This window comes from Rousettus aegyptiacus, unplaced genomic scaffold (assembly GCF_014176215.1).
Source record: "Rousettus aegyptiacus isolate mRouAeg1 unplaced genomic scaffold, mRouAeg1.p scaffold_m13_p_12, whole genome shotgun sequence".
Taxonomy (NCBI): Eukaryota; Metazoa; Chordata; class Mammalia; order Chiroptera; family Pteropodidae; genus Rousettus; species Rousettus aegyptiacus.
The window spans coordinates 43,752,427-43,824,127 of record NW_023416287.1 but is presented as its reverse complement, the minus strand read 5'-3'; the positions used below and the strand labels follow the sequence as shown (position 1 = coordinate 43,824,127).

The following is a 71,701-nucleotide window of genomic DNA, read 5'->3' as shown; positions in this document are numbered from 1 at the left end:
GAGCAGGAGGGAACACCTGGCTCCCTGCTTGATTTGCAAAATTCCTCCCTTCACTCTCCTTGGGAATGCTTTCTCTGTGTAGGTGAATGTACTCCAGGACAGGGTATAGGGCTACTTAGATTACCTTTGTGACACCCACCATGTGGTTGTCTAGTCCCTTCCATGATGATGAGCTCAGTCCTTTTTGTCATTCCATTCCACCATGGAGAGCTCTGAACAGGAGGGAGTTCTTTCTGATATGGGGCTAGGATCTGCCTTCCTATGACTTCCCTTCAGGTCCCAGCTTTGTCATCTGTACCCCATAATGATACCTGCTTTCTCCACATTGAGACGATTCTGCAGAGATGTAGAGAGTCAGTGAGTGGGTCCCTTCACACTGCCTTTATGCAAGCTGAGATACATCAACTCCTTACAGGATGGGATCTCCAGCCTTCACCCTATTCCAGTTGTCCCCTCCAGACACTTTCCTCAGGTTCGCCCTGTTCCTATTTGGAAGGTCTGGGGGTCTGTGGAGCAGCTGATAACTAAATTCAACTGCTTTCTGGAGTTTCTGGAATGTGAAAGAGAGGGTAGCCCTGGAGACCTTCAGAGGAGAAAATGCCAGCAATGCTGGGTCTTGTGAGTCACATGTTACCAGGGTGACTTCAAGGAATATCTGTCACAGTTCTTGACATCCCACATCTTTAGGCACTATTCAGACTGCCAACGTGGAATCTGAGGCTGTGGCCAGGAGCCTCTACTCCAGGGAGCATCTCACAGTGGTTTCCGTAAGTTGGTGGCTATTGCATAACTCTTTCACCAACTGCCATGCCGGATATATTTTGCAACCCAGCCTGCTGTGCCACATGTGTTGGCTGGCACAGCCAGTCCTCCCACAGAGGCCGGAGGAAGTCTGAGAGTGAAACACAACTGACAGCACCTCCCAGGAACCTGTCAGCCGCAACATATGCTCCTTTCTCTCAAGGTCATGCCCACAGTCTCCTGCTGGGCAGAGTAGGAGGCTCCCAGCATCCCACTGTCCTCTGGTCAAAAAGGAAAGCCGTGACTCCCACAGAGCAGCCAAGAGGAGGTATGGACTTCTGATGAAGCCACTATCATATGCCAAGAGCTCCTCTTAATGTTTAAGGAAAATATGCCCCCAAAAGTTCCACAGGAGGGATACCCCCACTCATCACCCCATGGGCAGAACTCTAATTGGCCACGTGCCAGGAAAGAACCACAGGTACATGTGGCAAAGCTCAGCACCAATTGGAGCAGGCATGTCAGAGAGTTAATTCCAGAGCGAGTTATGGGAAAGGGGGTGAACTCTGTGGTCGTTCTAAGAGGAGAGAGTGAGGGGGTCCACTGGTTGACAAAAGAAGAGCGAGGACATCCCACTAGTCTATGCATTTCTCTTCAAGAACAGCTGTGAGAGGTTAACCCAGGGGGCTTGAGGATTGGCCATTTTACCACAGTTCTCTGGGCACTAGTATCCCTGGTGTTGGGGGTTGATCTAGATGGCTTAGTGATGCTCCAAAGCGAAATCCAGGAATCTCTGGGAAAATGGAGCCAAGAATGAAGAGAGGACTAGGGACACTTCCACTTCCTGAAAAGGTTTTTGGTGAAGTCAGAAAGTGTTGTAGACACTGTAATGTGTCTCATAGATCCCCAACTTATCCCTGCTAGGGGTGATGCTGCTACTGAGTCCTTCTCCAGAAATTTCTGGCAGCTAAGAGAGATGTCTCTCCCAAGACTAGATCCCTTTCTTGGGGACAGCCTGAATCAAATGACTGGTCAGTGTACAAGTCTAAAGGCCCAGCCCCATTGCTCCAATTTGGGACAACTCTGAGGGCCATCCCAGTTTCAGAGCTCCCCATGGGGTTGGCTGAGTCTTTATGGTGACTGCCTCACAGCCCAACTTTTCTCTGCCCAATCCTGCTTTCTCTGTTCCCTCACAAGGTGCTGATTTTGAAGTTTCCTCAGTAAACCTCTTGAAGTTTGTTCCCTGGAGACCCAACCTAAGAGAGTATGCCAAGCCACAGGGGAGTCCTGCTGTACTAAAAGATGTAGACCAAACTAATTCAAATATTCCAACTAGTGATTTCTCTGCTCATTGGTGTTAGTCTATTTCAGCCAACTCTATTTTCCTGGCTGCTCTTGTTGGGGCGGTCTTTGGGCCGCATTAAACCAAAAAAAAAAAAAAAAAGATGCACTCTGGTTGAAAAGAGAAAGCAGTTGGCCATTAATGAGAAGATTTAAATATATATCAGTACCTAAGAGAGACTTTCTAGTGAGGATTACTCAGAAGATGAACATTGAACAGCAGAGTTTTGGTTGAGAATAAACACTTGCAAATTACTTTATTTTGCAAGATCTCTAAAACATTTTTGGAACAGAAAAACCATCTGATTTGCCTTTTAATTACCACAACAAAAGTGACCATTTACTGCACTAAATCCAGGCAGAACAAAACGAAGACTAGCCATTGGCAATTTTACTAATGCAGCTAGCAGGTATGATTTTATACACATGTACAGGACTGATCCATTTACGAAGTTATCTTCATTATTAACATAGCACTTGGGAATCCTAAGCCTTCTTAAGAAAAAAAAAGGTGATATTGTTACATCAACTAAAAAAATCTAAGATTGGGCTTTAGGTATGGCTTGATCCAGGGGCTTAAATTAGGTCATCAAAACCCTGTTTTCTCTCAGTTGTGTCTCTGAGACTCTACTTTCGACAGTCTTTCCTCTCATGTGGCAAGTTAACTACAAAAGTTCTGAACTAATACCCTCCACGGTTGAAGAGTTGAGTGGGAAAATGAATCTTATTTGTAGCTGCCTAAGCAAAAGTTCTGGGATTCATTTTGCTTGGCCCAATTGGCTTGGTTTTAGCCAACCTCGAACCAGTTACTGTGCCTTAAGGAAATTGCTGTGAGCTTCTTATTCATATCTAAGATTCACATGTAAATATTTACTGAATATCTGGTTACTGTTAGACTCTCCGATAGGTTCTGGGATTATATAGATATTGCGGTCATTCACTTATCCTCAAGAACTCACTTCCAAGTAGGATAAACTGACAACAATTTTAAAAGTAATCCATTATCTGATTTGATTCACGCAAAGATCTTTTAAGAAGGATGATTTTATACACACACACACACACACACACAAACACACATATACACATACACATACATATATATATACACAAACACACATACACACACATATATATATAAATTGAACCAAAAAGGCATATATATAAAACTAATATATATAGATATAATTTATATATGTAAATTGTATATATGTATTAGCTTATTCTGAAGGTAAGGGAAGAGAGATTCAGAGAATTAATAGCTCACGTACAGCTCAATGGACTGTTAGATGCCTGATAAATCCTGACATTAGAAGGAGTTGAATTTTCACAGTCCTCAGCAGGCCTTGTTGGAGAGATATATGATGAGGGCTAAAGATCTTAGAAGATCCATGATACCTTGCACCAAGGCAGGAGGAGTCCAAAGTCCTGAAGCTTCCTCCAACATGCAGGTAAGCATGGTTTTGTTGAAGCTCAAAGAGCTCCTGAGGAAGCTCCCTAAACAGTAAGAATTTATTTGGCTGCAAGTAACAGAAAACCTGACTACAAGTGGCTTAAATACCAAATAGTTGTTATCTTATGTAACGGGCATCCGGAAATAGGCATACTTGAGTTGGTTTATACAGTGGCTCAGGGACACTATCCAGTACCCCTGGGCTGTCTCCCTTTGCCAGCCTTGATATGTTTCACCCATAGAACTGGCTCTTCAAGGTCATAAGATGGCTGCATCAGCCCCAGGATTCATATCTTTACACAAAAATGTCCAAAAGCAAGATGGAAGCTGGCAAAGGGAGACAGTCCAGGGCTACTGGATAGTGTCACTGAGGCACTTTACAAAGAGAAAAACATTTCCTATAAGCAGCCCAGAAGACCACTTCCTATGTTCAGTTGGCCACAATGGGGCACATGTTCAAGCCTAATCAATATAGTACTCAGGATTAGTGACCGTAACAAACACCCCAAAGCTTCCTCCAACATGATATTTATTTCTCTCCCAAGGGTGATTTGTGTGTCCACAATGAACAGTACCCAGGTTCTTTCTATCTGATGTCTCTGCCACCTTTAACTTGGGGCTTTCATTTTGCTATCCAAGGTGGCTATACCAAATCCTCCCACCTTGTTTTCATTTCAACCAACTGGAAAACAAGGAGGTGTTAGAGACACTTCACTTCCCCTTACAGAAATAACTTGGAAGTTCAGGTGTAATTTTGATTCAATTTAATCACCTATCTATCCTTAGAGGCAAAGGACCTAATGTTAGCTTTATTCTAGACAGTTATGTTACTAAGAGAAGAAGAAGGAATGGATATTAGAAAACAATGAGCAGTCTCTGCCACATAATGGAATTATTACAAGAATTGATCTAGGCTAGACTGATCGAGATTCACCTCTTGAGGCCGGAAAGAGGACCAGCTCCTCTTAAGCACATGACTACCCTATACATAAGCAAAATCAGGGTTTGATTAGAAAAGCAGATGGAGGATAATGATGGTTGGTAGGTATAGTAGACAGAGTAATGGCATCCTAAATATGTCTATGACCTAATCCCCAGAACCCATGAATATTAACTGATATGGTAAATGGGACTTTGTAGATGTGATAGAGTTAAGGATCTTGAGTTAGGAAGGGTATCCTGAACTATCCAGGTGTGCTCAATGTAATTAGAACACCTTATGTAACCACATGGTCTTATAAGAGAAACACAGAAGGTTTGGAGTCAGTGGAGAAGGCAATAAGATGACAGAAACAAAGATTGGAGTGACAAACTTTGAAAATGAAAGAAGGGGCCACATATCAAGGATTACAGGTGGTCACAAGAAGCTGAAAAAGTTGAGGATAGATTTTCCCTTCAGAGCCTCCAGAGGGAACTGCCCAATTAAGACCCTGACTTTAGCCCAGTGAGCTGATTTTGAACTTCTTTTCCGCTCCCCCAGCTTTATTGAAGTATGATAGACAATGAGTTGCTCATATTTATATTGTATGATTCAATGAGTTTTTTTTCAATTATAGTTGGCATGGAATAATATATTAGTTTCAGTTGAACAGCATAGTGATTAGAACTCAAGTGCTCACCCCACTAATTCTAGTACACCTCTTCCCCTTACATATTTATTACAATATTGTTGACTATGTTCCTTATACTACACTTTATATCTCCATGTCTATTTTGTATCTATTTGTATTTCTTAATCCCTTTGCCTTTTTTTTTGCCAACCCCCTCAACTCCCCTCCTGTCTAGTAGCCCTCAAAATATTCTCTGTATCTATGAATTTATTTCCACTTTTGTTGTTGTTCTTTATGTTGTTCTTCAGATTCCACATGTAAGTGAAATCATGCGATATTTGTCTTTCTCTATCCTACCTATTTCATTCAATGCAATACCCTTTAAGTCCATCAAGGCAATATCTTTTCCCACCCCCTCCCTTTTAGTCCATGTGTGTCTTTTAATATGAAGTGAGTCTCTTGTAGGCAGCTTATGTAGGGGTCTTGTTTTTTATCCATTCAGCCACGTTATATTTTTGGTTGAGACACTTAATTCTTTTCCATTTGAGGTACTTGTTGATAGGAATGTAGTTATTACCATTTTTTAATCCTGTTTTTGATACTTTTTTTTTTAAAGAAGTCTCTCCAACATATCCTGTAATACTGTCTTGGTGATGATAAATTCCCTTAGCTTATTTTTGTCTAGGAAGCTCTTTATCTGTCCTTCCACTCTAAATGATAGCTTTGCTGGATTAAGTATTCTTGGTTGTAGATCCTGAGTTTTCATCATGTCGAATATTTTGTGCCAAGCCCTTCTGTCCTGCATGGTTTCTTTTGAGAAATCAGCTGTCAGTCTCATGGGTGCTCCCTTGTAGGTAACTAACTACTTTTCTCTTGCTGCTTTTTAAGATTCTCTCTTTCTCTTTAACCTTTGGCATTTGAATTATGATATATCTTGGTGTGGGCTTGTTTGGGTTCATTTTGAGGCAGGGAGGGATTCTCTGAGTTTCCTGAGGTTTTATATCTATTTTCTTCACCAGGTTAGAGAAGTTTTTCATCATTATTTCTTCAAATATATATTCAGCTTCTTGTTCTCTCTCTTTAGGTGCCCCTTTGGCATGAATGTAGTTATCCTTAATTGTGTCCCATAGGCTACTTAAATATTAAAATCTTGACTTCTTTTTCTTGCCATTCTGGTTGGGTGTCCTTGGCTTCTCCATTCTGTATGTTAGTGTTTTGATCCTCTTCTTTCTCCACTCTGTGGATTCCCTCTAATACACTCTTCAGCTCAGATAATGTATTCTTCATTTCTGCCTTGTTTCCTTTTATAATTTCCATTTACATTTTTTAAAATCTCTTTGGTAAAGTTCTCACTGAGGTCATCTACACTTCCCTTAATTTCATTGAGCATCTTTATAATCAGTGTTTTGAACTCTGCATATGTTATATTGCTTGACTCCATTTTTCCTTTATCTGTGTTCTGTTCTCACATATGGTTTCTGCTTCTTTGTCTTTCCATTTTGGCTGCCTTTCCATGTCTATTTCTATCTACTAAATAAAACTCCTAAGTCTTCCAGTCTTATTAGTGTGGATTTGTGAAGTAAGTGTCTAGTGGAACAGTCCTGAGAGGGGTTTGCCTTCAGGCCAAGTAAAGCTCCAGGCTTGCCCCTCTGGGGCCACCTGTTAAGATTCAGCAAGCAATCCAAAGTTGCTGTGCTTATAGTTGCCTCAAGAAGTCATGTCAGAAACTGAGATCCGTTGCCACCAGTGTGAGTCTTGGTGCTGCTCAGTAAGTTGCACAGGATTCTCTGAAGACTCAACTGGATGTAGCTTGGGTGGGGCCATGAGGGTGTGTGACTCATGGATCTCTCTCAACCATCTCAGCAGAAGCTAGGAATAGAGGTGTGTTAGTCTAGGAAAGATTCGTAGAGGAGTTTCTTGCCTAATTGAATGATCTCCGTGACATACATAGAAGACTCATAAAAATTTTTAGAATATTATACCAACATAAACATTGCCAGCCTGGACTGAAAGGGATTGCCCAGCTTAAAACACATATTACCTGTTATAGACTGAATTGTGTCCGCTCCCTCTCCAAATCTATATGTTGAAGCCCTAAACTCCCATGTGACTGATTTGGAAATAAGACCTTTAAGGAGGTTATTAAGGTTAAATGAGGTACCTAATCTAATAGGATGGATGTCCTTATAAGAAGAGGAAGAGACACCAGTGATCTTTCTCTATCTTTACACATGCAAGCCAGGAAGGAAGGCCTCACCAGAAATCAACCCTGATGGCAGCTCAATTTTGGAATTTAAGCCTCTAGAACTTTGAGAAAATAAACATCTGTTGGTTAAGCCACCTAGTCTATGGTATCTTGTTATGGCAGCTCAAGCAGATCAATATACTACTTTTCATGAAGTAGGAAGGAAGGTCCAGTAGGAAGGAAGTCATGGGCCTGAAAAACAGAGCCTCAAGCCACAAAGAATTATTCTTAGGCTTTGAAACCTAATGGAGTTTGTTCTGATGAATTTCAAAATTACTTGAGAATGATGACTCCTTTTCTCCTTCCATTTTCTCCCTTTTGAGAAGGATAATCTATAACTGGTATCCTATACTTGTCCCACTATTGTATTTTGGGAGCAGATCACTTGTTTTCTAGTATCATATTTCCATAGATGAAGACAAATTTTTCCCCAGGCTGGGTCACACCCTGAGCCTCATGCCTACCTGATTTAGGTAGTTTAGAATGAGATTTAGCACTTTTGAGCTGATGAGACTTAGATGACATTTTGGACTTGATGCTGTAATGGATTGAAACTGAGGGAACTTTGGGATGGGGTGATTTTGGATGTGAAATGGATATGAATCTTTGAGGGTCAGAGGATTGACTGTGATAGGCTAAATAATAGCCTCCAAATATGTCTACATCCTAATCTCTAGAACCATGAATGCTGGTATATATAGAAAAATGGATTTTGCAGATGTGATTATGTTAGAGAAATTATGCAGATGTGTCTGATATAATTACAGTAATACTTATAATAGAGACATAGAAGGAGACAGAATCAGAGGAGAAGGTAATAAAGGAAGCAGAGATTGGAGTGATGTATTTTGAAGATGGAACAAAGAGCTGCAAGCCAAGGAACACAGGCAGCCACTTAGAGAAATGCAAGAAAACAGGTTCTCCCCTCCAAGCCTTCAGAACAAATCAGCACTGCTAATACCTTGACGTTAGCCCCGTGAAACTGATTTCAGACTTCTGACCCCCAGATGGTACGAGATTTAACTTTGTGTTGTTTTAAGCCCCTAAGTTTGTGAAAATTTATTACAGCAGGAAAAGGAAACTAATATGTTAGCTAACCAACAGCGTTTGCTAAGCATCACTGAGGAGCTGAAAGTCATCCTGAAGTTCAAAAAGGGAAGTGATGCATGATGATGGTGATGGGGAAACAAGAACCAGTCCTTGGCATCAAAATCATCATCATGCTTTGAGGACCTACTGTATGCCAGGCATTATAAAAAGCACAGGTTTCCACTTCAATCTTCATAGCTCAGCAGAAAGTATATATTATTTGAATAACCCAGCCACGGTCACACAGTTACTAAATGGTGGAGACAAGATTTAAATCTAGATCTGCATGATGCTGATATCCAACTGTATTCTATTCCCCTACACCATGCAGCCACCGGATCCACAGAGATATTCTCTGGGCATGAGAGCTGGAGGAGGAGGCAAAAAACTAAAAAAACCTATTTATAACAACAGCTATTATTTATTGAGAACCTTGTACGGATCAGATTCTTAGTATTATCGTTTTTATTACACAAAGTTTTTATGAAAATTATTATTATTAATTCCATTTTATAAGGGTGGAAACTGAAGCTCAGAGCAATTAATTATTTTATAAAAAATCATACAGCTAACAAATGAGTGTTAGAATTGAACACAGGTTTTCCTGACTACAATGTCATTGCTCTTTCTGTGGCATTAGGAAATTCATGAAATTGTGGGTAAAATAGCTGAATTGTCCAACCTGAGATTCACCAAAATTATAAGCCCCTTGAGGTCATAATCTCTCTTATCCAGTTCCATATTCCTACCACCCAGCACTGGATGTGGCACAATCACTTTTGTTCATTTAATTTGTGTGAAAACACTTTTCCCTCCTGTTCAATGTGTAAAGCTTTTAAAAATATGGAAAAATAGAAAGAGCAATCTAATTACTCCCCACAAGTAACATTTTCTTCAGATCTCTTTTTAAATTAAAAAAAAAATCCTTTATATTACAGATAAAATTTAAGAACATTTTGTCCTGTTCTTTTCTCTTCCATATGCTTTTTCCTCTTATAAACAACACTGCAATGAACATTCTCATATATGGGGAAGTTTCTCTGAGGTCTGTGCCTGAAGTTATACTGTGTAAATAGAATTTCTGTGTAGAAGGGCATTAATTTCAACTCTCCTAGTTATTGACAATGGCGCATCAAAAGAGTTCCATTCGTCATCCTTTTTTCCTTATTTAATATTTAAAAAATTAATCAAAGCTTTACACATATAGATGTAAAGAGTCAAATAGTTCTGCAAGACTTTTTAGGAGAAATAGCCTTCTTCCAAGTTGTCCCTTTCAAATAAGTCTTGACTTATTTTTGTAATATTTATCTTCATGTCCCTAAATACTTATCATACTTAAATAAACTATGCTTATTTTTTCTTTCTTACACAACTATCTTCCCCCCCCGCCCCCCGGAGTTCATTTGGTTTGGGTTTCTGTTCTTTTTGTTCAGTTTTCTATATATGTTTACTGCTAAGGTAACCTCAGACTCTCAGCAGGTGGTCTAGCTATCCCATCAAGATGTTCACATATTCTCAGTTTCAATTTCTTGGTACCACATCCCCCGAAGCCCTTAGGCCCGCTCTAATCTGGACAGCTCCTTTTCCTTTTTTGGTGCCTATCTGGAGCCTGGGAATGCCCTTCATTTCTTTCCTGCATTATTGGATTATCCATTTCCTCTGTGCCAGGCCTTTCTCTCTCTTGATTTTCTCTCATTGTGGTGACTTACTTCCAGGAATTTCTGAAAAGGTATATATAGAAGACAAATATTTTTGAAAACTTGTTTGTCTGAAAATGTTTTCGTCCTCATTCCTGGTTGATAGTTTGGCTGGGTATAGACTTTTAGGTAGGAAATAATTTTCTTTATGTTTTTCATCCTGTCATCTCCAATTCCTGATATAGTCAGTACTGCCATTTTTGATGTCATGAGGATTCTCTGAGGTCAATTAGGTGAGTCCTTAACTTTTCCTACTGCTGGTTTAAGATTTGGATTTTTGGGGGTCTGTCAAGTCTCTGCTCCCAAGATTCTATAGGGCTGTCTTGGGCAGATGGAAAAGATGGGACTTATGGTCTCAGGAATCAGTAACAGAAGCTATGGGAAGAGTTTCAGGGAATCAGGGTTCAACGATATGTGTAGTAGACCTTTCTCACAGTCAGAGCTTAGAAGGATTACTTAGAAGAAGGAAGCCTGTCATCAAGGGCAGCATGCAAGCAGAGTCTAGAAAACCACCTGGTAGAGGCATCAATGAGGGACTTCTTGATTTTCTAAAAGGTTGTTCTTATGGATCCTATAGGTCCCTTCACAGACTCTGAATTAAAAGCCTCTACATTCCCAATTAGGAGCTCTATCAGTAGAGAAATGCTCAATGAAATCTATCAGTTAGATTCTATGAGTTGAAGTTGAAGGCTCCAACAATCTGTAGAGATAGGCTCATATAAGCTGGGAGTAGGGCCAGTCCTTTAGGGAGGGGCAACATTAACCTTCACATCAGCTCTGAGTCAATTCTCCTCAAATCCATATATTAAGGCCAGCTTTTCTAGGCAGCCAATTTGCCCAAGGATCATTTCACTATAGGCCACACTTCCATTATTATATGTAAAACAAAGTAACAAGAAGAATATACCCCATAAAAATGTTCCTTAGATGAAGTGAATAAGTTGATAAGCTTGGTAAAATTGGAAAAATAACTAGCTTTCAGAAATTTGCTTTTTTCTTTTTTGGTGGCAGACTAGCCTGCTCCTGAGGGATATCATCTTGCCAAAGACTATCAGGATGTTCCTCTTCTCTGCACTTTCAGAGGTCTCCTTGGGTCCTTGGCTTCTTTACCTGTAAAAGCAGAGAAATACCAGTTTAACAGTTTCATAAACATGTTTGCATTTAGATATGGTCTCTCTCACCTTGTCATGGGAAAAATACAGTGTAAAGATGTAGATTGCTTACTAATTACTCCTTTCAGCTCTGTCCTCTTTCCTGGCTCCTATATGTCCAACGGTCTCATGAACTCTGCCAAGAACTGTCACATAGTACCATAGACCCTGCACCTCTGTCTCAGATCAGGTTTCCTGGAAGCAGAGCCTGAGACAGGGATTTGAGTATATGTGGTTAGTTGAGAGAGTGCTCTCTGGAGAACCCTGGATGGAGAGAGAAGAGTAGGTTAGGCAAGGGAAGGAACTTAGCAAGAATGTGCTTTCAGTTGGAGTAGGGCTTCAGCCTGACCACACCAGAAGTTCTGGGGCATAAATGGCATGACAGAGTTAGTCCCTGCTTGAGGCAAGAGATTGACCTTTTGTCCCTATATCAGTTAGGCATTGCCTTGGGGTTCCTTGTGAAGAGGGATGCAATCAGAAGAGGATAAATCTGAATGTGGCATGGAAGAGGCAGTTGTGAGCCTTCAGCAATCAATACGCTGGAAGCTGGTGCAGTGGATCTGTAAAGGGAGCCTGGGGCAGGGCCCTGAAAAATTTACTACAACATTCAAACTGAGTTTATTACCTCTCTTTTAGACTGATCTTGCATTTTGATAGTGCTAGCACCCTCCTTCAGACCCCACCCTAACCCTGGCTCTCCTCCTATCACTCCCAACTTCTTTAGGTGAGGAGTTCTTTGCACAGAGGGAAGCCCCAGCAGGGACAGGGAAGCCCCAACAGGGACTTGGCAGCCAGAACTCCCAGAAGCTGGGGAAGGAGTGCGTGGAGCTCAAAGGGCATCTGAGTGGTGCACCATTAACATCCACTCCATATAAGTATGTTCCTATTTTACATGTCTAAGGTCACACAGTTACTGAACACAGAACTATGACAGATACCAAAAAGTAGAATTTCTGAGTCATATGCAGTGGAGTGGTGGAAACTATTTAACATTCTCCAGGGAAACAAGTGGCCTAATTTGTGGTCTTGCTAATTTCCACAGCCAATTGCAAAGAATGTGATGTCACTGAGTGCAGACTTGGGAAGAGTTGCACACCACGTCTAGCATTTCTAACATTCAGATACAATAGACAAGTAACTTCAAGAGCAAATGTAAAATGTAAAAAAGTCAAATAGGACGTGATAAGTTTTGAGCATTCATTGTTATTTTTATATATTATTTAGCTATAATTTTATGCAATTTAATTTTTAATAACAGTGTGTTCAACAAATGGCTCATAAATTTCCTGTGAATTTTACAATCAATTCTTGTGAGTGGGTACAGCCAGCTCCAGCACACTGATGGACAGTTAAATTTTGTTGGGAAGCAATCCTTCTAAAGTTCAAATAGGGTCCTGTGTCTCCCTCACTAAATTATTGTCAGCGACTCCCCAATGCCTCAGGAGAAAGTCCAGAATCAACTTACTTTTCCAACCTATATTTTTGTTTCCCCCGATTCTTTTACTGCCAGTCTGTGACCTAAAACCCACTCCAATGTTTATTTTGGTCTTCCTGTCCTGCTTCAGTGCCTTCTCTCCTTCTTTGAGGTCCAGAGTGGTCCTACATCCCTAAATATGCCTCTGAATTCAGGGAGCCACTCCCTTTTCTGAACATCTGCAGGTTAATAACTCCCCACCCCCATTGAGCTCTTATTGGTGAGGGTCACATTACCTTCTATTACAAACTAAAGTTGAAATTATAGTAGCTTAACATGATAGAAGTTTGGTTTCTAATGAGGGACCACAGCTGGTGTGGGGGAGAGGCTCTGTTTCATGCTAGCATTTGGAGGTCCAAGCTCATAGGCTCAATCTTCTTCCGCAGGGACTTTCCAAGGCCATCCCAGGACATCGATGTCCAGTTTCACAGAGAGAGTGGGGGAATCTTACATCACTTCTGTCCACAGTCTCTTGCCTGGTACTTACTCACGTGACCTATCTAACTACAAGGAAGGCTGGAAAATAGTCTAGCCAGTGTCCAGAAAGAAAGGAGAATCTCTGTGATCACCTTGGAGTCACATGCTTGATCTCATTTACTGATTTCCTGTACCTCTGAGACTTGTCTTCCAAAGAGAGTGGGAGGATCTCAGGCTACAGAGAAAACACCCAATTATTTATACACAAGAACTGTTCAATGTGCGTGGAATAAAAATCATTATTTGATTCTCATAACAAGCTCATGAAGAAAAAATTCTTATTCCAATTCTACAGTGAGAAAACTGAGTTTGAGGAAGGTTTGTGTAAGAGCAGGGCTCAAAGACCGGTTTCTCTGACTGCTAACCTTAGGTTTTCTCCCTTGAATTATAGATGAGTAAATGACTGTGTGAGCTAACAGGCAAACTGGTTTGTAGATGGCGGTTGTCTATCCTCCTTGACCAGCCCAGCACAGGTAATACAACCAATAGTATTAGTGGATGGATTGTCTGCCATTTGTGGAGCCCCTCCCATAAGATCCCACAGTATTTTCCACACTCCAGTTCAGCTCCCTTCCTACCAGTGGGCTTGGGTGTGAGTTCTGTTATTCAAGAAACTCCCCTTTTGTCTTTGGGAACAACCTTTATGCCAGCTTTGTTCTAGGCAGTGGGAATGGAGCTTACATCAAATATATTTAAAACCATGAGTTCATAATGATACTTGTTAACCAATGGTCGTTGGCACCAATTTAATACCAAAAGGAATCTCCGACATGGGGTATGATGAAGAAGGAAACTATTCCGTGCAAACAGCTCAATTATGTTACAGCACAGCTGTGAGAATAGCATAGCTGTGGAACAGCTCAATAGCATTACAGTTCAATTATGAAGCAGCACAGCTGTGAGGCGGCTCTGAGGAGACACCCCTCTTTAGCTAGATAGCTCTACTCTGCCCTGCTCTGCTCCATCTGCTCTAGTCCAGTCCACTCTGCTCTATGCCAGTCTGCTCCACTCCACTCCTGTGAAATGTCTTTGGTGTTTCAGCTCCAGCCAAGGAAACAATACTCAGTGGAAAGTGAAGTGTGTTCTCTAAGCCAGAGGAGAGCTGACTTATATAGAGAGAAGTCCTAGCTCCTGATCACTGATTGGTTCATCTTCATGCCGACAAAGACCCAAATCCCTGCAGTCTGATTGGTACAAAAAGCACTGATTGGTCAAAATGGAGCCACTGTGATTGGTTAGTAAAGTTGCTGATGGGGATATTGCTCTGCAGCTCCTATTGAATGGGGAAAGCCTCAGCCCTCTTGGTGGAAATACAATTCCAGGAACTCCTTTTGAAGGGCTAGCTCAGATGGCAGGAACACAGTGCAGGCAAGCAGTTCAGTGTGGGTGGTAGACAATTCAATGAGGGAGGCACACAGTTTAGTGTTGGTTTCTCCCTCAATCATGGCTTTCACAAGAGGTCCATGTTTAGAAAATGGCTACTAGGCTCTGTTTTTAAAATTTGAGCCTAGTTAACCACCAGAAGCCCTCCTTAGTAGGTATCTTCTTTCTCAGGGTCCACATAATAACAACCACCACCACCTCACTCACCACCATTGGAGAGTGCTAAGGAACTAACTCTTTTTTTTTTTTTTTGAAAACTGGTAAATAAAAATAAATAAGCAAGCATTCATCCTGTCCTTTTTATGTGAGCTGCCCCATGGTGCAATCAAATAGTTAATAAATGGAAGTGTATCTTGACAAAAGTATTTCAGCTAATGAATGATAGAATTAGAATACCATCATTGTGCAATTGCTAATGAAATAGTAGATCTGGGAGACTGTCATTTATGGCTGCTAACACCACATAGGGTGAGACAAGCAGGTATTATGTGCCCCTCATGGAAGTAGACAGCACCAACCTATGAGTCTTGCCCTCCCCCCCCCAAAAAAAAATCAAACCCGAATCTAATTGGGATCTAACAGGAAATAGGGAAATCAGGGGAACTTGTTTAAAATAATAATTTTAAAAAACACCACAGGGATGCAAATTAGCAAAATTCAACAAGTAAACTGCAGGAAACAAAAGGGTTGTGGCACGGATTAAAATAAATTTATCAACTAAAACAAAGAAAAATAAGCTATAACCTAAGAATTATGAGAGAATCAGAGACATTTGAGCTCTGACTAGACATTTTATATTATTAAATAATTACTATTAATTTTTAATAGTAATTAGTAAAAAGCTGTTATCATCTGTGATCATATATTTAAATATTTACAGATAATAAGAAATATTATGCTTGGAATTTGCTTCAAAATAATCCACGGGAGGGGTTTGGGTAATTGTTAAAGCAGGCTAAGAGTACAGAGGAGGATTAGTTTCCTATTGCTGCTACAACAAATTACCACAAACCTACTGGCTTAAAACTATAGGAGTTTGTTATCTTGTAGTTTCGTAGGTTAAAAGTTTGATACAGGTCTCACTGGACTAAAATCGAAGTGTCCCAGGGCTGTGCTCCGTCTGGACGCTGTAGGGCAGAATCATTTCCAGCTTCCAGAGGTTGTCTACAGTCTTTGGCTTATGGCCTCTTCCTCTATCTTCAAAGCCAGCAACGTTGCACCTCTCTGACCCTTCTTTTGTAGTTATATCTCTCTCTGACTGTAACCAGAAAAGGCTCTCTTCTTTTAAGGATTTATGTGATTACACTGGGCTCACCTGTATAATCCAGAATGATTCCTTCATTTCAAAGTCCTTAACCTTAATCATATCTGCAAAGTCCCTTTTGCCATGTTCTGGGATTAAGATGTAGACATCTTTCTATGGAGGGTCATTATCTTATCATATCTACCTTTGTGTATATTTGAAATTTTTCACAGTGATAAGTTTGCCTAGATGTTGCTGTCTGGATACTGTTTTAGAAAGGGTGGTCAGGCATCTTCCAAAGGAATGACATCTGAGTTAAGATATGATTTGTGATGAGTACTCCATAAATGGCTCCTGTAGCTCCAGTGAGGAGTATCCAGTAGCACGTATGTCTAGAGGACAGCAAGACCACCATCATTTCATCGTCTCATCTTCAGGGTCAATCCGGGAGCCCTGTGTAACCTCTATGGTCTGAGAAATGAGGTTCAGGAGCCCTCTTCCAGTTGGCAGCTTCTCAGCTCACTTTATCTGGCAGAATGGGGGCTAACAGTTGCTAACCAGTTCAAGCTTTCACCCTCAGATCAGGCGGCTGTGTTCTGTACACCACTGGATCCACTCTACTGTGATGTAGACTTTGCTGAGACAGAGTCTCCCTACTCCTAGCTTCACTCTCTGACCAGAAGTAGTCTCAGGCAGGGTCTCAGGCATCAAAGGTCATTACAAAATATGTATTTGGGGGGGGGGGTTGGTAAATGAGATCATAGAGATAAGATACTCAGAATAAAAAGTAGTCAATGAATGTCAGTTCTTAAATTTTGGTTTAACAGCACACTGTATGCCTTACTCCCAGCTGCCTGGGCCCTCGACCCCAGAGCCTCCCTAAAGATGCCTGCCTCTCAGCCTCGTAAACCTTTGGCCCATCAGGAACCTGTTGACACTTTTCCATGGCAGTGGAGACAGCTCCTACAGCATAGCAGCTTCCTGGAGACATATGGCTTATGACACTGTACTGCACAGAGTTGTGTGCTGGCAGAGGGTGGCACAGAAGCCTGGCCTAGGCCCATGGCCACTCCTGGGATCAGCAGGTGCTCCAAGCACAAGGAAAGGCTAAGATGGAGAAGTTCTATGGTAAGGAAGGCAGGCTTCAGGAGGTGGGACTGGCCAGGGAACCACAGGTACATCAGGGATGGGGAGCTACTCAAGTGTGCATGAGCAGCTGGGTGAGAACCCCAGGCCAGGGATTAGGGTGGAGTGGGATCTAGCAGCCTTTGCTAAGGGAAGCAAGAGCAACCAGGCCTCAACCTCGCACCCCTAAGCTTTGAAGTCCTAAAATCAAGATGTTGGCAGGCTGGTTCCTTTGGAAGCCCTAAAAAAAGAATTTATTTCTCAAGCTTTTTCAACTTCTAGTAATCACCTATATTCCTTGGTTCATAAGCCCATCCTTCATCTTCACTCCAGTCACTGCTTCCAGCATCACATGGCCTTTTTCTCTGGCTTTGACCCCTTCTGCTTCCCACTTATAAGGAACCATGTGATGACATTGGGTCCATCCAAATAATCCAGGATTATCTCCCCATCTCAAGACTCTTAACTTAATCATACCCATAGAGCCCATTTTGCCATGTAAAATAAAATGTTTACAGGTTCTGGGGATTTGGGTCTGGATATCTGTGTGGGGACCATTACTCTGCCTTTTGCAATTGCTGAGTAATAGTTTATTGTATGCTTGAACCAGTGTGTTGATCCATTTTCCAGTTGAAGGATAAAAGCATGTATTTAGATTTTCCTGTACACTAACTTTTCTCCCAGCAGAAAATGAGAAAAACATACCGCACCTTAAAATGAACTAAAAAGAATTTTTAAGGAAAATTTCTTCATTAGATTGTTTTCATCTTAATTTTTAAAAATAACTTTATTGAGGTATATTTTACATATAATAACATTCTTCCATTTTAGATGTACTGTTTGATGAATTTTGGTAATTGAATAGTTATGTGTCTTCCACCATAACCAAGATCTAAAACAGTTCCTTCTCCCTAAATATTGTTCTTGGGCCTCATTATAGTAGATCCTTTCTCCAGCCCAGGTAACCACTAATCTGCTTTCTATTACTATATGTTTGCATTTGCTAGAATTTCATATAAATGGAATCATTCAGTGAATAATCTTTTGTGCTTAACTTCTTCAATTAGTATAATATTTTATTTATTTATTGTATGGCTCTTATTTTTTTTATTTTTTTAATTACAGTTGATATTAAATATTACTTTATATTCGTTTCAGATGTACAGCATAGTGGTTAGACATTTATATAATCTACAAAGTGATCCCTCCAATTACTCTAGAACCCACCTGGCACTATACATAGTTGTTACAATATCATTGACTATACTCCCTGTGCTGTACTTCACATCCCAATGGCTGTTTTGTAACTACCAGCTTGTCTTTTTAATCCTTCACCCAGCCTCACACCACCCTCCCATCTGACAACCATCAGTTTGTTTTCTGTATCTATGAATATGTTTCTGTTTTATTCATTTATTTTGTTCTTTAGATTCCACATGTAAGTAAAATCATATGGTATTTTTCTCTCTATGTCTTATTTCACTTAGCGTAATACCCTCTAGGTCCATCCAAGCTATTGCAAAGAGCAAGATTTCATTCCTTTATACGGTTTAGTAAGATTCCATTGTGAGTGTGTGTGTGCACAAGCACACGTGCCATCACTCCTTTATACAATCATCTACCTATGGGCACTTAGATTGCTTCCATATCTTTGCTATTGTAAGTAGCGCTGCAGTGAACATGGAGGTGCATAAATCTTTATGAATTAATCTTCCGGTTTCCTTCAGATAAATACCCAGAAGTGCAATTGCTGGGTCAAAAGGTAGTTCTATTTTTCATTTTTTGAGGAACCTCCAAACTGTTTTCCGTAGCGGCTGCACCAATTTGCAATCCCACCAACAGTGTACAAGGACTCCCTTTTCTCCACCTCCTTGCCAACACTTGTTTTTTAGATTATTGACAATAGCCAATCTGACAGGTGTGAGGTGAGATCTCATTGTAGTTTTAATTTGAATTTCTCTGTTGATGAGTGACATTGAGCATCTTTTAATATGTCTATTGGCCATCTGTGCATACTCTTTGGAGAAGTGTTTATTAAGGTCCTCTGGCCATATTTTAATTGAATTGTTTGTTTGGTATTGAGTTTTATGAGTTCTTTATAAATTTTGGATATTAACCCCTTATTAGAGGTATCATTAGCAAATATCTTCTCTCATTTAGTAAGTTATCTTTCATTTTGTTAATGATTTCCTTCACTGTGCAAAACCTTTTTAGTCTGACATAGTCTCATTTATGTGTATTTTTCTTTTGTTTCCCTTGCTCGAAGTGACATATCAGAAAAATTGTTACTAAGAGCAATGTCAGGGAGTTTACTGCTGATGTTTTCTTCTGGAAATTTTATAGTTTCGGGTCCTACATTTAAGTCTTTAATCCATTTTGAGTTTATTCTTGTACATGGTGTAAGAAGGTGGTATAGTTTCATTTTTTTTGTATGTATCTGTCCAGTTTTCCCAACACCATTGACTGAATAGACCTCATTGTATATTTTTGCCTTCTTTGTCATAAATTAATTGATGATAAAGGTGTGGGTTTATTTTTGGGCTCTTTATTCTGTTCCATTAATTGATGCATCTGTTTTTATGCCAATATAACATGACATTTTGATTATCGTAGCCTTGTAGTATAGTTTGAGGTCAGGTAACATGATACCTCCAACTTTGTTCTTCTTTTTCAAAATCGTTTTGGCTTCTTGTGTTCTTTTGTGGTTCCTTATAAATTTTAGGGTTATTTGTTCAAGTACTGTGAAAAATGTCATTAGCATTTTGATAAGGATTTTATTAAATCTACATACTTTGGTAGTGTGGACATTTTAGTTATGTTAATTCTTCCTATCCACGAGTGCAATATATGCTTTCATTTTTTGGTATCTTCTTCAATCTCTCTACTCAATGATTTATTTTCCAAGTATAGTCTTTTGACTCATCGGTTAAATTTATTCTGAAGTATTTTATTTTATTTTTTAATGCAGTGGTAAGTAAGATTGTTTCTTAAATTTTCTTTTTGATAGTTCATTATTGGTGTATAAAAATGCAACCAATGTCTGAATATTAATTTTTCATCTTGCTACTTCACTAATTTATTTATCACTTCTAATTTTTTTGGTGGAATCCTTTGGGTTCTCTCTATGTAGTGTCATGTCATCTACAAATAATGACAGTTTTACTTCTTCCTTTCCAATGTGTATGCTTTTTATTCCTCTTTTTTGTTTGATTGCTGTGGCTAGGACTTCCAATACTATGTTGAATAAAAGTGGTGAAAGTAGACATCCTTGTCTTGTTTCTGATCTTAAGGAAAACACTTTTAGCTTTTCTTCATTTAGTATGATATTAGCTATGGGTTTGTCATATATGGCCTTTATTATATTGAGGTGTGTTACCTCTATTCCCACTTTGCTGAAAGATTGTATTATAAATGCATGCTGGATTTTTGTCAAACACTTTTTTCTGCATCTATTGATGTTATCGCATGATTTTTATCCTTCATTTTGTTTATGTGATGTATCACATTAATTGCTTCATGGATATTGAAATGATCTTGCATCCTGAGAAGAAATCCCACTTGATCATAGTGTACAATCTTTCTAACGTATTGCTGCATTCAGTTTGCTTCTATTTTGCTGAGGATTTTTGCATCTGTGTTCACCAGGGATATTGGCCTATAATATTCTTATGTTATGATATCATTGTCTGGCTTTAGAATCAGGGTAACTTTTATCTCATAAACCTACCCTCCTCTTTTGAATCTACCCTCCTTTTCAAGCTTTTGGAATGGTTTGAGAAAGATAGGTATTAATTCTTCTTTGAATGCTTGGTAAAATTCACCCGAGAAGCCATCTGGTCCAGAACTTTTGTTCATTGAGAATTTTTTTTATTACAGATTCAATTTTGTTAGTAGTATTCAGTCTGTTCAGATTTTCTGTTTCTTCTTGAGTAGATCTTGGAATAGTGTAGATTTCTAGGAATGTATCCATTTCTTCCAGGTTGTCCAATTTGTTGGCATCCAATTCTTCATAGTATTTACCTATAATCCTTTGTATTTTGGGGTTTGCCACTTTTCCTCTTTCATTTCTAATTGTATTTATTTAGATTCTTTTTCTTGATGAGTCTGGTTAAAAGTTTATCAATTTTGTTTATATTTTCAAAAAATCGGCTCTTCATTTTATTGATCTTTTGTATTGTTAATTTAGGTTTTATTTTATTTATTTCCACTCTGATCTTTATTATTTCCTTCCTTCTACTCAGTTGGGGCTTTGTTTGCTCTTCTTTTTCTAGTTCCTTTAGGTGTAAGGTTAGGTTATTTATTTGAGATTATTCATGTTTCTTGAGGTAGGCCTGTACTACTATGAATTTCCCTTTTAGAACTACTTTCACTGTGTCCCATAGATTTTGGGTCATTGTGCTTTCATTTTCATTTGTCTCAAGGTATATTTTGATGTCTTCCTTGATGTCATTGTTAGGTCACTCAGTGTTTAGTAGCATGTTATTAAACCTCCATATGTTTGTGTTTTTCTTTTTTTTTTCTTGTTATTGATTTCTAGTTTCATATTATTGGTTAGAGAAAAATACCCGATATGATCTCAATCTTCTTAAATTTATTGAGACTTGTTTTGTGGCCTAACATGTGATCTATTTGGGAAAATGTTCCATGTGCACTTGAAAAGAATATATTCTGCTGCTTTGGGGCAAAATATTCCAAAAATATTAATTAAATTAGTCTGATCTAATGTGTCATTTAAATCTACTTTTCCCTGTTGATTTTCTATCTGAAATATCTGTTTATTGATGTCAATGTGGTATTAAAGTTCTCTACTGTGACACTATTACTGTTGATCTCTCCCTTTATATCTGTCAATATTTTCTTTATATATTTAGATGCTCCTATGTTGGAAGTATAAATGTTTGGTAGTGTTGTTCTCTTGCTGCATCGATTCCTTTATCATTAAGCTGTAATTTTTGATAGGTACATAGTTATTACCATTTTATTATTCATATTTGTATTATTTTTCTCCCCTTGTTCTTTAAGAAGTCTCTTTAACATTTCTTGTAATACTGGTTTGGTGGTAATGAACTACTTTAGCTTTTTCTTATCTGAGAAGCTCTTTATCTCTCCTTCATTCTAAATGATAGCTTACTGAATAGAGTAATCTTGATTGTTGGTCCTTGATCTTTGTCACTTCAAATATTTCATGCCAATCGCTTCTGGACTGCAACGTTTCTATTGAAAAATCAGCCGACAGTCTTATGAGAGCTCCCTTGTATGTAAGTAACTTCTTTTTTCTTGCTGCTTTTAAGATTTTTTCTTTGTCTTTAACTTTTGCCATTTTAATTATGATGTATTTTGGTGTGGACCTGTTTGGGTTCATCTCTGCGCTTTCTGGACTTGTATGTTTATTTCTTTTGCCACAGCAGAAAAGGAGGTTTTCTGTCATTATTTCTTCAAATAGGTTTTCAATTTTCTGCGCTTTCTCTTCTCCTTCTGGCACCCCTATGATGCAAATATTCGTATGCTTAATGTTGTCCCAGAGGCCCCTTAAACTTTCCTCCATTTTTTGGATTCTATTTTTTTGCTGTTTCAATTAGATGTTTTCTGTTGTCTTCCAAATTACGGACATAGATTGGTTGACTGCATAAGAAAACATGACCTGTACACATGCTGTCTACAAGAGACCCACTTCAGATTGAAAGGCATGCACAGACTGGAAGTAAAGGGATGAAAAAAGATATCTCATGCAAATGACAATGATACAAAAGCTGGGGTAGCAATTCTTATATCTGACAAAATAGTCTTTAAAACAAAAACTATAATAAGAGACAAGGACACAGCAATTCTACTTCTGGGTATTTATTCAAAGAAACTCAAAACACTAATTTGAAAAGATATATTCATCCCTATGTTTATTGCAGCAGTATTAACAATAGGCAAGATATGGAAACCAATGCGTCCATCAATAAACAAATGGATAATGAAGATATAGTACCTATATACAATGAAATATTACTGAGCCATAAAAAAGAATGAAATCTTGTCACTTGTGACAGCATATGGGTATTTTTCTAAGTGAAATAAGTCTGACAGAGAAAGACAAATACCGTATAATTTCACTATATATGGAATCTGAAAAACAAAATAAATAACAAACAAAACAAGAATAAACTTATACATTTCCTTAGCTTTGGTCCCTGCTCCTTCTTCAGGGCTTCCAACAGGGCCACGTTGGGACAGAGCGTCCGGAGGCTCACAACCTCAGTGGTCTGTAGGAGCCACTATGAGGAGGGCCCAGGGAAGAATTTGCCATTTTCAGTGGAACATAAATGGCGGTTGCTAGCTATGTCTTTGTACTCTGGATCTGGATTTGCTGTGCCTTTCTTTATAGTAAGACCCCAGCTTCTTAAGAAATAAGGATGTTTTAGTTAATCCATGAAACCTCTTAAAATGCTGTAGTCCCTTTGAAAAATGGATCAAACTGTTGAACTCAACATACTAGATATGTTTGTAAATAAACTTATAGCATGAATCCTTAAAAAAAAAGAAAGAAAGAAAGAAAGAAAGAAAGAAAGAAAGAAAGAAAGAAAGAAAGGAAGGAAGAAACTTATAGATACAGATAACATTTTGATGGTTTCCAGATTGGAGGGGAGTCAGGCATTTGGGTGAAAAGAGGGAAGAAATTAAAATATGCAAATTGCCAGCTATAGAAAGACTCATGGGATGTAAAGTACAGCATAGGGAATATAGTCAATAATATTGTAATGATTATGTATGCTGTTCCATGAGCACTAAATTTATTGGGGTGATCACTTCATAAGTTATATAAATGTCTAATCACTATGTTGTACACCTGAAATTAATATAATATTGTATGTTCAACCATAATAGAAATATAAAAATTATTTATAACATAAAACCTTTCCATAGAGAAAACATTTAAAGAAAAAATATATAAACATTACCCAAATTATTTAAGAAGATAGAAGTGGAAGGAACATTTATCAATTACTTTTATGAGGCAAGTATTCCCCTAATGCCCAAAACAGATAAAAACATCATGAGAGAGAGGTCCAAGATGGCAGCAGAATAGGAAGATGCTGAACTCTCCCCCTCCCACAAGCACACTGAATTATACATCTACATAAAGAGCAATTACTCTTGCTAAGGATTGATTGAAAATCTAAACATCAAATTAGAGGAGGAGACCAAGTCGAGAGGCTGGGAAACCTCTCCTGGAGCTCTCCTGGATCTGTGGGAACCCTCTAGGATTGCAGGTGCTGTGAGTGCAATTGTTTATGTCACTCTTCCCCTCAATAGGGTGAGCAATAGGTGTTTTAGCCTGTGAGATTGCTGTAGTGCATTTCTAGCCACACCGCCTGGAGCCCATTTTGGCTTTGAACAAAGGGAGCAAACAGGGTTAACAGGGCATAACCATGTGCACCTGGCTTTCTTGTCTGAATCCACTCCAGCCCAGCAGACCAGTGTCTCAGGCATCACAAGCACCTGCCTGGCTCCAACTGGTCTGCCAAAACTATTCAGCCGCACAGCCTGTGCAGATGTTGCTTCTACATAAGACCACTTTCTGCACAACAACTGAGAGAGAGAGACTATATAGAGAAGACTGGAAAGACATGAAAGCTCTCTAAAAATGGAGAATTCCTCTGGTTTGGAGGTACTGTTGGGTGCCATTGTATATTTTCTCCACCTTCATAGGGCACTCTGACTTGCCTGCAAAGGTAGCCTGAGCATCTTCCTGGGCTTCAAACAAAGAGAGCAAGCAGAATCAACAGGGCATCACTACACACACCTGGCCTCCCCACCCAAAGCCTCTCCAGCTCAGTAGCCCAGTGTTCTGGATGCCACTTGGCTCTGACTGGCCTGCCAAAACCATTTATAACACACAGCCTACACAGAGGTTGCTTCTACATAAGACCCCTTTTTTAAGCCTAGAAAAGATAACTATTTCATCTAATCCATATAAACAAACATAGAAAGTCAAACAAAATGAAAAGACAAAAGAATATCTCTCAAATGAAGGTACAAGTAAAATCCCAGAGGGGGGAAAACCCTAATGAAACAGAGATAGTAATTTACTTGATATAAAAAAAGAACTTTCATAAGGATGCTCGCCAAATTAGATAGAGGAATAGAGGAACGCAGGGAGAACTTCAACAAAGAGTTGGAAAGTATAATGAAGAACCAAGTAGAGCTGAGAACGCAATAACTGAAACAGAAAATACAGTAGGAGGAATCAACAGCAGGTTAGCTAATACATAACAGATCAACAAACTGGAAGACAGACTAGAGGAAATCAATCAGGACAGCAAAAAAAAATTTTTTTAATTGAGATTGTTTAAGGGACATTGGGGACAACATCAAGTGCACAAACATTCACAGTATAGGGATCCAGAAGGAGAAGAAAGAGAGATAGAAACAGAAACTTTATTTGAAGAAATAATGGCTGAAAAGTTTCCTAACTTGGGAAAGGACACATACATCTAGGTCCAGGAATCACAGAGAGTTCCAAACAAGGTGAACTCAAAGACACCCACAATGAGAATGTTGTAAGTAAAATAGCAAAAGTTAAAGAGATAATTTTGAAGGCAGCAGCAGGAAAACAACTAGTTATCTACAAAGGAAAGTCCAAAAGTTATCAGCTGATTTTTCATAAGCAACTTACAGGCCAGACAGCCAGAAGGTAGTGGCGCAACATCTTTAAAGTGCCTGGGAAAAAAACCCTACAACCTAGAATAATTTGCTAGCCAAAGTTATCATTCAGAATTGAAGGAGAGATAATGAGTGTCCTGTATAGGAAAAACTAAAAGAGGTCATCACCACTAAACCAGTTTTACAAAAAAACATTAGAATCTTCTTTAAGCAGAAAAGTAAACGCCGTAACCAGAATAAGAAAATCACAGGTAAAGACAAATATTTAATACGCACAGTGAATCAGACATTTAAAAAACTACTACGGAAGTCAAAAGACAAAGTATGAACATCAAAATACAAAAAATAGAAGATACACAAAACAAAAAATTTAAAATATGACATCAAAAACATAAAGCATGAATGGGGGAAAATATTGTCCTTTTAGAATAGATTGGAACTTAAATTCATATCAGCTTCAAATAGACCATTGCAGATATAGAATAACATAAATAAACCTCATGGTAACCACAAACCAAAAAACCTGCAAAAGATACATAAAGAACAAAGAGAAAGAAACCCATACAAAACACTAAAGAATACCAGCAAACTACAAGGGAAGAGATCAAGAGAAGAAAGAAACAGAGGCGAACTAAAAGACCAACCAAAAAAACAATTAATAAAATGGCAATAACTACATACTTATCAATAATTACTTTAAATGTAAATAGACTAAATGCTCCAATAAGAAGACACAGGGTGGCTAAATGGATTTAAATCGTGACCCATCTAGTCTATGGCCATGCCTCCCTGAACAAGTCCAATCCCATCTGATCTCAAAAGCTAAGTAGGGTCAGGCCTGGTTAGTACTTGAGTGGGAGACCACCTAGGAAGACAAGGTGCTATAGGCATAAGAAATAAAAAAATAAAGGACCGTAAGTGGACAAGGTCCTTGCAATTTGTGAGGTCAACCAAGGGTTACCTCACCTAAAAAATAAATTAAATAAATAAAATTAAATTAAAAATCTTCTTTAAAAAATAGATAAATAAATAAATAAATAAATAAATAAATAAATCATGATCCATCTATATGATGCTTTAAATCCAAAGACATATACAGACTGAAAGCAAAGGGTTAGAAAAAGATTTTATGAAAATGTAAATGAAAAGAAAGCTGGGGTGGCAATACTCATATCAGAAAAAATAGACTTTAAAACAAAGAATGTAACCAAAAGAAAAAAAAAGACAAACTACATTACATAATTATAAAGGGGTCTATCCAAGAAGAGGTTATATCAGTTGTAAATATCTACACATCCAATATAGCAACTAAGTATATAAAGCAAATACTAATGAACATAAAGGGAGAAATTCACAGAAATACAATAGTAGGGGGTTTTAATACCCCATTCACATAAATATATTCATTGGTCATGTAGACAGAAAATTAATAATAATGGCATTAAATGTCACTTCATGTTAGATTGATGTAATATATATTTTAAAACATTTCAATCAAAAACTACAGAATACACACTTTTTTTCAAGTGCACATGAAACATTCTCCAGGATAGATCACATATTAGACCACATAACAAGCCTCAATAAATTCAAGAAGATTAAAATCATATCAGGCAACTGTCCTGACCTCAGTGGCATGAAACTAGAAATCAACTACAGGAAGAAAACAAGAAAAAACACAAATACGTGGAGACTTAACACATGCTACTAAATCAAAGAGGAAATCATATAGGAAATCAAGAACTACCCTGAAATGTATGAAAATGAAAACACAGCTTTTCAAATTCTATGTGTTGCACATAAGCATTTCCAAGAGGGAAGTGCATAGCTATTCGTGCCTACCTCAAAAAACAAGAAACCTCCAAATAAACAATCTAACTTTACACCTAAAGGAACTAGTGAAAGAAAAACAAACAAAACTCAAAGTCAACAGAAGGAAAGAAATAATTAAGATCCGAGTGAAAATAAGATAGAAAATTTAAAAAGACAGTCAAAGAGATCAGTGAAACTAAGAGCTGGTTCTTTGGAAATATGACCAAAATTGATAAACTTTTAGCCAAATTTATCAAGAAAAAAGAGAGTGAGCCCCAGTAAGTAAAATAATAAATGTAACTGACATCTTATAAATAAAATGAATTATTAAAGAATATTATGAATAATTATATTTCAACAAATTCGACATTCTAGAAAAAAACAGATAAATTTTTAGAAGCATGTAATCTTGCAAGACTGAACCAGGAAGAAATAGAAAATGTAAACAGATTGATTACTAGCAAATCGAAGCAGTAATAAGAATTGTAAAAAACTCCCAAGGAGGACTAGATGACTTCACAGGTGAATTCTATCAAATATTTAAAGAATAATTAATACCTATCCTTCTTAAACTATTTCAAAAAAATCAAAGAGGAAGAAATGCTTCCAAACTCATTCTATGAAGTCAGCATTAGCCTTATACAAAACCAAAGACATTACAAAAAAAAGAAAAAGAAAATTATAAGCTAATATTCTTGATGAACATAGATGCAAAAATTCTCAATAAAATATTATTAAACCAGGCTTAACAACAAATTAAAAAGATTATACACCATAACCAAGTAGGATTTATACAGGAATACAAGGATGGTTCCACCTCCATAAATCAATCAACTTGATAAATCATAATAACAAAATGAAAAATAAAAATTATATGATCATCTTAATAGATATAAAAAAAATTTGACAAAATTCAAAATCTTTTTATGATTAAAAACTCTAAACAAAGTGGGTATAGAAGGAACATACATCAACATAATAAAGATATATATATATGTACATATATATATATAAAACAAATCCACAACTTATATCATACTGAATGGCAAAAAGCTTTCAGATCAGGAACAACAACAACAAAAAAGCTCTACAATCAGGAACAAAACACTTTTATTTACCATAGTATGGAAGTCCCAGCTATAGCAATCAGACAAGAAAAAGAAATAAATGGCATCAAAGTCAGAAAGGAAGAAGTAAAACTCTCACTATTTGCAGATGACATGATACTATGTATAGAAATCCCAAAAGACTCCATTAAAAAACTGTTAGAACTAAGAAATAAATTCAGTAAAGTTGCAGAATACAGACTCGATATACAGAAATTTATTGTATTTCTATACACCAATAATGAACAATCAGAAAGAGAAATTTAAAAAATAATTCCATTTACAAGTACATCAAAAAGCATAAAATATCTAGAAATAAATTTAACCAAAGAGATAAAGACCTGTGCTGTGAAAACTACAAGATTTTGAAGAAGAAATTAAGGATACAAATAAATGGAAGGATATACCATGTTCATAGATTGGAAGGATTAAAATTGTTTAAATGTCCTTACTACTGAAGGCAATATACAGTTTTAATGCAATTTCTATCAAAATAACAATGACATCTTCTCAGAACTAGAACAATTAATCCTAATATTAATATGGAACCTCAAAGGACCCCAAATAGCCAAAGAAACCTTAAGAAAGAACAAAGTGGGAGGCATCATGCTCTTCAATTCAAACTGTACCACAAAGCTACAATAATCAAAACAATATAGTATTAACATAAAAAAAACAGATATATAAATCAATGGAATAGAATAAATAGCCCAGAGATAAATTCTCACTTGTATGTCCAATTAATCTATGACAAAGGAGGCAGGGATATACAATGGGATAAAGATGGTCTCTTCAATGAGTGGTGTTGGGAAAACTGGAAGGTACATACAAAAAAGGAAATTGGACTACTATCTTACACAACATACAAAAATAAATTCAAAATAAATTAAAGATTTAAATGTAAAACCTGAAACCAATAAAACTCCTAGAAGAAAACATAGGCAGTAAACTCTTTGGCATCAGTCTTAGCAGTATCTTTTTAGGTATGTCTCCTTGGGCAAAGGCAACAAAAGAAATAATACACAAGTGAGACTGCATCAAATTAAAAAGTGTTGCACAGAGAAGGAAACTATTAACAAAATGAAAAGACAACATACTGAATGCAAGAAGATATTCACCAATGATACACTGGATAAGGTGTGTATATATATATATATATATATATATATATATATATATGTATGTATATATATTAGGTGTATATATACACACATACATACACACATACATACACACATATACATATATACATACACATACATATATATATACATACATATGAATATATATGTCTCCAAAATAGATAAGAAACTTATACAACTTAACATTAAAAAGACAAAAAATCCAATTAAAAATGGGCAGAGGACCTTAATAAACATTTCTCCAAAGAGTACATACAGATGGCCAACAGACATATGAGAAAATGCTCAACATCACTAATCACCAGGAAAATGTAAATCAAAACCACAAGGAGATGTCACCTCACGCCTGTCAGAGTGGCTATCATCGAAAAATCAACAAATAATAAGTGCTGGTGAGGATGTAGGGAAAGGGAACCCTCATACACTGTTGGGATTGTAAATTGGTGCAGGCTCTATGGAAAACAGTATGGAGAGTCCTCAAAATATTAAAAATATAGCTACTATACAACCCAGCAATTTTACTTCTGGGTATTATTCAAAGAAAACAAAAACACTAATTCGAAAAAATATATGCACCTCTATGTTCATTGCAACATTATTTATAATAGCCAAGATATGGAAGGAATCTAAGTGTCCATCAATAGATGAATAGATAAAGGAATGTGAGATACACACACACACAATGGAATATTATTCAGAAATTTAAAAAAGAATAAAATCTTGCCATTTGCAGCAAGCTAGGTGGACCGAGAGGGCATTATACTAAGTTAAATAAGTCAGACAGAGAAAGATAAATACTGTATGATTACACTTACATGGAGAATCTTAAAAAATGAATAAACAAAATAAAGCAGAAAAAGACCCATTGATGTACAGAACAAGGTGATGATTGCCAAAGGAGAGAGGGGTGGGGGATGAGTGAAATTTTTTTTAAATAAGACATTTATGTTTTAAAAAATCACAAGAAAAGATAACTATGGACCAAAATCCCTTATGAATATAGATGTAAAAGTCTTTAACAACATTTTAACAAATTGAATACAGCAATATATATAAAGAAAAATATATTATTACCATGTAGGGCTTATCCCAGAAATGCAAAGTTAATTTAATATCAAAAAATCAATTAATGTAATCCTCTATATTAATTGAAGAGGGAAAAATCATATGATCACTTTGAAAGATGCAAATAAAGCATTTGACAAAATTTAACTCCAATTTACACACAAAGGAAATTCTCAGCAAACAAGGAATAGATGGGACCTTCCTCAGTCTGATGAAGCATATCTATGAAAAACCTATAGCTAACATAATCAGTGGTGAAATACTCAATGCTAAGATCAGGGACAAGGCATAGATTTTTGCTCTCACAACTTTTAGTCAACACTTATACTGAAGATCCTAGCCAGTTTATTAATAAGACAAGAAAAAGAAATAAATGGCAAAAAGATAGAAAAAAAGATATAAAACTGTCTATTTGTAGACAGTTTGATTGTGCTTGCAGAAAGAAAAATTTTTTAAGCTACCAAACTCATAAGTGAATAATATGTCAAGTTGTCAGGATAAAAGTCAGTATACAAAAATTCATTGTATTTCTGTATACTAGCAATGAACAATTAGAAAATTGTAGGGAGAGGGGGAGATAGATGGGGTAAAGAGGGTCAAATATGTGGTGACAGAAAGAAATCTAACTATGCAGGATGAACACGCAGTGTAACTACACACACACACACACACACACACACACACACACACACACACCCCTTACTGTTAAAGCATAAAAAAATAAAAATAAAACAAAACAAAACAAAAAAACTCAGTTTGTAACATTATTAAAAATAAAACAAGAATAAATTTAACAAGATCTGTCCACTCAAAACTATGAAATCTTACCAAAGGAAGTTAGAGAAAATCTAACCAAATGCAGAGATATGCCATATTCAGGAATTGGAAGATCCAGTATTCTTAAGGTGATGATTATCCTCAAATTGATCTATACATTCAATACTATTCTAATCAAAATCTAGCCTTTATTAAAAGAGAAGTTGACAACCAAATTCGAAAATGTATATGGAAAGGTAGATGTATTAGAAAAGCCCATATAATCTTGAAAAGGAAGAATAGGGTCAAATGATTTACACAATCTGATTTCAAGACTTTCTATTGAGCTATAGCAATCAAGACTGTAACATTGGTGTACGGATAAACATATAGAACCATGAAAAAGAAGAGTCCAAAAATAGATCCACATTTACATGGTCAATCGGTTTTTTACCGAGGTATCAAAGTAATTCATCTGGAGAAAATAGTGCTTTTTAAACATGTGGCCCTTGAATTATTAAATATCTTTAGGGAAAAAAGGAACACCAATCCTTATTTTGCACCATACTAAAAAATTAAGAGATCATAGGTCTAAATGTAAGAGGCAAAATTCTCAAAAGTCTAGAAGAAAATGTAGGGGAAAAAAAATCTTTGTAACGCCAGGTTAGGTAAAGATTCCTTAAATAGAATGCAAAAGGCACTACCTATAAAAGAAAAATAACAAAATAGACCTCATCTTTATTTTTAAATCACACACTTATTACACATTCTTAATTAGGTGTTTAAAGTCTTTCTTGTTTTTTGTATAACAAAAGAAATATGTTTGTTATTATAATTCAAACAATGCCACTCACAGACAGCGCTAAGAAAAACATACACATTGTCATATAGGATATCTATTATTCTATAGCTTAGTTTTCCCTACTTGAGATAAATTGTGAACATTTCCTATCAGCACACACATATCTAACTCATCCTTTTAAAAAGCTGCATAACAAGTCAAATAATGGTTGCATCAAAACCTATTCAATCAGTCCATATTTATGATGTTTTTACATTTATTTTTTATGTGTTAGTATTTCTGAATAATATATTACTAAATGTGTAATTGTAGGTGTATACACTTTAAATTGAGATAGGTTCTAGTTATTTGCTCCGAAAGGTTATATCTATTCTCATTCTCACCAATGGTGGAGCAGAATTCTTCCTTTCCCATAGGCTCACCTTGTTACCTATGTAATTTTTGTGTGTGCAGCCAATCTGCTAAATGACAAATGGTATCTCATTTTTAATTTTCATTTATTTGATTATAAATGAAGGCATGCTTTCTTTTCACATGTTTATTGACTATTATATTTTTTCTTGTGTGAATTGCCTATTTTTCTATTGGGTAGTTTGTCTTTTCTTTATTGATTTTTAGGAACACTTTGCATATTGTAGATATTGTTACTGTTACTTCATTACATGCATTGCAAATACTCTCTCCAAGTCTACTGTTTGTCTTCAAAGTTTGTTTATAGCATCTTTGACTATTCAGAGGTTGGAAATTTTTATGTAGCTCAATGAATTGATCTTTTTTAAAAAATATTTTCTGCTTTCTGTGCAATACCTAGAAAATCTCTCCCTACCAAAAAGTTATTTAAAAAAATTTAACATTTTCTTCAAGTATGTGGTAAATTCTTGTATACCAACTGTATTGGTGATGTTTTAATGCTTAAGCTAGGTGTTGGGTACATAGGTGGTTTTTTGGTTTTATATTATTCTGTTTAACCTTTTGTGTGCCTAAAATATTTCACAATATGTTTTTTATAAAGAAATAAAGAGAGGGGAAAACCTAAAAGTTTTTGATGGGGTTGCACTGCCAGAAAAAAAAAATCCAAGTCTGGTGAAAATAAACAAAAGAAGACTAGATGACATTATCTCTAAGCCTAAGCAATCTCTAACATCTGAAATCTTCACCATCAGTAACTGGTTACAAAAGAGATAAAAACACCAATGCCCACCTCAGACATGGTCACGAAGAATGGTGGACAGGGAACAGTCTCTCAAAGAGTAGAACTGGTGCAACTGAACTGGATGCCCAACGAACTCACAAAGAGGTACTACCACATGCTACAAAATGAATGAACCTTGACAACATTATGCTAAATGAAAGAAACCGGTTACAAAAGATTATAGAATGTATGGTTCCATTTGTATAATATGTCCATAAGAAATACAGAAAACAGATTAGATAGGGGGAAAGAATGGTGTAGATAATAGAGGCTCTGTTCATTCCTCTGGTGACCAAATTAAAGTTATGACAGAAACAAGGAGCAAACAGCAAGGAAAAATCACCTGAAATCTGGCTGAATAAGCCATACAATCAGGAAGAAATCTAAGAAATCAACTGCAATGGCAGAAGATAAGATGGGGCGAGGATGAGAGGCTGCCTGGTCCAAAGCAGCTGAATGGGACGGAGGCCATACCATAGCAGTGGCATGGTAGCTGCAGATGCCTCTTAAAGGGGCTGCATCTGTGAGCAGACTTTTGCAATGACAAATGTGCTCACTTTGAGCACCAGTGTTGGTTCTCTGTGCAGGTGGCACCAGGGATCTACAGGAGGACTCTGAATTGTCGAAGACGGGGTCGAGGGGAGACTCACTTTGTACAGAAGTGCCAGTAATATCCATTGTTCCTCTGTTGAGCCCTCCCAGTATGCGTACTCAATGCCACCATAGCCGAGATGTCATCAAACTGGATAATAGCGGTCACTCTGCCGAGAGGATTCCCTGAAACTTCACTTCCCCCAACTTGTGGCCCTACCCAAGGTATATCCTCATATATCCTTGAACATCCTCAGCGAGTCAAGTGCTCCTTGCTGAGCAACACCTAAACTCACACTGGTGGCAATTGGCCTCAGTTTCTGGTGTGGCCTTTGAGGCAACTGTAAGTACAGCATCTGTGGATTGCTTACTGAATCTTAACAGGTGACCCCAGAGGGGCTAGACTGAACCCATCTCAGGACTTTACCATTGGATACCTATCACACAAAGCTGCACTAATAAAACTGGGAGATTTAAGAGCTTTGCCTAGTATATAGAAACAGACACAGAAAGGTAGCCAAAATGGGAAGACAAAGAAGCAGAAACCACATGAGAGAACAGAACAGAGATCCAAAAATAATGGAGTCAAGCCATCTAAGATGCAGAGTTTAAAACACAGATTATAAGATGCTCAATGAACTTAGGGGAAGTGTAGATGAATTCAGTGAGAACTTCAACAAAAAGATAAAAAACATAAAAATGGAAATGTAAATTATAAAAGGGAACCAGTCAGAAATGAAGAACACATTATCTAAGATGAGAAGTATATTAAAAGGAAAAAATAAAGTGAATAAAGAGGAGGATCAAATGACCTATATAGAGGATGTGGAAGCCAAGGACACTCAATCAGAATGGCAAGAAAAAAGAAGCCAAGACTATAATAATAATTTAAGGAGCCTATGGGACAAAATTAAATGCAAAAATGTTGTGTCATAGGGGTACCTGAAAGAGAAAAGGGAGAACAAGAAGTTGAATATATAGTTGAAGAAATAGTGATGGAAAACTTACTAAACCTGGTGAAGGAAATAGAACTCAAACCCCAGGAAGCTCAGAAAATCCTCAAAACCAGGAATCCAAACAGGCCCACATCAAGATACATCATAATTAAAATGCCAAAGGTTAAGGACAAAGAAAAAATCTTAAAAGCAGCAAGAGAAAAGCAGCTACAAGGGAGCACCCATAAGATTTGTGGCTGATTTCTCAAAAGAAACCATGCAGCACAGAAGGGCTTGGTACAAAATATTCGACATGATGAAAACTCAGGATCTACAACCAAGAATACTTAATCCAGCAAAGCTATCATTTAGAGTGGAAGGACAGATAAAGAGCTTCCCAGACAAAAATAAGCTAAGGGAATTTATCATCACCAAGACAGTATTACAGGAAATGTTGGAGGGTCTTCTTTAAGAAGAAAAAAACATGTATCAAAAACAGGAATAAACAGTGGTAATAACTACATTCCTATCAACAAGTACCTCAAATGGAAAAGAATTAAGTGCCCCAACCAAAAGATAGAGTGGCTGAATGGATAAGAAAACAAGACTCCTACATATGCTGCCTACAAGAGATTCACTTCAGATTAAAAGACACTCACAGACTAAAAGGAAGGGGATAGAAGAAGATATTGCCTTGATGGACCTAGAGGGTATTGCGCTGAACAAAATGGGTCAGATAGAGAAAAACAAATATTGTATGATTTGACGTGCATGTGAAATATAAAGAACAAAATAAATAACAATAACAACAAAAACTCATAGATACAGAATATTTTGAGGGCTACTAGATGAGAGGGGGGGTTGGTAAAAAAAAAGGCTAAGGGGTTAAAAGGCACAAATGGTTAATTGTGGAATAGACATGGAGATGTAGAGTGTAGCATGGGGAAGATGGTTAATAGTTGTAATAAATATGTAAGGGGGAACAGGGGTACTAGATTTAGTATGGTGATCACTTTGTGAGTTATGTGGATCTCTGATCACTATATTGTACAACTGAAACTGGTATATTATTGTATGCCAACTATAAGTGAAAAAAACTCATTGAACTGTGCAATGTAAATACAAGATTTAATTGTCTCTTATATTTCAATAAAGACAAAAATGGACATGTAAGTAACACCTATAATATTAGGTGTTGAGGAATGTACAAAATTTTTGTACTCTAAGAAAATTTTACTAAGCTAGTCAGTCTCTGGTCTCCTTTTATTTATTAATTTTTAAAAACTGTCTTTTTCCTTTCTATGAACAAATATATATATATTCCCATAAAAATAAACAAAGGTTTTTTATCCAGAAAAAATTAGAATTATAAAATAATAATAAAAATGGTTACCACTTGCTACTATCAATGTGTGTGAATATTAATTTTTCTATTTGTCAGCTAAGAAAACAAATATGAAAATAAAAGAGAAGCTAATAGAAAAAAAAAAGACAGAAAGTGTATTAGTTGTTATCAAGGGCTGGGGGGAGGGAGGAATGCAGAGTGACTGTTAATGGGTACAGGGTTTCTTTGGGGGATGATTAATATCTTCTAAACTTAGACCGTGGTAATAGTTGCACAATTTTGTAAACATACCAAAAAAACATGGTACGCTCATTTACCACAAATCTGCTTTTCCATGTCATAGCATGTGTCATTACTTCATTGTTTTTCTGGACAAATAAAATTGCATTGTGTAGATAGATTGCAGTTTATTATCCATTCATCAGTTGGTTGGCATTTGGGTTATTTCCACTTTTTGGCTCTCGTGAACAATGTTGCTATGTACAGTGTTTGTGTGGACATATGTTTTCATGTCTCTTGGATACATACCTAGGAGTTGCTTTGCTGGGTCCTATGGTAATCCTATATCTAACATTTTTCAGTATTCTTGCTAGCAAGCCTTAAGATGTGCTATGGACTAGTGTCCACTGCCATGGCCATCTACTCTCCCCTTTTCCACATAGGAGTTTATAGTCTTTTCCTTTCATCTCTACATAGGTCAGGTTAGTGGTGATGGGGAGTTAAGCTTAGAACTCAACACTGGACCACTGAAATCCTGCTTTCTAGGGCTGGAAGAGACAGTGTGTTGCCTCCAGTCTTCCTTTTCCATTGCTGCTATAATAATTTACCACAAACTGAAAGGCTTAAAACAACATGCATTTAGTATCTTACAGTTTCTGTGGGTCGAGGGTCCAGGCAGAGAATGCCTCAACTGGGTTTTCTGCTTAGAGTCTCCCAAGGCTAAAATCAAGGTATTGAGAGATTGAGCTCTTTCCTCGACGCTCACTCGGGAAGAGCCCACTGTTCATTGAGGTGATTACATCGTAAGACTCAGTTCCCCATTTCTTTGCCATCTTCAAAGCAGTAATATGTTTTGAATTATTCTTGAATTTAATCTCTTTTCTCTTGCTGCTACTTCTTTTTAACTTCCTCTTCTGCTTTCTTCTTTTACTACCTGCCAGAGAAAGTTCTCTGCTTTTAAGGGTTCACCTGATTACAGTGAGAAAGTTCTCTGCCAGAGAAAGTTCTCTGCTTTTAAGGGCTCACATGATTATACTGAACCCACCAGGATAAGCTAAGATCATGTCTCTATTTTAAGATTAACTGATTAGTAACTTTAACTACATCTGCAAAGTCTCTTTGGCCATGTAAGAAATAAATTCACAGACTTTAACAGTTTTCAGAGATTAGGGTGGGCATCTTAAGGGGCCATAATTCTGTTTATCACACTTCTCTCAGAAGCGAGAATGGTAAGAAGGATGTTTATGGATGTTGGACAGTCAAGGTGTGAGCTGAGGTGAACTTCCCAAAGTTCACCCAAAGTTTATTCCTATTTTTCCTGAATCCACATCTTAATTTTCCTCCGGGATCACTGCCCTCTTCCAAGTCAGGCACTGAGGGTAGGCTCATGGTTTAGGCCAGTCTGGCCACTGCATTCCCTTAGCCATAGAGGCTGGTTCAAGGATGAGCACATGACCCAACCAAAGCTAATGAGATTTGCAGATGAGAATATTCTGGAAAGAGATATCATATCCTTTCTGCTGATTTTGACACAAAAGAATGTAGAAGCTAGAGTTGCTGCAGCCATCTTGCAACCATGAGGACAGAGCATGTCAGAGAAGGGACCCCCTGTGGCAATGAGAGGAGCCTATATGGATTTGTGGATGTGTGGATGTCATTTGCACTCCAATTTGAGTTGCCCAAAACAGTCTACCCTGGAGTTTTTGGTTCTGTGAGCCAATGAATTCCTTTTTTTTCTTCAACATATACAACCAAACAAATGCTTAAAGTGTGTGCATTAGTCTTGAGAATATGCATCTGTGAAAACATATGGCCTTTGAATGTCGAGTGTTAAGTGAAGCTAGAGAGAGAAGAGCCAGAGGCAAAGGCACGGAATGCCCCATCTGTGGGAAAAAGCTGTGCTGGACGGGAAAGATTGAGGGCTCTTTTTATTAAAAAGAGGTTTTCTTTTCATTTCGGATAACTTTTATCTTCAGTATAAGTTCCCATATACTCTTTATCTAGATTTATCAATTGTTTACATTTTTTTCCTATTTGCTTTATCATTCTCTTTATATTAATATGTACATATAGATACACATATTTTTATGAAACATTTGAGAGTATGTTAGAAAGGTGATGCCCCTTTACTATAACATATTTCAGTGTGTATTTCATAAGAACAAAGAGATTCTTTAAACATAAACACTTACCACACTTATTAAAATCAGGACAATTACCACTGATACAATATGATTATCTAATCTCACAATCCATATTCAAATGTCAGTAATTGTCCCAATCATATCCTTTATAGCTATTTCTGTCTTGGTCTATAATTCAATTGAGGACCGCATAGTGCATTTGGTTGTCATGTCCTTTTGTCAAGGGGGTGATATTTGAACTCAGCTTGGAAACTTGAGGAATTCCTTGACTCCCAGAAGAGAAGAGCAGCAGCCTTGGTGGGAGAGGCCACTGCATAACATTTAAATGGGGATCTGGGTGACTTAGGGTGCTTTCAAGGCAACTAGCAGCGGCTTAGGCAACACAGACATATAATTTCCTCAGATAACAAATCTGGAGGTGAGAGCTCTAGGCTTGGCATGGCAGCTTGGTGATGTCCTCAGGGGCCCAGGCTCTTTCTTCTTTCTGCTCAGCATCCTTGGAGTGCTGGTTTATTCCATGGCATCTCACTGCGTGCTTCCCAGTCAGCTGCTACACAACCACACACCATAGTTCTTTCACTAGTTTGTTGGAAGACCATGTATTAATTCTCTAGGGCTGCCATAACAAGTACCACAGACCAGGGTACTCAAACGACAGACAACTTATTGACTGTTTCAGAGGCTGGAAGTTTGAGGCCAATGTGTCCACAGGGTTAGTTTCATTGAGGCCTATCTCCTTAGTTTGCAGACAGCTGTCTTCTCCCTGTGTGCTCACAAGGTTAGCCCTGTGTGTTTCTGTGTCCTATTCTCCTGTTTTCATAAGGACACCAGTCCCGTTGGATTAAGGCCCACCCATATGACCTCATTTTACCTTGATTACCTCTTTAAAGGCCCTATCTCCAAATACAGTCACATTCTGAGGTACCGGGGTTAAGAAAGCAACACAGAAATCTCAGGTGTATACAGTTCAGCCTATATCAGAGGGAAAGAGACAATCTTCCTCATGTTTCTGCCTTGTCCAAGAGGAAAATTACTCCCCAGAAGTCTTGGACAGACTTGAAAACCACTAAATATTAGGTTGCAATTTTGAGGGATGGAATGAGCCAGGAGACCTTTTTATGGGTCCCTGTGCAATTGGCCCCCTCCCTTGGTCTCTATCCACCTATAAAATGAGAGCAATATATTAATGACAGTAATAATAGGTATCATTTACTGAGTGTAAATCAGTGTTAGGTTGGGTGCTGTGCTTTCCTCTCCCTCCCAGCAGCCTGCAAGGGGGCCGTTTCAGGCTAGCTCAGGACCCACACATGTTCTGACACATACTCAGGAGGGGAAAATCTTTTGCATCAACGTCACCTTTTAAGATCTCTTAGGTCACCCACTAAGTGCTGTGTACCCCAGTTTTGTATTCCCAGCCCTATGCAGGTAAAAAGTGTTTTATCTGTTTTTAAACACTATTTAAATGGGATCAACACATCTTCTTCTGTGACTTGCTTCTGTGACTTACTTTTTTCTCTCTCACAATATTGTTGGTGAGATTCCTCATGCTGATGTGTGATGTCATTGCCACATGGTATTCCACTGTGTAACACAATTCCTTTACCCTTCCGCCCTTTTAACAGTCTTTTGGATTGTTTCCAGGTGTGTTGTTAGTGTGGCTGTGGATATTTCGATTGGCGCTGCTAAGAACTTTACCTGTGAGTGGAATTCCAAGTTGACAAGTGTGCATCTCTTTATTAGAATCAGCAAATGCCTCTCCAAAGTGCACTTACACATATTTACTCCCACCAGAAGTGTATGAAGTGCTTGTTGCTCCACCTCCCCACCAACATTTGGACCTACCAGTCAATTCTTCAAATTCTTCTACGATATATTGTTGAAGTCACTGCCCATGTGCTGGGCCACCAAAAATGTCTAGGATTTCTTTGCCAGGGTTGAAAACTTCTCTAGTAGCACCCATGTGCCTCCCACAGGTCTTGCTTGAGTGTATTATACTGCAGGTTGTGACCATTCTGTGCCCATCATTAGTGTATGAGGGCAATGGCAGGCAGAAAGCAGCCTGTTCACATGGCTATTTCCTTCTCTCCCTGTCTCTGTCTCTGTCTCTCTCTCTCTCTCTGTCTTTCTCTGTCCCTCTGTCCCTTTGTCTTGGTCTCTGTCTCTGTCTCTCTGTCTCTGTCTCTGTCTCTCTCCCCCCCCCTTTCTTGTGAGGATGTGCTACCCCCACCCTAGCAGGAGAGACACTCATTATGGAAAATGCTGGGTGGACAGCTTCACTGGAAAGGAGTTGAAGCAAGTTGAGCTGAATCCTCAAATTGGGAGGCTCCTCTCAGATGCTGGCCAAGCAGAACTCTGTGGCCACACTGCCTACCTGGAATGTGCCTCCCTTTGTGGGCCCGGCACCCAGGCTGCCCTCATTGGACTAAAATTGTTTTGTGGACTCTAGGTAGCCTTCTGCTTTTGATGAGTTGAAAACTTCAATCTATTCATTCACTATTTAATGAGGTTCTATTGTGTGTCAGGCTATGTCTTTGAAGGTCTGATACAGAGGTAAACAAGACAGATAAAGTCCCAGTGCCGCTCCCCAACTCGTTTGTCTTCAGAAATATTCCTTGTTATTTCCTGCTCTGTTCTGTACAATGTGGCAGGGGATGGGGAGCCTACACTTGCAGGGTAAATTTCTCAGACTCCCTTGCCAGCTGATTCCTTTCTGGATTCGGCCAATGGGAGGCCAATGGAGGTAGACAGAAGGATAGGGGAAAGGGAGAAGCCACGGTATTTCTTCCCCTTCTTCCTGTCTCAGGCGGCATCTCTGGTTGTCGCTATGTCCCTTCTGTGGCTCCAGCTCCCACAGGATAGGCTTGCTGAGCATCTTCTGGTGGTACTTCCCAGGCCCTGGACTTGGGAAATATCACCTTTGTCCTCTTCAGCCCTGGGGGGAGGGGAGAGATAGTAGCTTCCTGCTTGTCTCACTGTCCCCTGTTCTCAGCAGTTTCACTACCTACACAACCATGTTCCTGAATTTAAACTTTTAAGTTAAGTTTTAAACTTTCCAAGTGGTTTCTATTTTCCTGGTTGGACCCTGGAGATACAATCCCTTTTTTTTATGTTGTTTATATTAGAGTGGAGAGAGTGAGACAATGAACAAATAAAGAAACAAATAGTATGGTAAATGCTATGAAGAAAAGAAAATAGGGTCTTTCCACAAGGAGTAAAGCTCATCCTTGGGGTCTGGGGTTAGACAAATGCCACTGAAAAGAGAAACAAGATGAGCAGGCTAGAAGGGCAAAGAAAGGAGCCAACATTTATTGATCACCTACTATGTGTCAGCCAAAATAGTGATATTCTTTACAAGAATTCTGAACATATTTATGTCAGAAACTGCTAAATATCTTCCAAAATTCATTCTTTCCTTCCTCCATAGGAGAATTTGGACTGAGCACATGGCTACAGTGCTCATTAGACAAAGACTACAGTGTCTAGCCTCTTTTGCTGCTAGACATGGTCATATGACTATGCTCCTGCCAATAGGATATAACTTGATGTGTTAGTTTTCAGGAAACTTCCTTAAGAGACAGCTGGTGTGCACTTTTGGTCTCCTTTGTTCACATTTTCCTTCCTGCTTCCTAATGTAGACATAATTTTAGCAGCTATCTTGGATCACTAGGTGATGGTTGCAACGAAGGTCATGCACTGGGAGCAACAAGATAGTAAGTCTTGGTCTCCGACACCAGGGAGTGACATAACAGCTCTGGGTTACCTATTTCTGAATTTTCACATGACAGAGAAATAAACTTCTACCTTGTTATTATGTGCAGCTAAATCTTTTCTTAGCTATACAGTACTAATTTTTTTGACAGATAAAGAAACTAAGGCTTAAGGAGGGGAAATAACTTGCCCCCGGGTCTCATAGCTGGTTTCACAGAAGAGCAGGGACTCAAAATCAAGGCCATCTGCTGTCAAGACTCTTTCTACTCCACCATCCTACCAATGCATCCTGTGCCCATATGGATGTATGTAAAAATTCCTAAGTAAATGAGCCAATCCTTCACATATCAGCAGCCCTACCTCTCTGGCTTGCTCTCAGTCCAGCAGGGATTTGTGGCTCTTTGCTAATAAAATTGTTCTATTTACCTATTGATGCATTTAAAAAAAACTACCCCAAAACTCACTGGCTTAAAACAATTCATTGTTATTATATTTTACACAACTGTGGGTCAGACATTTGGACAAGATGCAGCAGGGATGGCCCATGCCTGCTCTGTGATCTGGAGCTTCGGCTGGGATGAGTCAAATAGCTAGGGGATGGAACAACAACTGGTTGGGCAATTCTTTCTTGGTACAACTTCTCAACTTGGCTAGTTTGAGCTTCCTCACAGTATGGTGGCCTCAGGGTAGATGGACTTTTTACATGGAAGCTCAGAATGCCCATGGAGAGGGTTTCGAGAAGCGAGGTGGAAGCTACAAATCTTGTAAGGCCTGGGCCTAGAAACTGCAGTGTCACTTCCACCACATTCTCTTCCTCAAGCAGTCGCAGAGACTACCCGGATGTAAAGGGTCAGGGCATGCGCGGGTAAGCAAGCTGTCCTTCTCAGTAACAATTCGTGGCCATCTTTAATCTACAACGAGTGTAATTACCAGAACTCTTTCAGTAGTATCAGGCAAAAACTCCACCTTAGACCAACTAAAGGAAAAAAAAAAGTGGGGGTTGGGGATAGGGGGTGGGCAGGGGGCAGTATATTATTGGTTCATGTAACTTAAAAGGTTAGGAATGTATCTGGCTTCAGGCACAGGGGTTTAGGCAATGTCAGGGAGTCTTGGCCCTGAACCCAGGCTTCAGGGCTTCCAGTCTGCTCAGATGCTGCCCAGAGCCTGCAGGGCCTCTAGGACCTGGTTGTCACTCACAGTTGGCTTTGCCCACCAAGTGGTGGTCTAGGTTTTCTGGGAAGGCAACATGAGGGCAGATGTCCAAAGTATCTCAAGAAACCATGTGAATATCTGAACAAAGGCAATAGTAAGCACAAATGTCGTAGGGTGGAAATGTGCCAGGTATGTTCGAGTTGGGTTGGAGTTGAGCAAGCAATGGATGAGATCAAAGAGGCAATGAGGGACCAGATGGTGTGGATTCCTCTAAATGAGGCAGGAGCCGTGGGAGGGTGTGGAGCAGAGTGTCTGACTCACATTTTCACAGGATCCTTTCGGCTGTTGTGTCTAAATGGACAGTGGGTAAGCTGGGAGACTTCCAAAGAGAAAGCTAGTACAGTAACCCAGGTGAGATGATGGCAGCTTGGACCTGGGCAGTAGCTGTGTTGATGCTGGGAAGTGATCAGATTTTGGAATAACAGATTGAAGGTAGGTGTTCGAGAAGGAGAGGGAGGATGTTTCCCATGACCTTGGTTCACAACTCACTCTCTCCTAAGGAATTATTACTCTGTCCACCTCCCTGCTCGCTTCAACCCCATCTTACCCCTCCAGTTCCTCCTGCATATAAGGTGTCAGAGCAACTTCCAGGATGAAAATTTATCCCATCAGTCAAGGTAATCTCAGATCATTTTTTTTTTCTTAATAGTCAATGTATTTATTTCCATGTGATTTGGAAAACATATAATTAGCTCACTGAACCTATTGTTTTGTCAATAATATAAAATTTACCTTTAGAAACAATTTGATTTATAAAGAAATGAATTGATTTAAAGAAAAAGATTAACAAAATAGCACAGGAGGTAAAGAGATATGGCAAAAAATTCTGAAGATAATGATGGCTTTCAGGAAGCCTCCACACACCTGACCTCTCCCTCATCCCAACTGCAGGAGTTTCTGCCTTTTCCAGAACTTGCTGAGACCTTCACTCACTGGTCTTCATATATGCTGTTCTGTATAGATTGCATATGTCTCCTCTGAGACGTTTTGCAAGATTGTTAGTCATTTTGTTTCACATTTAAATTTTAATTCACCCGAAATTTATTTAGATATATGAGAGGGGTCTAATTTTATTTTCTTCCAGGTGGATATCCACTTTTACCGGCACCATTTATTTCACAATCTACTCTTTAGTGAATTGAAATATGACCTTTGTCGTATATTACATTTTCATATATACTGGGATCTACTTTTGAATTCTTTATTATTTTCCATTGTCTATTCTTCTTCCAATGCTATGTTGATTTGATTACAGTGGTTTTATAGTGTGTTCTTATTTCCGGTAAGGCAAAAATCCCACATTATTCTTTTTTCAATTTTCCTTGGTTATTTTGGGGCATGTATTCTGCCACATAATCTTTGAGGTCATTTAATCCAATTTTTTAAAAATCACCCTGTTGGTATTCTAATTTGAATTACATTAAATTTATACAAAAAAAAAATATGGGAGAATTGACATCTTATGGCATTAAGTTTTCCCATCCAAGAACATGGCATGGCTTGCTCTTTTCCAGATCTTATTTTGAAATCCTCTGGAAGATTTAACCCCATTTATGTTTCTATACTTTTATTTTATATGCTTCATTTCCACAAATATACAGTACTATTTCATGTTTAAAATTCTGCCAGTTCTTTCTTTGACTAAAACCATGTGTTCCTGCATCTATTCGTACCATGTAGCTGCTGCATGGTGTTCCAAAGAATGTCCCACTATTTGTATATCTAGCACCCTTGAGATGGGCCATTAGCTTGTGTCCAAAGTTTCTTTATGTTTTTCTTTGTTTTACAAATAGTGCTCCACAAATATCCTTGCCCACAACTCTTATACTCATGTGGGAGGATTTTTCATATGCCTAGAAGAGAAATTGCCAGGTAATGTGGCATCTATATCTTCAACTTTACTAGATACAACCAAATTACTCTGCAAAATCCTTGCAGCAATTTATATTCTAGCCAATAAGGCAGGAGATTCCTGTTTCCCAATGTTCTAGCCAGGCAGGGAATTTTCTCCCCTGACTTTTCTTCTTAGTAAACTGTTCTTCTCCATCTTTATTTTTTAATCAAAAAAATTTTATTTTTTCATTTTGGTTTTTAAATCTTTCTTTTTTATATGATATATGTGCATATATGTGTATATGTTTGTATATATTTATGTTTCAATATCTATTTTTCTATCATCTATCATCTATCACCTGTCTGCCTGTACTTCTATCTATCATCTATGTAATTTCAATGGTAATCAAAAGTTACACAGTGAACTCTTTCTCCTATCCCTATCCCCAGCCACCCAATCTTATGGCCTTCTATAGATGCCAACCAGTGTTAACAGTTTCTTTTGTTTTCCATCCAGAGAAATTCTACAATTATGTGAACAAATAAGTGTATATCTTCTCCCCTTATCTCTGTTTTTAATCAAATAGTAGCACACCATGCTTACTCTTCTGCACCTTTACTTTCCCACTAATTCTACCTTGGGATCATTCAATAGCTGTACATAAAAACATGCCTTTTTCTTTCTTCTTTCTTTTTTCTTTCTTTTCTTTTTGTAACAGCAGTATGACACCCCACTCTTTGACCATATGACAATATTTTCAACAGTATCTTCTAGATAAGCATATTTTGCTTTCAATCATTTGCCATAATGTACAAAAGTGGCAATAAATTTCCTTATAAATTCATGAATATAAGAGCATATCTATCATATAAAGTCCTAGAAATAGAATTCTTGGCTCAAAGCATAAATGTTTTTGCAAATTTGATTGTGCTCCCCTATCAGTTGACATTTCCACAACTTGTCTCCTCCACCCCTTAGGAATGTAGTATGTGATCAAATGTTTTGATATTTGCTAATACTGATAAATATAAAATAGTATCTTCAAAGTAATTTTTAATTAATTTATTTTCAAACAGCTTTATTGTGGTATAATTTACATACCATAAAGCTAATTTGTTTTAAGTGCTACATTTCAATGAGTTCTAGTACATTTATGGAGTTAACAACCATCATCATATGTTCTCATTTATAACATTTCTCTTATCCCAAATATCTCAATGTTTTAAATTTTTATTTCTCCAAATGAAATTGAGCATGTTTTCATTAATTTAAAAGTCATTTCTATTTCCTTTTTTATGAATTTTATGTTTCTACCCTTTGCCTACTTTTGTCTATTGTATTTTTTCTTATTGATTTGCAAGTACTCTTTATATATTATGCTCCCAGACGAGAGTAAGTGCCTTTCCTCCAACAAGTACCCTGGTCTTCCAATTCTCAGTCTGAAATTACCAGAATCTTTTGATGTGCCTGCATTTCTACCACCCTGTGAGTTGCCTGCACACAGACAGTAACCATATCTGATTTCATTCCAGGTCACCCACCTTCAGCACAGGATCTGGCCCAGAGTAAGTCTCTGCAAAAAAAAAACCCTTGGATTTGATATTTGTAAATATATTGTCTTTTCCCCTCAGAGTTCCTATCACAATTTGTGACAACGTATTGATTTGTGCGGTGAGTCACATCTGATAGCTCCATGAGGGCAGGTACCATAGCAGTTTTGTTCAATATTGTATACCTAGGGTCCAAAACAGTGTGGCTTAGCACATTTTTTTAAAGTACTTATTGGATTAATTAATTAATTACTAAGTAGTTTATAGTACCTGGAGGGAGAAAGATACTGGAAATCCCACCAAAGGATATGGAGAAGGAAAGCCAAAAACCACACAGCCACAGCACCCAGTATTTCCATGAGGGACACATGGGGCGTGAAGTGGGTGGATAGGGACCTTAGTACAAGGGTACACATGTCAGTCTACAGAGGCTGGTATTACAGAACTCTAGCATCACGTTACCATGCAAGAATGTGGGCCCAGGGTAACCAATCTTCTAACTTTCCAAGAGAAGCTAGAAATGAAGCTCTTTGTGTGAAACCTCCCACTTCAAAATATGGACAACAATTAGTAGTTGCATGGGCCCCTGAGACTTGGGTTACCAATGTTTGAAGATTGGGTTACAAAGCTCTTTTTAAATACATGCTCATTAGTAAATCCTGTAACAACCCTGGAGAGAGATTTGCAGAGACAGATCCAAGGCTTAAAGTAGAAAAGAGGCTTGCCTAAGACTGCCCAGCCAGGACAGGTATGCATGTGTGTGTTGGAGTGGGGCAGACGGCCTGAGCTACCCCATAGCTCCTCCTCTGGGAGGCAAAAGGTTGCTAATTCTGGGAGCCCCTAGTTAAAGCCCTGTCACATGGTTTGTCCCAAGCTTGCGGTGGCAGGGCAATGCTTAGCCTGGTGCCTGATTAGTCCCTTCCAGCACAGAGACGGGCAGGCTGAGTTCCCACCTGGAAGTCCAGTCAAACTCTAGCCCTCTCTCAGCTGTAGATACCTTGGTGTGCTTGCGCCCACTAACAGCAATTAATCATCATCACCTCATGACAACCCTGGTATAATTATCTTGTATTATGAGTGAGGTCTCACCTAACAGTTCAAGTGTCCACAGATAGGGTACGCTCCCTAAAAATGAGGTGTGAACACTGTTTTCTGCCCTCACAGGCAAGGCAGGTGGATGTTGTGGAGGGGCCTCTGTGGCTGTCTCTAACTCAAACCCAGGCCCCTTTGGGTTTGTGGGCTGGGACAGGTCACTGGGGCCAGACACCCCAGGGATAGCAAAACATGGGAGATCAAGGGAAATGGAATAATGATAAAGGGAAATAATAATAATAAGGTATACGGCCTGGCCCACTTGTTCTTCTGTCCTCCTCTGTTCCTCATTCACTCATTCCCAAAGTTGCAACTGATACCAACTAAAGACTGAGACAAGATGATTTTACATGGTGCTAAGCACTATAAAAGAAACATATAGTATAGACTGAAAAAAGTAGGGAAGAGGAGAGTGACTTTTCTCTCTGAGGAGTGATATCTGAGCAGAGGTAGAATACACTCTGAGTAGAGGGGACAGCAGACACAAAGTCCCTGTTCAAAGAACAGAAAGAAGGTCACTGTAGCTGGAGCAAGAGAGAAACAGGTCTGAGCAGTCAGCAAGAGCCATTACATAGGCTCCAAAGGAATTTCCCTTTTATTCTAAATTCAGTGGGTACTTCAAAGAAATGATTTGTTGCCAACTAAGCTGTGTGTCCTTTGACAATTTGCTCTGTCTATAATTTCCTGCCTATCCATCCATCCTTTCAACAAACATTTATGGACCATCTACTGTGTGCCTGCCTAGCCCTTGGGGACGCAACAGTGACAAAACAAAGCGCTGCTCCTGATGTAAGGGACGCCAGGACTCCCATTTCAGGACGCAGGCCCTGTGCAAACTCGCTGCCGCCAGGTGGCGCTCTGCGCTTGCGCATGGGCCGCCACTGGGGGTCGAGGGTCGGAGACCAGACCCTGGCAGCGAAAGGCAGCCGAACTGCGGGCGGGGCCCGCACTTTGGTTGTGTGACTTTGGGTTTGACCTGCCTGGAGATGAGCTAATCCCACCGTATGATAAACCCCGGGGAGATAGGAAAAATGGCTGCGGTGCTATCTGCGTCGCCATGGGGACCATCGCGCGCGCACGCGTGCGGGGCGCGAGCCTGGAAAAACACAGCCTTTGTCGGCGGCATGTGTCACTAACGGCGCCGGGGGCCTCAGGCTGCAGGGATCGGGTCTTTCTTCCCCCAATTCCACAGTGGGGAGGCTCTGGAGCCCCTGGCAGAGCATACCCCTGAGGCAGGTTAGGATCACTGAGTGTTCCTCAGAAGACCCCTCCCCCTTACACGCCCTCACGCCCTGTTTTCTGTCACAAGCACTCATATTACATGGCACATCCCACTCCACTGTGGTGTCTGTCACACCCACACACACCATTCTCTCCCCTCTGCTCTCTCTTTTCCAAGCTGGAGGGAGGCCTCAGCTCTAGTGTCTAGCCCTGAGCCTACACAGGCAAGCACAGGGACAGGCTCCATCCACGCCCTTCCCCCTTCCCCCTCTTTCAGAGCTCTGGGCACACCTGAGCGGATATATATATATATATATATATATATATATATATATTCACAAAGACATGACCACCTTCATGGAAGATTCGTGCACACCCCAAGAGACACAGGTATGCATGGATGCACATGCTTACAAGCATGTATCCCCCAAAATCACCGAGTAAGGTGGGACACCTGCAGGCACACGACATTCGAGAGAGTAACATACTCATGCCTAAAAACACACATGCACACCCTCCTGAGTGGCAGACGACACCATCTTCTGTATGCACTCCTAAAGGCCTCTTTTAGGGCAGGTACTTTGAGGTACTCACAATCTGCACATCAGCCACATTTGAACACACAGCTTGCACTCCCACTCCTTCACACATGTGTTTACTCCCTGAGTAACATGCATGCCCACACGCGTGCAACACCCCTTCCTCTGTGCATCCTCAAACAGCCTCATCTTCAGGCACTCACAGAACTCACCACGAGTGTGTGCATGGGCTTGCACACATGTACTTTCTTGTAGCACACTTGTTCGACATACCTGCATGCACACCAACACCCTTGCTTGTTCAGTGCCCACCCACTGGCACACCTACATGTACAACCAAAACATGCCGGGCATACCTGGGGGGCGCACACTCCCGTGCCCCCGGCAGGCAGGCAGAGCGAGCACCGGATGCCTAGCGTGGCTCCCGCAGACGGCTATCTGCCTGCCCATCAGCGCGCGGATCTGCGGTGGTAAATGATGCATTCGATGGCGGGCGCATTTGTTGTGCGCGCTCTGAAAGGGCTCCGATAATCTGGAAGGCAGAGATAAGGAACAGCATTTATTCCGCGGCACTTTGGAAACAATTCCCAGCCCTGTACAACCCCCTTCTCGGGCAGCCTCCGGGAGCCGGGCAGATAACGATTGGCTATTCATTATCTTCGCCGGGAACAAAGATTAGCCGGCCAAGATGAAAAATTACCCGGGACAGCAGCGCAGCCCCGCGCGGACCCCCGCCCGCCGCCGCCGCCGCCGCCGCCGCCGCCGCCGCCGCCTCTAGCTCTTCTGCACCTGGCCGGGCCCGCCAGCTCTGGGCTCACGCCCTCCCAGCCCACTCTCTCTATCTGACACTCGGTCTCCCCTTGGCGCGAGGCACTGCCAAGCCCCGAGCTGTCCATCTCAGTTTGCCCCATCCTGAGCAGCCCGTCTTCCGTGTACCCACTTTTCCCTCCTTTCTGGGGCCTTTTCTCCTTCCCATTTCTCTCTGAGCCTCTCTGGGTTCTTTTCTTTTATCATCTCTCTATTTCTGTCTTGTTCTCCTCCCTCGTTCTTTCCTGTATCTCCTCTCTCTGTCCAGGTCTCTCTCTGCTTTTGTTCCTCCTCTCTGATCTGACCCTTTTTGCTACTTTTTAGTTGTTTGTTTCTGTCTATCCCTGAGCGTCTTCAATCCACCCCTCACCACTGTCTCTGTCGCTCTATCGCTGTCACTTTTTAAAATCTGTCTTTGGGTCTTCCTGCCTTGTCCCTCTCTTCCCTTTCTCTCTGGGCCTATCACTGGGCCTCCATGTCTCTCAATCCACTCCAGCTCCAGAGCGCCGCCCCCCCCCCCCATCTCTAGGCCTTGCACCTCCTGCCCTTTCGAAGCCATGTTCCTGATGGCAGACCAGAGGCTGGGAGGCTCCAGCTGGCTCTGGCCAGCGCATTATTCCAGGAGGGAGCTAGCTGGCAGGTTGGATAGGGGGAATGTAACACATGGACACTCCCCCACCCTCTACCACTCCAGGAAACAAGACAGAACTATATACTCAGGTCCTTTTCAGTTCATGGGGCTTTGCACTTGCACCCCAGGACTGGATCCCCCATGCCTCTCCCCAATGAGGCTGGGGGCCTTGGGAGCTAGTGGTCCCAGCGAGGCCACCTCATTAGAGCGGTTATTCAGCATGGCACTGGTGTTAGCAGATAAGCCTTATCAACTCATCTCCCCATCCCACAGACAGACAGAAAGTGCCCTGGCAAATGGTACCCTGGAGGTCCCTGGCTGCCTGCCCTGCAGGTTTAGGAAGGTGCAGATGGCGGGTGATCTGGAAGACACACATACTGTGCATCACCCAGGGACACAGTCCTCCACAGACACAGGGTAGCAGTGGGTAAAGAGACACATATAATTCAAAGATATATTAATACGTACAGATGCCCACACCTCATTTACACAAACACCCACCCTAATATATATTAGTTCGAAAATGGAGCTATACACAGATATGCAGACAACTTGGATACCCTCTCCCTCTTCCCACCATCAGTTCAAAGACACAATGACAGACAGCTATACCTATGCTGTTAAAGATAGACAGACACACACATGTGCACAAACTTCCCAATTTATAGACATAGGATACCCACACACACACTCTACTACTGACCCACACCAATTTATAAACAAACACTCAGAAATACCCACTTCTCATCACATCATTCATGGACACAATGATCTCACACCCACATAGTCACAGGTACACACATCTGGTTCCAGATACACTTTCCCATGTGCACATATGGGACCACACTCTGAAATAGCTAGACAATACACAAAGCCTCACGGACTCCACACAAATTCTCAGGGACCCACAACACAGACTCTCAATACACAAGCTCTCAGAGACCCAAGGAAAGAAATGGACATAATATACTCAGTTTTGCAGATTTCCCATGTGCTCACAAATGCTCACACACATACAGATATTCTCCTGCATGCACAGAGCACAGACACATGCAACATGGTCACCACCAGCTTCAAAGAAAGACCCACAGATAGCAGGTACCCACAGACCTGGGGAGCCAAAGACATCCCTCTCTGAGGAACACCTGGGCATATACTAGTCTCCTATGACCACGGACTTTTCAGTCCTTTCAAGGCAAAACACTTTCTCTTTGTGCCCAAGGTTCCCAGGCCACTTTCACTCTCCTGAGCAGCTCACATGGGACTGGGGTGGTGGTAGAAGATGGGGTTCAATTTCATGGTAGGGGCTATAGAAGTTCAAGGACTAACTCACAAACCCAGGAGCCTTTTGCAGGTGAAGACCCACCACACTCCTGTCAGCCTTCCAAAGACAAGCGCTCTACTCTCTTCCTCTTCCCTCCTGCACAAGGAGAGGCCTCAAACTCCACTTCTTAAATGCTCTAGTCTGCTCTGGATTTGGAGTACTGAGGTGAGGGTATAGGTGGAAGGAGAGAGGGGATGTTAACTACACTTAGCCAAATCAGCCTGGAAGTGAGGGTGGTGTTGTGTGTCAAACTACATTTGAGTGCATTCATATGTGTGTGTTGGTGTGACCCAGATCTCTTCTCTGAGGATTTTCATGCAGCCATAGCCGTTTGCGCTAACCCAAGTGCAAAAATGTGTGCGTGTCTGTGTGAGCAGTCCTGAAAGCGGGTTGGATGAGAAGGAGCAGGCATCTGTGTGCGTGCCTTTCTGAGTGCATGTGCCTACAGCGCGGGAGGATCCCCCAGCAGAGTGTCCAAAGGGAGACATTCGGGCTTTCTGAGCGTGCATCCCTGAAAGCAAGGGTACACTTAAGTTTGTCCCTGCCAGGACAGAAGTGGTCTGGAGTATGGGCGGGTAGATGCCTGAGCCTTGAATGCCTGCCGGCCCTTGGCCTGCCGTGGGTCGGTGGACCAAGGAGACGAGGCCCAGAACCCCAGACACCCTCCTGCCCCGCTGCGGCGTTCCCGCGCCCCCTCCTCCCCCCAAAGTGCTGTGGAAATAAAAAGCAGCGGCCGCTGAGGCGCGGGGTGGGAGAAGCAGCGGGAACGAGAGGTAGGGAGGCCAGAGGCGCAGGAGCTCGCCGCTCAAATCTCTATCTCCAGGCTCCCGTCGCCTCCACCCCCAGCCGGCCCCCGTCGGCCACCGGGAGAACAAAAGCGGCACGCTGCGCACCACGCGGCCTCTCGGCAAGCCGCCCAGGCCCTGCCGGTAAACGCCATCAGCCCGCACCCGGTCCCGCTGGCGCACCTAGCCACGCACGGTGCTGTGCGCCCCGCTGTGCCTCGGCGCGTCCGCCCGGCGGCGCCGCCCGCTGCACCGTGCTGAGTAAGTACCCCCACCCCACCTGACCAGGGCCCTTCCAGACCTCAGGCTCAACCCACCCAGCACCCTAGTCGCATGGCCTGCCTGGCCCAATGGCTTCTGACATGTGGTCCTCGGGGCGCGCCTTACTACCAGTGGCCCGAGCCCTAGGTCACAGGGGCTAAACCTGAGGGAGTATTTGGGGAGCTGAGAACAGCTGGCCAACCTCGAGTCTCTTGCCTTCCCATTTCTCGGACAGCCATAGGACGCGAGTTCTGGTTATTCCCAGAGAACGTAAAGAGGCCCCCTCCCAACCCCCGAGCTGGGGCCTTTGTCTCGGCTGCCCCCCACCTTGGGGCCATGGTGGCGGATGCGCCGGAGCGGGGCCTCGGAGCCGCCGTTGCACCTGCCAGCGGGTCCCGTGCTTCGGCTTTGCTCGGCTTAACCCGGCTTGCTCCTGCGTGCGCACGGGGGCTCTTTATCCTGTGTGGTTGGGGTCCGGGTAGGGGAGGACGCCGGGTCTGGATGTCTACCCCCTGCTCCAAGCCGGCGTCAGAATCCTTTTAGTAGAATTTCAATAAGAATGGGGCCGCCGCAGGCTGGGGAATCTGCCGCCGGGAGGCGTCGACGGAGGTCTAGGCTTGTCTGGATTCCGGGCACTTAGGATCCTTTCGTGGCGGCCAAGCTCGAATTCCAGGTTGCTCCAACGGCGAGAGGAAAGGTCCAGTGTTCAGGGTCCCCGGGTGTGGTGGCCGATCCTTTCCCGGAAAACACGGAAGGAAATTCGTTGTTTTGGAAAAAGCCACATCTCCCAGGGTTAGGAACATCTGGCAGTGAGCTATGGGTCTACGTAGGCACCTCACGCTGGGATTCGTTTATGAGTAGGTAGGATTCGAGAAACAGGTAGGGCCAGTGCGGCTGCCCAGGCGTCTGGAGAGTGTTTCCCAGCCGGGTTGACAAACTGCAAACAAATTGCATCTAACGAAATGGATTTACCAGTTGTCATGTGGCTGAGCCACCAGGCTCTTTGAGTAAACCGTGGCTGTTCATGGAGGAGACTGGATTGTCTGCCGTCTCAGCAGGGCCCCTAGGGGAGGCTTCCCGTCTTGGACGTGGGGTTAGAACCTGGTAAGGAGATACAGGATCTCCGAGGCGCTTCTGTCCCACGCGCTGAGACGTCTAGGACTTTGGGCCCCCAGTATTTATAATTCAAAGGGGCCCAGAAGATGGATGCGGTGAGAGAGCCTGCCAGCATGGAGGCCAGAGGATAGGAAACCTTCAGATTTGGGGTGCTGGAAGTGAAGCCTAAAGACAGGAGGGACTGTTTGAAACCCTGGGAACCCCTCTGGAAGGCTTGCTGCGACCTGAGCCGCTCTAAGACCTTGCTTCGGAGGGGACTTCTGAACCTCTCTGGCTAAAGAGGACCCCCCCCCCCTTGCTCCTCAGTATCTCTCAAGGTACATCGCCAGTGTGGGACTGGAAGGCCGCTATTTTGCAAATTAAATATCCCTATGGAATACAGCCCTAAGCCAAAGGATTTCTTTGATCTACTCTCCCCCCCACACCCCCCTCCCCCACACACTGCCGGCCAATTAGATGTGCATAGGAATGGGCTAGAATTGGGTTACAAATAGGGCGCACTTCCGATCCTGGAGGTGCCACCTCTGATGAACGAAGTTTAAACAAAGGGTATGGAGGAGAGGGCTACGTGGGGCCTGGAAGACCTGGGCAGCTGAGAGCTCAGTCCAGGCGGATGAGGTCCTTTAGAGCTGGGATTTGGATCCCTGCGCCTCTGGCTCCCGAGCAAGAGCATCTCGGTCGCACCAACCCACCTTCCGCTGGGGAACCTCGGGTCGCGTGCGAAAGGCGTCAGGAAATTTAGTTCCGCCGCTGCCGTCTCCCAGTCCTTCTTGAAACCTTGTTCCCATGCAACAACAAAAGGCAGAGAGGCCTGTTGCAACTATTGGGAACGAACAAAAAACTGAAAAAGGGGCCATGTCCCTCCGAAGGTACTCGGGAGACCCCCCAAAGTCCGAAGCCGTGAACAGAAATAAATCTGCTCGCCTCCGGCGGAGGTTAGCCCCACGACCCCCACGTATCTCGGGGGCTTCCCTGACCCTCCCGGGATGTTCGTTTGGGCAGAAGTGATGGGACGGTCTCTGCTGCTAGGTGGACGAGGCGCCTGGCTGGTGTCGGTCTGTCTGGCATAGCGATACATTCAGGAGCGGCTCCCCGTCATTGGTCAGCTGGGCACCCTGCTGCCGGGCTCCCTGCTTTTCTTGCCCAGGCAGGTTCGTTCCTGCGGGAGAACGCGGCAGTCCCGGGTCCAGCGCAGGCGCTCGCATCAGTGCAGAGGCTTCTGCCAAAGCGGCTGCTTCTCGGCCTTTTCCAGGAAGGCAGCTCCAGGGCCCCAGGAAGCCTGGCAGAGCTCCTCTTCCCCCTTTTTTCCCCTCTAGGCCGGGATTGCGGGAAGGGAGGCTGGTGCGGATCTCCTGAGGCCCCGGCTCAAGCGTTGCTTAACTGCTTTGATAAGCTCCTCTGCGCGGCGATTTTCTGAACCGCCGAGCGGGGTAATTAAATCCTCGCTGTCGCTACGTTCTGCGCCAGGCCAGCCGGCAGCGCTGGGCTGCCACTTCGGCAGGACTCCCGGCAAGGCCAGTCACCTCCACCCCTGCGGTGGCCAAGACACTGCCTCAGGGGGCTTCAGGCTGCCCTGGAGGAGCTTGAAGCCGAGCTCGCGGCAATGAAACTGCAGACCCACCCAAACGGGATAATCGCGCCAAACGGTGATGAATCGCGCCTTTGTGACGAAAAGGTGAATTACCTGCTTTTCCGAGCGCTCCGAGAGACCACATCTTCGAGACGAGGCGTCGATTGCCGCCTTGCAAGGGACTCTGTTCGGCTCTGGCGTTCATGGCACCGCGGCTGGCCGACGGGCCAGCGGCCTATCACTCTGGATTCCAGGGTTCGAGCCCGAGCAGGGCAGTTTTACCGGACACGGGCGATTATCATCCTGGCCGCGTTGTCTTTGAGAAGCTCGTGCTGGGTTCCGGAGACGTAAACAGGCTCGAGGCTTCGCAGAGATCGCGTTTTACGTGTTGACCAAGAATTGTAAACTAAAGACAAGGAGAAGAGACAGAGTTACGAAGAGACAGCGGGTTCCTCGGACGCTGCGCGTTGCTGGGAGCGCGAACCAGGAGGCACGGAGGCTACTCATCTGCCCCGCGCGGCTACCGAGACCCGGTGTCCGCGGCCTCGCTCTCGCGCTCCCAACCCGGGTGCGCCTTACCCCGCGGGCGCCAGCCTCCCTTCCTGCGGAGCAGAGTTCCGAGAAGCCTGGGTCCTGTGCGCGTCAGAGTGGAGCGGCACGGGAAGCTTAGGGCCACTCAGGGCAGGCGGGTCCCCAAGGGCCGGAGACACACCAGTTCCCAGCCAGATAGGGCTGTGCGACCCCAGTCCCAAGCCTTTACCTGCGCCAAAGTGGGTCCGGGCCCGCAACCCCTTGGTGCTGCCCAGAGCTAGCTTGAGAGAAGGTGATGGGGCGCGCCTGTGGATTTGGGCCAGGCCAGGCGCCCCCCAAGCCGAGGGGACCAAGGGCTTTCCTCCCTCTCGGATTATTAAAAAGTTCATTTCCTGGCGAACTGAGTGACGTCAGGGGCCCGGCGTCGCGGTGGCGGGGCCGCCGGGCCGGAGAAGCCGCCTCCAGTTACCCAATTACCGACTGTCAATCCCGCCGCCCCTCCTCCACCCTCTCGGGGGTGGCCCGGACCCCCAATCTTTTTCCCAGCCCCTGACCCACCTGGGATCCCTCAAGGCATCTACCCCAAGAGCCGTGGCCCCAGTGAGAGGAGAGAGGCTGGAGAACGTTGATTACTCCCCATTACTCCCGCACCTGTCTAAGTCTCCCCTAATTTCTTTGTTCCCGACTTTCCTCTTCAGCCATAGGTTCCCTTCGAACCTCGGTCACCTCCGTCCGTACAATGGGAGAGAGCCAAATTTGTGCACCGGGCCCACTCCACACATAGAGCTGGATCTCCGGGCTGGCGATGTGTGGGAAGCAGTTCCAGGTGACTTAGGGAACGGAGTTCTCAGACCACCGCTTCCCTCTTCCCAGGGGGCAGCCTTAGGGAACCGAGGGAGGAAAAAAATGCCTCCTCCTGCCCACAGGCGTCTCCTTAGACCCGGCGCCGGCGCCAGTCCGGGTCTCCACAGACTCGCCCTAGGCAGTTCGGCCCGTTGGTCTGCGAAGGCCACGCCCGGGAAGGGGACGCCCCCTCCCCTTCTCTGGAGCCGTTTGCCAGGCCACCTCCACCCGGTCAACCACAGTCGTAAGCGACCTCGTGTGCGAGATCCAGGTGCCCACTGGGACCCCACAGTTCCTGCCCCTCTATCTACCGTTCCTGCTATCCCTCAGCTGTTCTGCCACCCCGACTCCGCCCAGATCCCGAGTTGGGGGAGGGAGCGGTATGAGTAGGTAGTTGGACTTCGATTGGCCACGTTCAGGAGGTAGGATCCGAGAGAGTGGAAGGGCTGGCGTCCCGAGAACAGACACCCAGAGCGTTGTGGCCCGTGCTCGCGGGGAGAGGGGTTCCCAGTTGAAGGTTAGTTACTGGGAGGAGGTCCCAGAAGTTAGGAGGATTCTGCAGTGTCCGCGCGAGAGGCCACAGCTGTCAGCTTTGGGGATGAGAGTGGTAGTGGGGCGTTGGCCGCAGAGGCCGTGGGGACGGCACTGGGAGGGTGCCTGCCAGCTGAAGGGACCTGCGGGCGGAGAGGGCCCGCTGGCGGGTGGGTCGCAGAGTCCGGCAGGCCAGAGTTTAGGGCATAGCCAATGGGGGGCGGAGGCTGGCGGTGCGCAGCGCTGATTGGCTGGCGCGGGCTTCATAGGCGTGCGCGCCCCCCGCTTCATGTCTGTGCAGGAGTCAGGAGCTGGCGCCAGGGAGGCCGGAGGATGCCGAGGGGCCGGAGCCCGGCGGGCCTGAGGCCGAGGAGCGCGCTGCCCCGTGCTCCTACTGCTTGAGCCACACCAATCGCCTGACGCGCTGTCCCTGGGCCCGCCACCCTCAGAGCTCCCGCGGGTGCTGTCCCCTTCTGAGCCTTCGCCCCTCTCCCCGTGGTGCTGCGTGCGTAAGTTTGGGGTGCGAGGGCTGGCCGGGGGCCTGGGGCTCGTCAAGTTCTGAGAGGTCTGAGGGGCGGGGGCGCAAGACCAGGGCCGGGTTGCGGGTGACTGCTTTGGTGTGTCATGCTGAGAGAGGTCCTTATTGTGATGCCCTGGAGTGCGCGCGGGGGGCTGGCTCTCCGCCGGTGGGGCTGTGTGTGAGTGTTGTGGGGCGGGGGTGAGAAAGGTCAGAATTTGTATCCAGCGCTAAGTGTAGGTGTGTGCTTGTCGCTAGGTTCATGTGCCCCAGTGGGTGCTCAGGAGCCTGTCTCCAACTTTTAGTCTGTTTCTGTGTTTGTGTACCGGAAAGGTGTTAGTTTCTGGCTAAAGTACGACTGTCGTGTGTGCGTTTGTTGGGGTAACTGGTGTCGGGTCTCTTCCTCCTGTGTGACCCGGTGTGCACGGGCGTGCGGTTTTGGGACCAGCGGCCACCATGTGAGTATACGAGGCTGAACCCTCTCCCCCGCCTTCCTTTCGTTTTGAGCCTTAAGCTGTCCTCCCACCCTGGGCTGGTCGGCTGGTGAGCTCTGCAGCGGCGTACCGGGCGCCGCGTAAGGGGACTTTGGGAGACTTGGGCTGTGGTTGCGCCTCTCACGCCCTCTTCGGTCGCGCAGGGCCGCCGCCGCCTCCACCCAGAACCCGAGCCTCCGCTGCGGCCCATGGAGGTGGCACCCGAGCAACCGCGCTGGATGGCGCACCCGGCCGTGCTAAATGCTCAGCACCCCGACTCGCACCACCCGGGCCTGGCGCACAACTATATGGAGCCCGCGCAGCTACTGCCTCCCGACGAGGTCGACGTCTTTTTCAACCATCTTGACTCGCAGGGCAATCCCTACTACGCCAACCCGGCCCACGCGCGGGCTCGCGTCTCCTATAGTCCTGCGCACGGTGAGCCCAAGGCCGATGGGTGACTGGGAGCCACGGCGCCGCGCTCTAGGCGCGGAAGGGGAGGAAGGCCCGGCTGCCTGCTTCCCGGATGTGAGATCCGCAGGAATAGGAGCAACTGAGAAATCAGGGCGGGAAAGGTGGGGGCAGAGGCCTCTTGGGGAGCGTCTGGGTTCCACAAGGTGTCTGCCCATTTCCAACTGGCCCGTGGGGGTTCCCTCCAGGCCCTGTCCAGTGGGGTTCCTTTTGTGCCACTTGTCTCTCAGCTGCAAACTGACATTCCTGATGATTGCCCGTTGTTACATTTCTGGTTTTCTTTAGGGAAGGGGTTACTGCTTGTCGTTTGTGAATTGTGAGTCTTGTGTATCCGTGTCCTAGCTGGGCCCAGTCGCTCTGTATCCTAACCCCTCTTTCCCTTCCCGCAGCCCGCCTGACGGGAGGCCAGATGTGCCGTCCACACTTGTTGCACAGCCCGGGATTACCGTGGCTGGATGGCGGTAAAGCAGCCCTCTCCGCGGCTGCAGCGCACCACCACAACCCCTGGACCGTGAGCCCCTTCTCCAAGACGCCGCTGCACCCCTCAGCTGCCGGAGGCCCCGGAGGCCCCCTTTCCGTGTACCCAGGGGCTGGGAGCGGGGGCGGGGGCGGCAGTGGGGGCTCTGTGGCCTCCCTTGCTCCCACTGCAGCCCACTCTGGCTCCCACCTTTTTGGTTTCCCACCCACGCCTCCCAAAGAAGTGTCTCCTGACCCTAGCACTACCGGGGCAGCCTCTCCAGCCTCCTCTTCCGCAGGGGGTAGTGCTCCCCGGGGGGAGGACAAGGATGGCGTCAAGTACCAGGTGTCGCTTGCAGAGAGCATGAAGCTGGAAAGCGGCAGTCCCCTGCGCCCGGGCCTGGCTGCCATGGGCACCCAGCCTGCCACACACCACCCCATCCCCACCTATCCTTCCTATGTGCCCGCTGCTGCCCACGACTACAGCAGTGGACTCTTCCACCCAGGAGGCTTCCTGGGTGGCCCTGCCTCCAGTTTCACCCCTAAGCAGCGCACCAAGGCACGCTCCTGCTCAGGTAAAAGCAGGTGCTAGGGACTTAGAGAAAGTGAGGATTTATGCTTTGGGAATGGCAGGGTTGGGGGTGGGTGGGTGCTATGATGCGGGAGAGGGGGCAGTGTCAGTCACCCAGGTCTGGGGGATGGGCAATGTCTCTCTCTAAGAGCCCCAACAGATGTCTGAAATGCCAGAATGGGGGACCCTAAAGCATTTGCCCTTTTCTTAAGGGTTCCTGGTGGCCCCCCAAAGTTCACTTTTTCCTTCCCCTCTCCTCACCCCACTTCAAGACTGGCCACCACCAGACTTGAACACAGAAGGTGAATTGCCCCTTTCCCTCCCTGAATCTTAAGTGAAAATTCAGTGTGAGAGAATGTGATATGCAGGCGAGAGCAGTGAGGCCATTTGTACTTGTGTGTACGTGCGTTTGTGAGCATGTGTTCGTGCTGTGGGTACACTCCAGAGACTCCAGACCCTTAAGGAATCTGGTTCTCCAACTCAATCAGTTCAATCTTGGGATTTTGATGGCTCTGGATCTCTTTGGGAGATTTCCCCAAAGCAAAATTCCCAGGACCTGTTCCTGTTCCCTGCCCCCACACCCCCGCCATGTCTTTTGCTCTCTTTCCCTGAAGGCTAGAGCAAAGGGTTGAGGTGTAGGTGCCTCTGCTCCTTTGCAGCAGGAGCTGGGGCCAAGTTGGGTTTGTCCAAGAATCTGGCCGTAGAGCAGAAACCGAGGCTAGCTGCGGGGAGAGTCTTGTGTTGATGCCTCCTTCCCAATGCTTTTAAGCTGAGGAAAAAGAAAGATTTTAAAAACTTTTACTCCTGAGTTCAAGACCGACCTTTTCTTATCGATACAAACTGACAATTTAGTTTAAAGTAAATGTGGAAAAATTTTCCTGGGTAACATGATGCTAAGGCAGCTACCCTGCTGGATCCCTGACGCCGCCATTCACACCTACCTTAGTCTTACCGTGGGTCTCTGTTCTGTGCAGACCAGCTAGTTTGCCTGTAATTAGTCCTTTCTCCCAAGTTTGTTTTACATTCTATTTGAATTCTAGATGGTCTTAAAAACAAAACAAACAAAAACCAAAAACCAAAAAGCCAACAACAGCAAAACAAGGTCGCTTAGCCTACTTAGCCTGAAAACGAAAGGACTTGTTATTTATTTTAAATTAAAGAACAACGGCTTCGATCGAACTCCCAAACTGAATTGTAGGGCTTCAGAGGAAGCGGGGAGTTGGGGAGAAAGAAGGAGGTTACCCTGGACTGAGAGCAGAAAGACAGCATAAGGGCTGAGGGCATAGACTTGGAGCAGAGATTCAGGAGCAGAGACGTGGCAGATACGGTTGGGGACAAAAGAGGAGAAGCAGAACTAGAAATGGGACTCTGCCACCGACCCTCTATAGGCAAAATACCCATGCCCCGTCGCTCATTTGGAGAACCCCTGGGGCCCTGGCAGCACTTCTCCCTCCTGCCCTGTTTCCCTTTCTTTCAGAGAGGATTTTGAACAGGGAGATTTAGCCTTAAACTACTCTTTGAAGCCCACTCTTATGGGGTAGATTTTTTGGATCCCTCTTTCGGCCCAGGCTAGGACTAAAAGTCACCTACCCCACCCCAAAGCAATCTGGCCCAGGTGACTCCTGCCTGACTGGTGCCTACCCGCCCGCCCTTGACTCGCTCCCGTGACATTGTCAGTTAAGCAGACCTGGTATCTTTCCCTGTTTCCTTTCAGAAGGCCGGGAGTGTGTCAACTGTGGGGCCACAGCCACCCCTCTCTGGCGGCGAGATGGCACTGGCCACTACCTGTGCAATGCCTGCGGGCTCTACCACAAGATGAACGGGCAGAACAGGCCGCTCATCAAGCCCAAGCGGAGACTGGTAGGTAGCGGGTGCTCGGCGGGTCAGCAGGTGGCTGCGGAGAAGGTCGCAGTGTGGCACCCAGGGAACACTAACCAGGGCAGTAGCTGTTAATTTAAAGAACAATAACAACAGAGCCCTTCAAATGTAGATACTTTACCACTTGAAATCCTCTTTTATCATTAAAATCACTCTGATGTCAGTTGGGGTCGCCCTTCTTTCAGGCCAGATATTTTGGGGTGCCAGATTTCCTCCTCCTCAGTCCATTCGGGACCCTCACCCCAGCCCACTCAAAATACCAAAAGTTGAGTGTCCAAGGGCCAGCTCCTGTGCCCTGGCCTCTGTTTAACTCTTTTTAAAAATAGGGCCATGAAGTAATTTTCCTTGTGGCTTAGGGCAGCTCTCTCTCTTCCCAACACACAATCTCCTCATGCCTATTTAAATAAAACACTCACACCAACCACCAAAAAAACCTACCCTTTATTATTTTTCCATGGAGTCACCTATACTGTGTATTTTCATTTGAGTGATTTTTTAAAAATGCCCTTTCGGATCTCCTGCCGGAGTTTCCTATCCGGACATCTGCAGCCTGAAGATAAGGAAACTTCGCGTATCTGTTTCCGGACTCCGAGAGTTTTTAGAGTTTCTCCTCGGCTCAGTCCTGCCTCTTGCTGGGCTGTTTTGAAATTTCTAATACCCTCCACTCTGCAAATAATGTGTAAAATGCTAAGAATAATAAATATATTTTTTCAGGGCAAAGTGATTTACGAGGCTTAAATTGCTCACCTCTTTGGGGGCCCCTTTTTTTTTCCCTGCAGCGAGGGCGGGGTGAGGGCCTGGGTAGGGGTAGGAGGTGGAGGCTATGGTTTGGCCCCTGAGTCAGAATTCCAGCTTCGGGCTGCTTACTCACCCTCAACCCTCCCCGCCCTGAGGCTGCAGTATGAGGCCCCTCAGCAACCTGGCTCTGGCCTGGGGCCATTCCAGCCTCTGAAGGCCTCGGCCCCCACCCCCCACCCCTGCTGCCTGTGGTTCTCTGGGAAGTGTTTGGGGAACTTGTTCTGTGACTGGGCTGACGCTGGTTGACCAGGAAGAAGGGATCAGCTTTTTTGGGTGAACTCTCTTGCCTTCTTTAACAAGCCTTCCACTGCTTTCTTCAGGAACCAGATACTCATTTTCAGACCATGTCTCTCCTGCATTCCTTGAGGGGCTGGGGGCAGGGAGTTAGAACTCTGAGGTTTAGGGTACAAAGGGCCGAACAGAGAGACCAGCATTGTCCAATACCTAAGATTATGGAAATGTTAGAGATCTGCACGGTCCACTGTGGTGGTAACCTCCAGCCCATGTTGTGACTATTGATTCCTTGAAATGTGGCCAAGGCAACTGAAGAAACGGGATTTCTACTTTTATTAAGTTGTAGTTAAATTTAACTTAAATAGCCACATGTGCTACCACGATGGACAGTGCAGCTTGAGTGAGACTCCCTAAACAGCTTCTATTCCCATCCTGGGCAGCCATAGGGTCCCCATGCCCCTGCCCAGATCATAGATTTTGAGGGGAGTCATGTGGGAGGGGACAGAGAAGCAAGCTCCAGACTCAGGGGCTCCAGGGGACCAAACCAGCCTTTTAAACTAAAGTGCCCTTCTCAGGGCCTCAATTTCCCCGTCTATAGAGTTAGATTATTTGGTGATTGAGAGATGGCTGATTTTCCTTCCAGCTCTCAAAACCCCGTCAATTGTGAGATCAGCCTTCTGAGAGTAATTCTAAATGCCCACAGTTTTGAGATGCCTTGATGCCCCTGTGAGATTTACAGCTCCTTGGCAAAGTTGGTCGGGCCAGGGTGGGAGCATGGTGGGTGTGTGGCAGGGGTTGGGGAGGCCGGTCGAGGTCGGGCATAAGGTTCCAGCCTGCTAATGTTGCTTTCCCTCTCTAAGTCCGCTGCCAGGAGAGCAGGCACCTGTTGTGCAAATTGTCAGACAACAACCACCACCTTATGGCGCCGAAACGCCAATGGAGACCCTGTCTGCAACGCCTGTGGCCTTTACTACAAGCTGCACAATGTGAGTCCGCCCTGTTCCACCTGCCCCACCCCTCCCCAGGGACTGCTGCTCTTTGTGCTGCCAGGCAAGAGGCCCCAGCCACACTCTCCAGCTTGGCTTGGCTTGGGAAAGCCCTGAGCGCCGGAACGGCTCCCTTAAGAGAGGGCAAGCTGGCTGGAGGTGTGTCCCCCGCAGCAGGACCCAACAGGTATTTCTGTTTAAAACGAAAATGAGGGAGTGGATTTCAGTGGTGTTGATCGGGGGCGATGCTGGCATTTAGTGGGCTCAGTGCCCTGCAGGGTGGAGGTCAGCTCTACATAGTGATATGCGCCCTTCCTGAAACCACTGCAGTGCTGGTGACAGGATTACTGTTGGCATTTGAAGATGGGGCCCCAGCCCAGACCTGCCTCTGCTATGATCCAAAGTACAGGGTGGAGGGCCTTGCTCAGGGAAGGGAACTTGACCCCCTGAAGGCTTTGTGTTGCCCTCCAGGTGAACAGGCCGCTGACCATGAAGAAGGAGGGGATCCAAACTCGGAACCGGAAGATGTCTAACAAATCCAAGAAGAACAAAAAGGGGACAGAGTGCTTCGAGGAGCTGTCCAAGTGTATGCAGGAGAAGTCCTCCCCCTTTAGCGCTGCTGCCCTGGCTGGACACATGGCACCTGTAAGCCACCTCCCACCCTTCAGCCACTCCGGACACATCTTGCCCACCCCAACACCCATCCACCCCTCCTCCAGCCTCTCCTTTGGCCACCCCCACCCATCCAGCATGGTGACCGCCATGGGCTAAGGACAGCCCCACACGAAGGGACAGATGGATTCAGAGGAGGGCAGCCTGCAGCTCGAGGATGGGTGCTCCCAGGACAAGTGGACCAAAACTTTAGTGGTCCTCTCCTCAAAGACTGATTCCTCTCCTACCAGCCCTGCCTGAGCCCCACGCTGCCTCGCCTGTGAGCACTCTGCTCAGCAGTCACCAGTCACTAAAGATTCTCACTGGGGCTGAGAGGTGGCTTCAACCCAGCTGCTACTCAGATGGGGTTTCTATCACCAGCAATTGTTTGGAGAACAGAAAGGACAACTTTATGAAGAGAGAAAGGGGGCAGGGGATGAATGAAGGAAACCACTTTCAGGAGGAGAAGGGAGTAGGCAAAAATAATTTATTTTGCTCTTATTTTTAACAAGTACTGGGAGATTTATTTGGGAGGTCTGAGCTCCCCAGGCTCCTTCGGCCTTCCTCAGCGCTGAGTGCTGCTCAGCATGTCCACTTGCCAGGATTCTGAGGACAACTGTGTGGGGGAACTTCAGTACACACCTTGTCCTCGGGCTTCTCTTTCTGAAACGCTGAGCCCTAGGCCGGACCGAGCCAATTTAGAGGGCTTATTGCCCACTGGGAGGCTGAGCCAGTGCATGCCCTGCTGGTGGGCCCTGGAGGGCAGAGAAAATCACTGGCAGTCTGGCGCAGATTCCCAGGCCAGGGCTGGGTCACCGGAAGGAAACATTTTCTTGAGAGGGGAAATGTCTCCCAGCTGGCTCCCCTGGCTCTCAGGCTGAAGCTGATATGACCTGTGTCCTCTTACTGACAGAGCCACAGCCTGCCTTCTGGGCTAGGTGGACCCCTGTACATACACATCCTTTTTCTGCTAACTCTTCAGTCCCCTCCTCTCATACTATGAGACAAAAGAAAAAAAAAAAAAAAAAAAAAAAGCTGCATAAGCTTAACTCGTGGATGAGTTGTTTTATTTTAAAACTCTTTTTGGGTCCAGTCAATTGTACTTTGCTATGGAAGCCCTTACTATGGAAAGGAATAAAACCTACAAACCAGGGCCGTAGCTTTGCAATTATTTTTGGAAAAGTTCTTGGTTACCACAGCCCTAGAATGGGGAGCTGGGGGCCAAGAGGTGGGGCCTTGACTGCTCTTGGCTTCTAGGGGCTGGTCTGGCAGGTGGCAAAGCCAGGAGTTGGGGTGGGTCAGAGCCAAGACTGAGAGACCATGACCCTCCTGGGGTCTTGGGAGACCTGCATTCTGCTCTGCTTTGCTGTGGCTAGCTGGATCCTTCCCAAGGTACAGCTGTACATAACCATGTCTGAACTTAGATTCTGTATGTAGTGGTGGCAGGATGTGATGGCTAGTGGGGGCCGGGCCCAGGAAGAGGATTGTGCTGATGTAGTCGACCAAGTGCAATATAGGCAGCTGATCGCTGCAGGGGCACCACCACCATAAGTAACTTATTTTGTACTAGCATCCACATTAAGAAGAATCGGCAGTATTTTTTGTTTTTATGTTTTATTTGGCTTGTTTTGTTTTGGATTAGTGAACTAAGTTATTGTTAATTATGTACAACATTTATATATTGTCTGTAAAAAATGTATGCTATCCTCCTATTCCATTAAAGTAAATACTGTTAAGAATAATAAAATACTTTTTGTGAATGCCTCTGTCCTGTCTTGTGGACTCCTAGGGCAGCTGAGTCCCAGGTACAGAGATTAGCAGTCGAACTGAACTTTTCCTATAGCCCAGTGATTTGGAGGGAAGGGCTCCTGAAATAGACGTTGGGGTTCTGTGTGCTGGGACTTGAGATCCTGACACATTGAATCACTTCCATCTGAATTTCCTCGTTATTAGTTAAGTGGGAGTCCTGCTGGCTTGGTGGGTATTGGAGAGGCTGAAGGAGGCTGTGGCTTCTCCAGCTTTTGGCCCACATGCTGATCCTTTTCCTGAGGGCTCTATTGGTGCTCTTGCAGAACCCAGCAAGAACTGACCCCACATCCACTTTTTCTCAGGTGCTGATCAGCTCTTGTTTTTGAGCTATCTGGTCACCAAAATTCGCATTCATTGAGAAACCTGACTACCAACGTCTTTGATCACTGATATCCTTGGTTGATGTCCTCTTTAATCAATGATGTTGGTCATTAGAGAGAGCCACCATGACTGATATTCAACATGTCTGATCACCAGAGCTTGTCATCATAGACATCTGATTACTAACAACTTGTTACCGGTACTTAATTACTATTATTTCATCAATGCCTCTGATGGATGTTGTTTTTAATTGCTTACATCCCCTAAAATGTGATCGCCACTGTCTCCAAAGACTGTCCTTTCTCACCAGTAATCAATGTGATCATGAATATCTCATCACCAATGTTTTTGATTAGTATATCTGTTCATCAGTATTTTTATTCAATGTGTCTGGTTGCCAATATCTCTGGTGACCACCATCTGTTTCCCCAATATTTCTATTCACCACATCTGTAATCACCAGTGCCTCTTACCCAAGTTCCTAATTACCACTGTATTGATGATCAGTGCATTCTGTCACTAATGTCCTAGTTCATTAAGAAATACAATCACCAATGTCATCGATCAATGTTTTTTCACCCAATGGTAGGCAGATCACATCACTTATATGTGATCTCCAACATCTCTAGTCATGCTGTTTCTCACCACCAAATGACTCCTTAATGATGTGTTTGGTCACTTGTCTCCAATCACCAACATTGCTAACCAACAATGTTCCTGATCATAGAACCCTCTTACAATCAAATTTTCAGACTATCAATGTGCTCAGTAGTGACTCTGGTTACCAATACTCCTGACTGGGACTCTGACTCATGATATTAATGCCTCTAGACTCTGGTTACCAATACTCCTGACTGGGACTCTGACTCATGATATTAATGCCTCTAGTGTACCACCACTATCCTACTCATGTCCTTTCCCTGTGCAACAGAAACCTAAAGCAAATAGGAACCAACCTGGGTGCAGATCTGGATGGGCGCTTGCCTGCCCATCTGAACACCCAGACCTTCTCAGGCCTCCTAGCAGCTCCCCTTCTGGCCCTTCCCCAGCTCACAGCATTTCGGTCTCCCTCCCTTCCACAGTGAGGGCAGGGATGGTCCTGTTCTCCTGTGTCCTAGCTCAGACTGCAGGATTCTGTGCCTCTATGATCATGCATTCAAGTGTGCACCATATTCTTGTCTGTTGAGCACCTCTTGCACATCGTGCTGTTATATGTGTGGGGGCTACCCCAGTGAATAAAACAAACAACTGCCCTGGAGGAGCTTTCATTCCAGGCAGGAAGCACAATAATGACTCTGCCTGGCCTCTGGCAAAATGTCCTACTTGCCTGGCCTCAAATTCAAAACCCAGAGCTGGAATATGGAGTCCAGAGCCGAGAGTCTACAACCTGCACTTCTGAATTTGGAAACCAGAACCCAAAACAGCATAAAACACAAACCCTCAAGTTCAGAACTTAGACCTTGCAGCTCAGAATCCAGAACTTCCATGTAAGAACTATGAAACTGGGTCCCAGAACCTCTCCCTCAGAATCCAGATCTCAGAACATGGGAGTCCAGAACCAGGGCCCTGAGGATAGACCCTCAAATCCACAACCTAGATCTTGGAGCTCAGAACCTGTAACTTAGCACCAAGGAAATGGAGCCTAGGGCCTAGAGTGTGCGTAGGATCTGGTGGCCAGAATCCAGAGTCCAGAGCAAGCCCTGAGAGAAATCTCCTCTGTTTCTCTGTTATTCCCCAGTCTTATTGCCTTGCCTCTGCCAACCAATATTTTTTGGAGCACCCAGTGCCAGGCAGCTAGCAGGAAACAAGCAGAAGAGCGGCTCTCCTCTCCCTGCAGTGACAGGTCCAAGAAAGCAAGGACTACATCTGCCTTGTCATTCATGTGTCCCCATTGCCTCTCAGGTGCTTGTGGTAGGTGCTTCCCAAATGCCTGTTGAATAGATTCATTCATTTATTCCACAAATGTTTATTGACCTCATTTGTTCTCAGTATTCAGGTCGGGGGATGAAACATACAAAAATCTTGCTCTGGTGAATCTGGTGAATCTGCTCCCTCTGGCACCCAGGAAATTCTTGGAGGACAGGAGCTGTTTCTGGGGAAGGCTGTGGTGGGGGTGGGAAGATGGTGTTGAGTGCGGGCAAGTGACCTCCAGGAGCAAGGGAAGCATGCTGGCTCTTGTGGGTTCCAGGTTCAAACTCACTTCAGAGCAACAGAACCAGGTTCAGGGGCTTCTGCTCCTGCAGCTTCTGTTTCCTCCTCCATAAAATAATTAGCTCTTAACAATGACTCTGACTGCCCAGAGTCATTGTGTGAATAAACAGTTTTGATTTTGTGGCCTCAAAGCTCTAAGGCAGGGCAGGTCAGGGCAGGCAGGCCAAGGGCTGCAAGTAGCTGAAGTTAACAAGGCAATGGTGCCTTTATAATTTCTTGGAGCCTGGTGCTAGGGCACCTGGGGTGAGTTGGCCTTTGTTCCATATGTTTGCACCTAGGTGGGGCTGGCCTGCCCAAGGCCTCTTCCCCCTTCCTCCTACCAGGACATTCCTAGGCCCCACTTCTTATTCCCATTTTCTGTAGATGAAACCAACCCCCCTTTGTAATTCTTAGAGACCAGCTCATCCTTTTCCAAAAGTTCCAGCCACCTTATTAACCCACCAGTAGGATTAAGACAGAGGAACAATCTTCCCCTTCCTTGGAGCCACAGAATAGACACTGCCCCAGGGGAACAGGGTTTGGGAGGAAGACCTGCCATCCACTTGATGGAAGGGAAGGACAAAGGACAAACTCACCTGAGAGGTGGGAAAGAAAACAAACAGGAGCCACTCCCAAAGTCAGTGTGGGCTTTCCTACCTGAGGGAGAGTAGTAGTCCAGAGGGGCATTTTTGCTTGTTTGTATGTTTCTTTTTAGGAAAAAATGATAAAATGACTCCAAACTGTACCTGAAAAAACTAACAAGACCAAGTCAGAAAATTAGGAGACATAAAGCAATGGGTGTGTGTGTGTGTGTGTGTGTGTGTGTGTGTGTGTGTGTATGTGTGTAAAACATTTTCCAGTATTAAACAAGATTCTATTATAAAAATCATTCGAACCTTGAAGTTCTGCTGTAAGAATCAGCAGATCAATGGCTCAGACTTGGATAAGCCTGAAGCAGACCCTATTATTTATAAGTTAATGGATGACAAAGGAGATATCCTGAGTTAATGCAAGGGCTGAGGATTATTCAATCAAGTGGAGCTGAACAACTAGCAGGTTAGTATATCACTGGGTGAATACCTACTCAGATGTCTAAAACTTGCCTTACTCAGTCAGCAGAAGACTTTCGTTTGTGTTGCATGATATTTTGCAAAAATATGAATGAGTTGCAAATGATCTTAACTTAGGAGATTCATTTAAAGACGGGCAGAAGCTCTGGCCCCAGAGGTAGCATTTCTGCCTTCATCTCCACCTGGCCCCACATGTCCATGCCTGCTGGGTCTCAGGGACACTGAGTTTGAGTTCTGACATCATCACACATATCCTATAACATAGTCAAGGATTATTAAGGAGTTAGTCTTGAAATCAAAAACCAACCTACAAATGAGTTGATAGAGGGACACTGCAAAACTCAAGGTTAAGCTCAGTCTTTCTAGGAACAAAAGAGGAAAAAGGGAAAGTATGGAACATATAAGAAGTAAAAGCTTTTCATTGAAGTAGGGGTGGTAGGATAATTTGGGGTAGTGCTTTTGAAATGAGCTCTGAGATAATAATTCCATTTCCAAGACTTGAATGTTCAGTAACCGTCTAAATATTTTTGCAAGAAGCTACTACACAAAGATGTTCAGGACATCATTATTTATGTCATGTAACCAAGAGATTACTTACAACCTCAATGCTCAAAAAAGGACATAAGTGTATAGTCCAGAATAATTGAAATCAGTGACTTGTATTTGTACACCCATGTTCATAGCAGCATTATTCACTTTAGCCCAAAGGTGAAAACAATCCATCCAAGTGTTCATCCATGGATGGATAGATAAGCAAAATGTGGTCTATCCATGCAATGGAGCCCTAGAAGGAAGCAAATTCTGACACATGCTACAACATAGATGAACCTTGAGGACATTCTGCTAAGTGAAATAAGCCAGTCACAATAGGACAAATACTCTATGGTTTCATTTATATGACGTTCCTAGAGGAGTCAAATTCATAGAGACAGAAAGCATAATGGTGTGTGGCAGGGACTAGGGAAAGGGGAATGGAGAATTAGTGTTTAAT

The 71,701-nt window shown here is 43.1% G+C and overlaps 2 protein-coding genes, 1 long non-coding RNA gene and 1 pseudogene across 6 annotated transcripts; 3 read left to right on the top strand and 1 right to left on the bottom strand.

The window, feature by feature from the left end:
- Positions 1-16,906: 16,906 nt before the first annotated feature.
- On the top strand, positions 16,907-23,368 carry LOC107503648 (cytochrome c oxidase subunit 7C, mitochondrial-like). Its single transcript, XM_036229022.1, has 2 exons — positions 16,907-16,929; positions 23,164-23,368. Exons 1-2 carry the CDS (start codon positions 16,907-16,909, stop codon positions 23,366-23,368), a joined length of 228 nt encoding a protein of 75 aa, XP_036084915.1.
- A 3,024-nt stretch (positions 23,369-26,392) lies between these two features.
- On the top strand, positions 26,393-26,511 carry LOC118610633 (annotated as a pseudogene).
- Positions 26,512-36,425: 9,914 nt separating this feature from the next.
- LOC107503654 lies at positions 36,426-57,300 on the bottom strand. 2 transcript variants are annotated; one of them, XR_001595272.2, is made up of 4 exons: positions 57,141-57,300; positions 56,495-56,786; positions 50,243-50,418; positions 36,426-47,057 (listed from the first exon to the last, which is right to left on the bottom strand). It is a non-coding gene; the product is annotated as an uncharacterized LOC107503654 (long non-coding RNA). The 2 variants fall into 2 exon arrangements; XR_001595273.2 differs by having other exon boundaries at positions 36,426-41,662.
- Positions 57,301-58,591: 1,291 nt separating this feature from the next.
- GATA2 (GATA binding protein 2) lies at positions 58,592-66,337 on the top strand. 3 transcript variants are annotated; one of them, XM_016132252.2, is made up of 6 exons: positions 58,592-58,794; positions 59,440-59,713; positions 60,136-60,777; positions 62,488-62,633; positions 64,544-64,669; positions 65,141-66,337. In XM_016132252.2, the coding sequence occupies exons 2-6, from the start codon at positions 59,485-59,487 to the stop codon at positions 65,438-65,440; spliced, it is 1,443 nt and encodes a 480-aa protein (XP_015987738.1). In that variant the 5' UTR covers positions 58,592-58,794; positions 59,440-59,484; the 3' UTR covers positions 65,441-66,337. The 3 variants fall into 3 exon arrangements, with proteins under 3 accessions (XP_015987738.1, XP_015987739.1, XP_036085691.1); XM_016132253.2 differs by having other exon boundaries at positions 58,679-58,794; positions 59,136-59,713; XM_036229798.1 differs by having other exon boundaries at positions 58,688-58,794; positions 62,491-62,633.
- Positions 66,338-71,701: the final 5,364 nt, after the last annotated feature.

Coding starts and splice junctions, on each gene's coding strand:
- LOC107503648 (XM_036229022.1), top strand. CDS start 16,907: ATGGCCACTCCTGGGATCAGCAG. Junction 16,930..23,163: donor GCCACTCCTGGGATCAGCAG/GTGCTCCAAGCA, acceptor CTCCTTCTTCAG/GGCTTCCAACAGGGCCACGT.
- GATA2 (XM_016132252.2), top strand. CDS start 59,485: ATGGAGGTGGCACCCGAGCAACCGCGCTGGATGGCGCACCCGGCCGTG. Junction 59,714..60,135: donor CTCCTATAGTCCTGCGCACG/GTGAGCCCAAGG, acceptor CCCTTCCCGCAG/CCCGCCTGACGGGAGGCCAG. Junction 60,778..62,487: donor CAAGGCACGCTCCTGCTCAG/GTAAAAGCAGGT, acceptor GTTTCCTTTCAG/AAGGCCGGGAGTGTGTCAAC.